At 44.9% G+C, this 60,948-nt stretch overlaps 1 protein-coding gene across 1 annotated transcript; it reads right to left on the minus strand.

Annotated features, from left to right (window-relative positions):
- Positions 1-44,939: 44,939 nt before the first annotated feature.
- Positions 44,940-55,829, minus strand: ACKR3 (atypical chemokine receptor 3). Its single transcript, XM_074966917.1, has 2 exons — positions 55,755-55,829; positions 44,940-46,881 (listed from the first exon to the last, which is right to left on the minus strand). Exon 2 carries the CDS (start codon positions 46,852-46,854, stop codon positions 45,760-45,762), a length of 1,095 nt encoding a protein of 364 aa, XP_074823018.1. The 5' UTR covers positions 46,855-46,881; positions 55,755-55,829; the 3' UTR covers positions 44,940-45,759.
- Between the last annotated feature and the right edge of the window lie 5,119 nt (positions 55,830-60,948).

Below are 60,948 nucleotides of genomic sequence, written 5' to 3' on the forward strand. Positions count from 1 at the left end.
GTGGCAGCGGCATCCAGAGCCCCGGGCCCTTTTAAATCGCCGGCCCCAGGACAGCTGCTCCCTTTGCCCCCGCCCCACCCCCCCCGCCCCATCGGCGGCCGGGGGGGACAAAAGGGGCAGGGCCGTTAAAGCGCTACAGGGTCCTTTGCAGCGGCAGCGCTTTAATGTCCCTGCCCCTTTTGCCTCCCCGACGGGGGAAGGGGCAGCGACGTCAAAGCCCTGCCGCGGCAGCCCTTTAAGGACCGTCCATTGCCACGGCAGCGCTCTCATGTTGCTGGGCCCCCCCCTCCAGCCCACCCCATCAGCGACCCTGCTGGTAGGGTCCGTACCAGCAGGGCCGCCGACAGGGGAGGCAAAAGGGGCAGGGAGCGCTTTAACGTGGGCTGGGTATGGGCCGGTGCGGGCTCTTACCGGTACACCGTACCGGCCCCTACCGGCTCACTTCCACCCCGGCTTTGACCCTTAATGGGCTACGGTATTTTGTGACACAGGCACCACTCCTGAGCATTGGCCTGCTAAACCCAGGGTTGTAAGTTCAATCCTCACGGGAGCCATTTAGGGACCTGGGGCAAAAATTGGGGATTGGTCCTGCTTTGAGCAGGGGACTGGACTAGATGACCTCCTGAGGTCCCTTCCAACCCTGATATTCTATGAGCCTGTCCTCCCCCAGAAAAGCAAGGGGATGTCAAGATTGCATCATGGTTCGTGTGTATTAGAGGTCAAAGAATTCTACGGAGTTCAGTAACGTCGTGGTATAATCGACCATGACCATGGTACTCAAAACGCACATGGACTATAAATAAACACACAGCTATCTAAGCCCTGCTTGTGGCTGGACCTTGATAAAAAGAACTTCCAGCAACAATTTAGTACGTGATTTGTAGCACATAATTATGTCAGCACAGTGCATGAGTCAGAGCACGGTGCTATTGGCATATCCTGCAGTGGAGTAGAAGCGCTCTTCACTAGGCTGGCCCTCCGAGCCTCATCTAGCCCAGGATTTAAAGCTGTGTTGGGGGACTATGTTAGTGAACACATTAGCACCACACCTTTCATCCCGGCTTAAGCAGGTTAGTTCACCACACTTCTTTAAAACACCCCCGTTCAGTTCCCCGACCAAGGCTCTCACTCTGGGCTAATGGTGTCACACAGTGTCACAACCTCACTGACTAATAGGTTCCAAAGAAAGTTCTATGCAGCCCTTCTTGGCAAAGGCATTTCAGAACATTAAAAACCTGCCTCAGATGACTGTCAATTTGTTATGCACACCAGTAGTTACCAGAATAGCAATTTATAATTAACTCTAGAGGTGAGGACAGGAGATGCAAAATGATGCTGTTTTGATCCCGGTGCACTGGAATGAGATAGTCAGCTCAATTTTGCTTTCATCCTCAATTTTTGATCAAAATACAGAGGATGCTTAGGTTAGCTATTGCTTGGCATTAGGGGTCTATAGATCTTATTGAAACCACACCCATCTTGAACAAATGTTCTAGTAACACTGGTAGAAGACTCAGTTCTCAATTTGTTTACAGACTGCAGAGTTATCTGGTACAGCAGCAAGGGCTTAGCCTGGGTCTTGGAAGACCAAAGTTCCAATCCCCTGCTCTGCCACAGACTACCTGTATGACCTTGGGCAAGTCACTTAGTCTTTGTGCCTCATTTCACCATCTAAAAGCTGAAGATTATAGTACTTCTCTACCTCACAGGGCTGTTGTCAGACTAACTATATTACAAGATTTTAAGATGCCAATGGGTGCCATATAAGGACCTGAGATACATATAGATATGGCACATTTTATTGTGTATATTTATACTAGTTCAGAGATGTGGAGAATCAGACCCAACATCTCAAAGGAAGATAATAGTACAAAATAACAGCAGGTTACTTTCCTTGCTTCACTGCACTGACCAATGCACTGGGGGTTTTATATTTGTCTTTAAAAGTCTCATTCTCAATTTTTCAGCAGATTCAGAGATCATTCCCTGCAAATACCCAGCGGTGACCTTTACTAACACCCCATATTAGCTGCTGTGATGCCAGTGGATGGATAGGTTAGAAGAATCACCCCTGCCAGGGCTTAAGGACAGGATTACAGAAGGTCAAACTGACTCATAGGAATGCAGGAACTAGCCCATTGTGGAACCTGACAAGGAACACGCTTTGGATGAACATAAGAAAGGGATATTTTTGTGTCTGAATCTGCCAGTCTATTTGATATATTCAACTCAGAGGAGAAATGCTTTAATAGTGTTGGCAAAAAATAACATCCCTAACCTTTCTAGCAACAGGCTAATTGAATGTGTCATCAGCTTAGAGAAGCTGGTCCAAAGGGAACACTCTCTGTAGTTACTTTCCTTTTGTTATACAGCTGCAATATCAAGCCATGTAGGAGAGTCAGAATGTGAGATTGTTTTGTCAGTGGCAGGAGATATAGAGGGAGCCCATATAGATAACTGGCTCCGGAGTCAAATAATAAACATGTCAAGGTGGAATATAGTGTCTCTTTACAAATTAGATGAAGATGTGATTGGAAATACTATGCCTTGGCAGTAGTCCCATCATCAATTACACTGAATAAGTTGATTATTTGTATGTATTATTTATGAGCTATTCGAAGGCAGTCAAGCTTAAAGGTAAGTTCATCTATGGTGTTATTCCCAGGTCTAACTCCAGCAAGGACAGTGAATTCTTTTGTCCCTATGGTGAAAAGAAAAGGGAAATCTCAGCTATTTTCCAATATACAGAGCTCTGGAACTCAGTGTGTAATTTTAAAACCTGATTGAAAATTGGAGTTTCCATTCTGCTGAAAATTTCTATATTTCAACTACTGTTTTTGTCTGCAATTGAGACTTTTATGTTGTAATGCACCAGTTCAGCCAGAGGGGAAGCTGCAGTGCATCCTGGGAGATGTAGCCCAGGCAGGCAGCACAGCATATTGAAGAGACTGGGGGCATGAGTTGCCCAATTACAACTCCCATGAGGCAAAGTGGCCGCTCAGATAGATACAAATGAATGGAAACCTGAGCCAAAAGAAAACATCGTGATTCAGTTCAACAAACCCAGATGTTTCAATTTCAGATGACCCAAAACAAAAATCAATTTTGGTTTGATTTTCATGATGGAAAAACTGAAAAGTTTGGGATGAAAAAAAATCTTTTCTGTGGAAAAGTTTGATTTTGTGGAAGCCACACTTTCTGTCAAAAGCATTAACAGAAAATTCCTGACCAGCTCACGTTGTTTTTAGTCCAGTAACTAAGGGTCCAATCCAAACCTTATTAAAGCCATTGGAAAGATTCCTGTTTACTTCAATTTAGCCCATGCACATAGGCTGTAAGATAAATATTCTTTTAGGGCCTGATCCAGCTCCCACTGAAGTCAACAAGAGTTTTTTCCATTGACTTCAAAAAGCTTTGGATCTGAGTAGCGCTGGCCATCTGCAGATTTTGAGTCCTGACCCCATTGCCTTCTCCCACAGGATAAAGGGGAGGAAATTCTGCAAGTACAAGCTCATCTGAAAGCCCCAGCATGGGAAAAATCTGCAGAAAGAGAAGCATATGGCCTAGCAATATGAAAATAGAATGCACCAGCTTCAATCTTCCCTCACATATTTTTCAGTGCAAGTTCTCAGTCATTGACCCAAGAAGCCAAAGCCATAGTCAAACTCATTTTACCAAGATACAATCTGAAAATAGTATCTTTAGCTTTCTCAGCAAACTGGTAGAAGCATTCCTTCCTGGAACTGGAACACTATCATGTAGGGAGACTAGAATGCTGATTTATCCTGCTAAACATAAGGGTTGAAAATCTCAACCAAGATTCCTTACCAGGAGAAATCAGTTGAAGTTCAGGTGATGAATCGATGACCCAGATTTGTCCTTGTGTGCACATTTCAATGATAACCTGAGCAGCAGTGAATAACAGTGAAGCCAGTATCCTCAGGAAGTGACCTGAGTGGTGATGAGAAATTGACATATAATTCCAAGCCGTTATTTGGTGACCATCATCATGATGCCTGGGTCAGAACTTTTCAGAAGGGCCTAAGGGTGTTGGTCATTCAATTGCCATTGGCCTTTGTACAAGTCCCGTCCTGGGTTCCTCTATCAAGCCTGGTCTTCACGATCTTGAGAGGAGACTAAACCCCATGTCCCCTTGCTGCCTGGTTATAAACCATCTAGAAATCAGGATGTAGTCACATGGGAAGGCCTTGGCAAAGTGGTGCAACATGCATCTCTTTCTAGAAGTGGCCAGGTTGGTGCTTTATTGTCTTTTGCAGGTGCCGCATTCCAGAGCCAATAGTAAATGCAGCACAAGGAGAAAGGACCTCTTTGAAGTGACCACTTGGCACGGCAAGGTAGTAAATAGCCGAGCAGGTGACCTAACACGTAACATCCACTCCACCCCAGTGAAGAAAGGAACCCAGACGGACAGATTTGTGACAGCCTACATCTGCAAGAGTGACTAGTGATTTTAAGTACCCAGCCTGACACCTTGAAGAAGCCTCATTCACAGAGGGCATGTACTCCCTATTGTCTGAAAATTCCCCTTTCAGGAGAATTACGTTGAGCATCCAGACACTGAGGCATCCAAAACCACTAGTCATTTTTTAAAAATGTAGGCCTATGCCTCTTAAAGTAATGCACATCTGGCAAGAGCAAACCAGATGCGCTACTGAATAAAAAGATGCCTTAGACCTGAATCCTGGAATAAGACCCAGAGGAACACAGTAATTTGGATATATGGTAAAAGGACTTAGGCATAAGTATTTTACAGGAAAATGCAACCAGCACCACAAAAATCATACCCACTGGGAAGCTGCCTGCCATGAGGAATTATACAGCACCACAAATCAGAACTGCCCATGCTGTGCTGAGTTCTCTCTCAACTCCCTTACAACCTGCAAAGCCAAATCATATGAATATGCTGGGATCTCATGGAAGAAATTTCAAGACTCGATGGCAGAAATGAATCATGTCTTAATACACTTATCCTATACACTAATGTTTCCAGAGCTGTTCACGGGAGTGGAGCCATACTGTCTCTCTCATGAACTTTCTGTAGAGAGGCACAGAACTCGAACAGTGCTTTGAATTGTAATCAAAATGTAACCCTTGAGTTCTTCGGAAACCATTTCTTACTGTATTCCTATGTGGCTTGGCCTTTCATTTCTGGAAACCTGGGTTCAAATTCTGCTTCAGGTCACAAGCTTTTGGGGATTGCTTGTGGATCTTCATCCACCTCACAAAGCCAACCTATAACTCAACCTAACAGGCAGTCTCTGCTGAACAAAAGAGCATAGCAGAGATGCTGAAACGTAGAGTGAGGGATGGCATATTAGGGAAGCTTGGACCGTGCCTGGCTTTAAGCAATTGCAATCAGACCTTCACCTTCAGAAGTACTTAACTCACTCAGAGTAGTGTTCCAAAGCAGGCCAGCACAGCACTACATCAAAACCATTACTGGCAGCTGCATGGAGAGAGCTGGAAAATTGAGTTATTTATTTATCCACAAAAAGCATGCAGCACAGGGGCAGCAACACCATCTTCCCTGTACGTCCCTGCCAACATACCTCGCTCTTCTGGGCAGGCTACAGCAGGGGAATGGATTTATATGGGACTTCTCACTGGAGTAAGGAGAGCTGGATTTAGCCTTTAAGTCATATGGAAAGTGGAGACCTTTCCCCTCTATAAACAAGGACCCCAAGTTATAGATATTTTTCAGCTCATTCTGCATTTAGCCACAACGCACTACAAACAAATCAAGGGACAAGTCTGTTCCCACTGAAGTCCCCAAAGAGCCCTACACATGGTCGTAGCAGCAGGGGACAGTTCAAGGGAGGGATCTGTCTCTTTCCTCCTCCCTGCCAAAGGGGAAGATCTGTGTGTCAAGGGCCCCTTTGACATATGGGTTTGGGGGACACAATCTGGCTCTGGATTGGGGCACAAAGCTGCAACCGTAGTTCACAGGTGTTGGGTCTATTGAAACCTCTGAATCTTAGAAGTCTAACAAGTCAGGGTTTGAAGGATCGGTCCTTTAACAGAGAAATAAAGGGCAATTTAACGAGAGACAAGCTGTCCAGACATCTTCGCTCTGTTCTCTTTGGTTGTATTTTCACCAGCTATATCCCCTGGAATGAACACTAATAATAAGCAATGATGTAGCAACAAGGGACTCAATCACTGGAAGTGAAAGTGAATACCTTGAATAGCACAAAAGAATATTGCACTATTCTTAAGAATGACTCTTCCCCAAATACAGTAAGACCAGATCACCGTGCCCTCCAGCTCCGCAGTCTGACCCCTCAGCATTGATAGGAGCTGTCAGACACTATCTGCTTTTGTCAGACATTCATCTCATCCCTCAGGGACTCCTTTATTTCCTGCAAATCTGCCAAAACAAGTCCTACTGCACACAGATTTATATGGAAATGCATCAAGTTCTTTCCCCCTCCTCCTGACACACACGCACACAAAAGATTCCAATTCACAAATGTGTATAATCAATTCTGCAAGAAGGTCGACAAAAGAAAATCCATTGTTTGATAGAGGCATTTGCTGCAGGAGTTTGAACTGATTCTAAGATGCAAAAATATTAAGGTAAGCAAAAAATTCAACTTTACCTATTCTTGCAATACTTGGTGTTTTACGTAAAGCCCCAGCATATATGGGAACATGAGAACCTCAGCTTTCGAGTCCCTAGCCCTCAAGTTTTCAGAAAAGCGGTGCTTGAAGATGGCATGACACCTAAAGGTTTAAAAACTAGAAGACGGAAAATAAAATAAATAAAACCTCAAGCCTTTTAGCCAGAATCATGATTTTGAATACTTGGGGTTATTAATATTGATAATTTAATAAAAGGAGCTAATTCTCCATTTTTACCCCCCAAATCTGAGTCTTATACTTCTGAGTAAGAAAGGATGCACTGTCACTATGCTAATTAATACGGAGCACTAGACAGGGCTCACTTTGAGTTTATGAGTTAGATTCTTTCTTACAAAGATTAATCCCAGATTCCCATTTAAAAGTGATCAGTCAAGCAGCTCATGTCACCTGCCACAAGAGCCCTGGGACCTTATGCTAGAAAGCGTCTTGCGATGATCTGTGAGATCATTTTGATGCTTAGACTGAAGGCACATAAACCAAGCTCTGGAAAAATTATAGTAGTGTACGAAGAGACACCAAAGATCTCCATATTGATGATGCATGACTAAAAGAATAGCAATAGGAAGAGAATGATAATAGGAGAGATAAATCATCATGAATTTGCCATAATTTAAGCAGGTAGAGGGGCAGGAGTATGGGAAGTTAAATAACCTGCCACATTTACAATGCTGCATCTGATATCCGTGGAGGATGGGATACTGCAGGGCTGTTATACAAAGGTTTATGTTTAAGAGGGCTGTGTAAGATCACCCTGCTTTTACTGAATATTAGTGGCAGAAATTTCCATTTTTCAAGAGTGACGGAAGCAGGCAACAGGATGACGCAGGATTGGTAACAGGCTAGGAAGCCTTTTGCCATTGGGAAGCTTGTTTGTTCAAATCTAGCCCAGGTTTAAATAGCAGCTGGAAGTGGATATTACCTCACTGCTGTTTTTACTCTGAGAAACTTACTATTGGATATGCCGACATTTTAAAGCAAAAAAGCCTAAACATTTCATATTGATTTAAATCCTGTATGATACTATGTCAGAAAACGCTAAATAAGTGGCTTTAATAAGTATACTTGCATATTTAGGTCCTAGTCCTGCAAATACTTATGCACATGTGTTGAGTTTGTAGCACTGGGTCCCTAAAATTCTGTCTCTCTCCATATTCCATATATCTTCTGCCACTTAAGGTAAATGAATGAAATATATTCCCCAAGCAGGCAAAATACCTGCTGCAGTCAAAGGGAGCATTATCCAGGAAAGAATTACAGGATTTTACTTATACACAAAGATTAAACCAAGGCCCTTGGGCTGGAAGTTTTGCTCATACAAATTTTTCAGTAGAATATTGCTCTCCATTACTCATTCTGTGCCCAATTTCTTCCTGGCTGGGACTTTCACAGCTCCATCTTATTCGTCTGTTGACTTTTCATGGTGCCTGGAGTCTAGATCTGGACCTTCAGAACCACTTGAAGTATATGGGTTCTCTCTCTCTCTTTCTCTCTCAGGCATTTCTACAGCATCTAGCTCAATGAGCCCCTGATCTCTGTTGGAGCCTCTAGGCACCTCTGTCATAAATATATATATATAATTTTTTTAAAAATGCATTAGACAGAAGAGCTTTATCTTTATCTAAAGGTTTTAGAGGTGGACCCAGACCACTTAGTTCAGATCCAGATCCTAACTTCCCTGAAGTTGAAGTGTGCTCAGAGCTGGCCTTGGGTTTGAGCTCATCTCCGGTGGTTCCATCCCTCGGTACAAAAGAGCCAACGAATAGCTAAATGATGGCATTCTGAAGATGCTCAAGGGCTTCATTAGCCACTTCTATACACATGTTTTTTAAAAAAAAAAATGCTATAGTTCAAACAGGAATTCATTCAGAGAAGTCCTATGGCCTCTGAGATCAGGCTACACGATCAGTGGTTCCTTCTGGTTTTATAATCTATGAACTTGAGAAATCCAAGAGCGCGGAGTATAGTAGGAAGGAAGCAGAAGATACAACAGCCGACAAGATCATGAGGCAAATGACACTTCTCCACTTCAGACTCTCCAGCCCCTGTTCTTAGAGCTCTTAGCATATGTATTTTGTTGTTGCTGAAATCCCCAGAACCCTTTTAGAAGTCTAGATACATGAGAGAAGTAGTACACAAGTGTCTGTCAAGGGGAAAACAAAGCAAGAAAAGAAGGAGGAAACAGTGAGTTGTAGACCACCATTGGTGGGCTCTTGAATAGGGCCACTGTGCTTGACTCACTGTGACTTTGAACAAAACCAGAGTCATACAGCTATTTGTCAAGTGTAAAAATGCACCAAAGTTGTGAGAACATGGCTCGTCTGTATAAATGTGTCAAGGACTTTCTGTAGGGCTGAGCTGAGACCCCTGATGGATTGTGGTACTATAAGTGCACCATTGTCCAAGGTAATAAAGAGACATCTGGTCAGTTTTCTTTCTGAAAGAATATTCTGGCTCAAGTAGAATCACATGATCAATTCCACATATTATGCACAGACTAGACTGCCTTTTTTTCCACAGCATTTCCAGTACTGATCTGTTATTCAGTAGTTGTAACTTAGAGCTACAGTGCTTTCCAAATCCAGCTTCCAATCTGCCCTCAAAGTGTTTTTATCCAGAGATTAGGTTTAATAATACTTCAATATCCAAAACATCCAGCCAGAGGTGTCAGTTGCCCCACTGAATTTTTTCCTTGAGTGTCTTAAAGACAGTAATTTCTCTTTAAAAGAGTATTTGTATTTTTACAGTACAAGCATATACTGCCACGTTTGGAGAAGAGTCAGTTACTTGCTATAAGACGCTTCCCCAGATGAAGTGCATAAGAGCTAACAAAAGCATCCAGATGAACAGCTTAAAAGTGATACAAGACATTGTTAAAACCCAAGGATTGGGCTTCTTGAGAAGCCAGTTAACCACTTCAGAACTGAATTCTTTGCTACCAGATGCAGAATGCAGCATCCTGGGTTCATAAACAGAATATCCTGTCTTTCTTCATGGAGGAATCAGAGCCTGGAAACTGTGCATTTATAACGTGGAATTGCAGTATGGGAACATTTTCTCCCTTCAGTCCTTATACGGTCTCCATTGCTAGAGCATCTGAACATTTCACACTCCTATGGGTTTATCCACACAACACCCCACATGAAGCAAAGAAATACTATTAACGCCATTTGACTGATGGTGAACTGAGCACCGACTTGTGGCAGAGCAGGGTCTTATACCCATGCCTCTGGCTAGTGCACTAACGACTGGACTATCCTTCCTCTTTGAGAACGTACCTAATAGACACACATCTAAGACAGCCTGAAATGATGATTTAGATGCTTACAGGCAGGACCACAAAATAATTCTAATGTATAAAGGCAGCTCATTGAAAGGAATAAGTAGCATTTGTTATAACAGCGCTTTTGACCAGTAAAACTTTAGGTTTCCAAAGAAACCACAGGTGTGGCTCTCCAGATGGCATAGTACATTAGGAGCAGCCCGTATTCATTGCCTCAGCTTAATGTTCAAAGCTGGCAGGAGCTAGGAATGCTTCACCTCACTCTGGGGAAGGAAGTTTCTCGTCTCTGAGCTCTAGCAAAGTCTGCGGCTGACTCACGGAGCCGTATTGATGAGCTCAGGTCTCTGGCAGGCACCTCATTGAGCTCTCCTGAGCTAGGGGCGGTGTCACGGACTCAGGACCAGAGAATACTGGGAAGTTTCCTGAGTGGGGACAAATGCCAGAGTGATTCAGGGGAAAGGAGTGGGACAGGGAAAGATGTATGGGCATGTTAGCCAGCTGCCAATGCAAGCAGGATCCTATGATGGCCAGTAAAACAGGCAGCTCTTTGTCATCCACCTTCCCTCCCTGTGTGCACAGCAGGCCCATGTGCAGCCAGCAGTGGACCGGCCTATGCACTCAGGCACTCCAGTCTTTGCTCTGCTGTCAGTGCAATGAGCTCAGCTGTGAAAGCACTAGCAGCCCGCACTATAGAGCCATTTAATAGACCTTCCATGGGTATTGTATACCCCCCCTCGGTGAGTGGAGGAATGGGGGGAGGAAAGAAAACAGGAGGAGCAAAAAATACCAAGAAAATAAAAAAAAAATTACATCAAAGACAAAAACCAAAGTAAATAAATAGAGGAAAAATAGATAAAGTGATCAAATAGACCAGAGCTAGCCAAAAAAACATCAATTAATTTTTGTGGGAAATTTAAACAAAAATAATTGACAGTCTCCAGAATTTCCAGTGAAGAGCTCCACTTTTGGTAAAAAGTTCTCTCTTCCTATTTCATTACTGTCATCCCCCCCTCATGTCATATGTCTGGTTTCTCTGACAAGTTGTCAAATTGCATTATTCTATTGGTGGTCTCATGAAGTGTACAGTATTTGGGAAAATACACAAGCTGTATGTCAGTTATCTTTTTGTACTTTTCCTTGTCTGTCTCCTTATGAAAGATTAATAAAGAGAAAAATCACAATCCCTCCCCACCCCCAAATGAAGATTTTTACTAAAAAAAGTTTAAACCAGAAAATTTTGCTCCACATACATTTCTTTGGATCAAAAAGATATTTTTTACTTGAAAAAAATAATCTTCCAAAAGATTTAACTGCTGTAAAGCAGACACCCATGTGCCAGGAGATGGCATAGGAGGTTAAGGGTAAAGAATAGTCCATCCACTAATACACAGATCCGCTCTAGGAATTACTTTGGGGAAGTTCTCTGGCCTGTGTTATACAGCAGGTCAGACTAGATTATCACAATGGTCCCTTCTGGCCTTGAAATCTAAGAACCTATGAAAATAGCAAAGTAGAAGGGCTAAAAGATAGGGTGCAAACTGCTGAGGTAAGGGAAAGGAAAGAAAATTATGGCAATCCCCAATGCTTCAGGGGCTTCCCTAACCAGGAGGGAAGGTGTTTTAGCTGCTAATCACTGCTTGGAAGGCTTTCCTCTGAAGAGAGCCATCTGCCATACGGAAGTTGGCAAGACAAGGTGGGTGAGGTAAATCTTTTATTGAACCAACATCTGTTGGTGAGAGACAAGCTTTCAAGCCACACAGAGCTCTTCTTCAGGTCTGGGAAAACTACTCCCAGTGTCACAGTTAAATGCAACATGGAACAGATTGTTTAACATAAGTAATTAACACATATTCTAAGGAACCAGTCTAGGTACTGAGGCCCGTTAGCGCCTCTGCAGTCATAGGACAAAAAGGGGGGTTAGTGGGTAACAAACTGTTATAATAAGCCATAAATCCAGGGTCTTTGTTCAGCCTGTGATTTTTAGTGTCTAGCAGAGTTATGAATTTAAGCTCCAGGCTTGTCCTTTTGAATGTGCTGTGTAGGTTTCCTTTGAGGATAAGGCCTGAGAGGTCAGATATGCAGTGATCGCTTTGTGAAAAGTGTTCACCCACAGGTGACAGGGTGTTTTTGACTTTTATTTGTTTCCTGTCTGAGCTCATTCAAGCTGGTTTCATCCACATAGTTATTATTGGGGCATTTAGTGCACTGGATGAGGCACACCTCATGTTGTGATAAGCGTGTGTAGGATCCCTGGATCTTGAAAGTTGTGTTGTGGGGGGGGGGGGGGGTTGTTGATCACTGTAGCAGGGGAGATATGTCTGCAGGTTTTGCATCTCTTCTGGCAGGTTCTGATGCTTCTTTGAGTTGGTGTGTCTTGGTCTGTGGGGCGCTTGCTTCTGATGATGAACTTTGAGAGGCTGAGGAGTTGTTTGAAGGTCAGAAGTGGGGGTTCAGGAAATATTATGGGTTTGAGTTATATGATGATATCCTGTACAGGTTCCAGTGTGGGGCAGTAGGTGAAACTAGGAGTGTGCGGTTGAAGGGGGTTTTATTTCTGTATTGAAGCAGATTCTCTCCAGATATTTGAGTGGCCCATTCCACAATCTACTTCTCTTGTGGAGTGTCCCTGTTTGGTGAAGGCAGTTTTGAGCATGTTAAGGTGTATGCCCCTGGACTTTCTCCTGGGAGCATATTATGTGGTATCTACAGCCTGGCATTCAGATAACAGATTTCCTGATGTATTTTGGGTGGTGACTGGATCTATGAAAGTAGTTGTGGTGATCTGTGGGGTTTTTTGTATATGGTTATCTGTAGAGTTCCATTGTTGAAGCCAATTGTGGTGTCCAGGAAGTTGATGCTAGTGTGGGAGTGTTCCAGAGAGAGTTTAATGGATGGAAGGTGGGTGCTGAAGTTGTGGTGGAAATCTCTTAAGGAGTTTAAGCTGTCTGTCCAGAGGATGAAAATATCATCAATGTATCTCACATATATCACTGGTTCTGTGGTGCATTTGTCCAGAAATTCTTCTTCAAAGATAGCCCATGAAGAGGCTGGCATATTGGGGAGCCATCGTAGTACCCACAGCTGTTCCCATGGTTTGGGGAAAGTATTTGTAGTTTAATGTAAAATTGTTAAGGGTCAGGATGAAATGGAAGAGTTTGGCGATGTGTTTGGGGTCGGTATCTGACTTGTAAATATTTGAGGCAGGCAGCAATGCCTTCATTTTGAGGGATGTTGGTGTACAGGGAATTGACATCCATGGTGGCAAGGATGGTGTTCTGAGGGAGGTTGTAAATGTTGCAAAGTTTGTGGAGGAAGTCAGTTGTGGGGTGGAGGTGTTTTTGTGTTGAATGACAATCATCAGATTTTTTTGATACTTGTTTTGGATTTCTTGCATGATTTCTAGGTGAATTTCCTTGTTTTTTTCCTCCAGTATGTGGGAGTATGTGTTTGGGGTCGTCCCTTCTGGAGTATGAGAGGTGAAGCAAGGGGTTCCTCAGTTTCTCTGAAGTCCACCTACAGAGCTGTTCAGAGTATTTGGAGTTGTATGTAGTGTTCAGAGGGTTATAGACAATGAGACTTGAAGAAGAGCTCTCTGTGGCTTGAAAGCTTGTCTCGCTCACCAAACAGAAGTTGATCCAGTAAAAGATATTACCTCACTGTGACAGAATATACCCCTGTATTCACACCCTACAGTAATAATCCTTGTATGAAGTATGTCTTGAAAGGTAAGATTGGAAAATTTGTAATTTGCTGGTCAGTATAGTCCTGGTAAAGTATATGTGGCAACTTTGTATGTGAAGTTATAAGATTCCCCTGTATGGTGTTATTAACACTTGTTCTAAACCCCACAGCCCTGCCCAAACAGAAGTTGGCTAACTGATCTGTCCTAAACAAAGGAATGTGTGCTCAAGCAGGAAGGGAAGACAAAAGAAGAAGTTCAAACAAATGAAAAAAAGAACCCAGAAACCAGCAGGGAATATCCTTCCACATATACTCTGCCTCCTTGTTCTCAGCTGGAAAAGGTTTTCATGAGGGGGACTGAAACTATAAAAAGGAGGAACAAGCACCCGAAGGCACCCCTTTTTCTCTCGCTACCTATCACATTTACTGCACCTGAAGAGACAAAGGAAGCAGTCGTTTGACTGAGGGAGGGTCCTGACACGAGAGTTTGGTCAGTAATCTTCTGGATCACATGATGAAAAACTTTGCTGAATCTAATATATAGTTTGTTAGGTTAGGCATTAGTAAGCATTTTATCTTTGTTTTTCTTGTAACCATTTCTAACTTATGTCTTATTGCTGGTACTCACTTAAAACAATAAAACAAGTTCGATTTTAGCTAATCCAGTGTGTTCAAGTTGAAGTGTCTGGGTAACTCCATTTGGGGTAACAAGGAATAACAGACTCAGTGTATTTGTACTGTCCAGGAGAGGGCTGGGCATGTTTCTAGGGGGAAATCTGAGACTCAGAGTGTGGTGGGGTCACCCTGGGCTAAGCTTAAAGGCTGGCAAGAGCCAAGGTGTGGCTGGCTGGCTGCAGCACACACATAGCTGGGAGTGACTCAGGCTGGAGGCTGTTTGTGAGCAGAAAAGCAGGATAAAGGGCACTCCAGATTAGAGGGCAGGGGTGACACAGCTACTCACTAGTCTGGATTGTGTCCTGGTATGTCACACTCACCCATCTTGGCTTTCCAATATTCTGGGACCGACACAGCTATTTTGGGACCGACACTGCATACTGAAGTTGCCCATTTCAGTATGCGCTTTGCCGGGTGTGAGGAAGATGGGTGTTTTTGCTCTGTTTTTAGAGTCGTTTCAATCTTAGCATTGCCACACACAAACTTCCCAAGAGATACCATGTTCCAGCCAACTCCCTTCTCTTTTGTGTTGCTAACTATTAGCCTAACATCAGTGCTGTCTTCATTCTGCAGACAGGAAAAGCTTTACCCACTTAGAATGCGGCAGGTCTAAACTGCCACAATTTAACATGCATGAAAGCCGTTGTTTGGGCTGCATAACAGAGAGAGGCAGATTCCTGAATTAACACAAATGTACAAAGTCACAGCCTTGGATGAAGCGAACACAAACCAGTCTGTGCTACAAGCTGTCTGTTCTGTGCTGTTTTGTTATTTGCAGACTATTTCAAAAAAAGGAAAGTGCAATCTTAAAACCAGTACAACCATGGTCTGGGAGTGATGAGATAAATGTGCTCAGCATGTGTGAGGGTGATAAATTGTACCCTTGGTAAAGCAGCTGAAATGTGCATCATTACCAGCACAAAACCTTTCCTGCACCACAACAGATTACCAGAGAAATGAAGACTCCAATTCTCCCTCGGTTTTTGGTTTTTTTAAATCCTTTCCTAAAGAATGAGGCGGGTCCTGGAATTTGTAGCTCGTGACAAATAATCTGGGTGTTTTAATGTGAACAGCAAGACGGATTTGTCCCATGTCAGGGCTCTTTAGCCCTTGTGAGCTTCTGAATTTGAAAGGGAACAGAGTCTGACCATGCAAGTGGAGGAGGTAATGGCTTTTATTGCTGAGAATTGAGTAAGGCTGCAGCTGCCTAAGAGTCTGTCACTTTGCTGCACACCTGACGGAAGTCTCACAGCCACGGGGAGGAGAGAACTTAGAGCCCCCGCAGTGTACCCTGTCAGAACCTGAGGGATTGGGAGGGGCAGAGTACAGGACATATGTGTGTGCTAGATAGCTTGAGCAGGCAGATAACTGCTGGTGAAGCTCATAGAATCAACTAGCAGAGGGAGTCTGTGGAAAGCTGATTGGCATCTAACTCTGCCAGGTTCCTCACTCTGTTCAAACCTGGGGTCCACTCATCAGCCAACAAAATAGTTTCAGGTACCTGAAACCATCAACCTTTTGTCGGGAGGGGAGTTGCTTGCAGCTGCTGAGATGGAAGCCACCGTGGGAATGGAGACCTTTGTTTGCAGCTGCAAGGCTTATCGGTGGAGTCTTTCAGAACTACCCAAGGGAAACAAGTGCCCCATTCCCTCCCCTTCCCCACCCCCCTACCCACGCACATCCCAATCAATTTTAAAGAGTTTCAGCGTCCTCCTTTAATTTAGTGGTGCACACATCTGGTTCCAGGCAGCATTGCATTAGCTTCACCAATGGGAATGAATTTGCATTCTGGCCTCCTGGGGAAGGGCTTTAGGGCCTGGTGAATTGGGCACAGCCAGCAAGAGGAGCCGAGTCAAAGGTCTCTCAGGGAAAACTAATATGGACTGGCCACTACTCCCATGGATGTCTTTCCCTTCTACACTGCTACCTGGGCCCCATCATGACAGGAAGGCTCCACTAGGAGCATTGACAGGATCCCCTCTCTGACAGATGAAAAGCCTCACTGGGGAGATATTGTTGCCTGCATTCAAGAGCATAGACTTCAGACAGGACATCAGCCATGTCCTGAGGGCACCATGCCACAAAGAGACCCTCCCACATACAATAACTCCCGCCCTTCAAAGCTCAAGCCACCTGGTAGGCCTGGAGCAGGGGTTCTATGGGCTCCCAGGTGGGTGGGAAGTACAGCTGACCTGAGGACGACAACCCCATTTCACTGCAATTTGGAATCTTTGAGCATTGCTTTTGTTCCGCATTGGAATGAAACCAACAGCTTTCAAGAATGTTCGTGAAAACAGAGTTGGGTCAGCATGGGTCCGTTTCTGGAGCAGAACCTGAGCGTCTCACCGCAGGAAGGCAGGTGTGTGCATGTACTGATGATTAAGGCACTGTCCCAGGAGGTGAGAGACCCAGGTTCAAGCCCCTGCTCTGCCTGATTCAGAGCAGAGTTTTTCCTCGCAGATCACAGACTTGAACCTGGGTTTCCTGCATCCCAGCCCAGGGCTCTATCTACCAGTCTCCAGAGTGTGAGTCGTGTCTCCTCCTTCACCTTCAGCAGAAGTGTTCCAATTAGCTGTAGTTCCACAGATCAGTTGCTGATCCTCTGCAGCATACAGGAGAGCATTGGGGTCCTTGGCTTTTGGTCACTCTCCCCCATGTATATTTCTCCCTCCCTCTCCATGGGGAGTTGGACACATTTTATCCCCCCTGCTTCAAATCAGCCCAAATCTCACCGTTAAATTGAATTCTGCACTCATTTTTAAGAGATAAGAATCTGGAAACTGTCACAGGTGTTGTCAGGGCCAATGACCCCACATCCTTTTAATCATATTTGGTAGGAAATTGGCCCCAGTGTGACGCACTAAAGTTACAGTTTCACTTGAGAGAGCCTGCGACCAAGAGTGTAATAAAATAAACCCCGAAGAGAAGCTGGCTTGCTGTCATTAAAGTGAATGGTAGCAGAGACTATGAATCGCCCCAGGCATGGCTCCTACTTCCAACCCTCGAAACCTCCTCCTAGGGCTCACAGAGGGATCATCAGCTACACATGTGCCATAAACACAGCAGCAGCTCAGCAACTGCCCTGCAATATAACGATACAGTAGGCCCCTGTCGTCGGGTTCAGGGCTTCCATCACTCTGCCAGAGCTCAAACAGAGCTGCTACAGAAAGGCTTTTAGAGAAAGGAAGGGGGAAGTCATCAGTGGGTCACAGCTGCTGTTTGTTTCAAGCTCTAAGGGCAGACAAGAGTAGAAGTGAGCCAAGCCACAAGGTTTGGAACCAGATTTCCAGCGCCTTCGAGTTAAGATCACAAGTTCCATTTTGGGCTTACTCCTAATAATTAGGGCCAAAAACTTTCCCTGTATAGGCTTGCAGAGCACTCTCACCAACCATAGCAAAGAGGCAGGATGAAGAGGCAGAATAAAGAAGAACTGAGATGAAGCAGCTCTATTTAAAAAAAAACAGGGTAGTTATTACTTCTGTAGACACTAGATTGCAAATAACTAGCTCCCACAAAGTACCCAGTAATCACTACCCTAAAGCCAGTCTATATACAGCTAGACTTTGCCACGTAGGATGCTCCTTCCTACCTGTATGTCCCCTTTCAGGGCTTACCACCTAGCATTCTTCCCAGCACAGCAACCATCATCTCCTTCCTCAGCAACATCTTGCCTATCAGTGGCAGAAGATTAGTGCCTGCTAAAGGAGACTGACGGCTAGCGCCCCTTCCTTGACTCTTTCCCTGTGCTGTAGCAACACCTTGAGTCCACTCTCCAGAGACAGATAAACTTCCCAGGGCCTGCTTCCTGGCCTTTATCCTGAAACCAAACAGTCCCAGTCTGGGGTCTAATGATATCCTCACCCAGGCTTCTCTGAGGGCTCCATCCTTGCGGGCCTGATACAAACAAACAGGGCTTTCTCCTAACTCTTGTCAATGTCTCCCCTGTCACAGGCTCCCATGGTAGCTTGCCTTCTGAACGGCCTGATCTACCTCAGTGTCTTCATTACCTGTTGCCCTCAGACACGCTTCACATCACAACAGGGGAACCATGCTAAGTTGGTGCTGACAGATTCTCTATGTATTTTTTGCCTGGGCCCATCAGAGTGGTATCTGACTGCCTGGCTGGGGCCTGGGGATAAGGATGATGCTGTCACCTCCAGCCCCCACTCATGGTGCCTCATGGAGCACATGCAGAGATCCATCCTTCAGATCCACCTCTGACTGCAGAACCATCAGAGAGCATTTGGCTGAAGGTGACCACCGGAAGCAAAGTGCACGGCATTATGGGTAGCAAGCCAGTAGCTTGGTAAATACACTCATATTTCCTTTTCAGTATTAAAGTCTGCAAGCAGCACAGCTAAAACTATCCCTTTTACATTTACTTGACTATATCCGATCCAGATCTGCATGAGGTTGAATAAACAAAGGTCACCAGGAGAATGTGGTCTGAACAACATGCAGGCAAAATGCAAAAACGCACCCAAAATGGTTTCATACACTACCACTGAACAACCACAGACAGTGCAGCAATTCATCCCCATCTGCACAGTGTAAATTTTACACCATGTTTATTTTTCCGAGTTGGCTAATTAAATGTGATGGGATCCGGCAGTTCTGGTGAGTAAACAAGGAGGACAGACTGTCTGAGTGGAGTCAGTGCACACAAGAGGTATTCATGGAAATAACTCATTGCAATATTTTCTATTTCATTTCCCTTTAATCAGGCTCAAGAGCTTGGTTCTGCTTGGGGAGTGATGACATTATGCTGCCATCTTTCAAGGGAGCAGGGAAAAGAAAGAAAAGTTCATGAATAATAATGCATTAGTTTACTGAACTGTCACGTACTTCATGGGCTTCCTGAAGAGAATCCTGTATGCTTCTGGAAGCCCTTGAGACAGTACTGTGCTCTGTACGAATGGTACTCAGCACATACAAAAGGATTCGTTCAGCACCTCTGAAAATCAGGCCACACAGCTCCAGCCAAACATGGCCCACACTTAGATTTTTTCATTATCCTTCTATTTTTCTGTAGTAGAAGGACACTGAGCATCTAATAGTTCCCACTCCCTCAGCTCCTGGAGTCTATCCAGTCTGCATGCTCCCAAGGCCCCATCTCTGCAGCACAATGATTGGCCCTGGGATTTGGCCAATTTCAAGCAGACAGAAAGCTGGAGTAGTGGTTAGGGATTGGGACTCAGAAGACCCAGGTTCACTCCCTAGTGTTACCATTGGCATAGCAATCCGTCTCTCTTGCTATTCTTTGACTGTCCTAGCTATTTAAAGTGTCAACTCTTTGGGGCAGGAACTGCTTGTGCTTTGTATTTGTATAGCAGCCAGACAATGGGACTCTGACTGCAACAATAAATGGGTTAAAATAAGGGTCTACTTCCAGCAGATGTCATTTTTCATCCTCTCCCTTTCCTAGCACCCATTCTGCATGCCTGCTGCCCCATCCCCTGTTCTCACTTGATCCAGTGATGCTTTCTGCCCAGTTAGAACACCTCTTTCCTTGTTCAGCCTTCTAATGTTATCCAGTAACAAAGGTACATCAAGGTCACAATGCCTTTGTGAGTAACATATTGTTCCTTCTCGGGCTGATCCTTGGAAGCCAGCTGGCAAGTCAGACTGATTTCTCTGATGAACTAAGGAATTGTAAGTGACGTGATTGGAGAAAACAAGTTCAAATCCCCCTTTGCAGGACATGAATGTAGAAATATCCAGTGTCAGCACCCCGAATCAGACTAAATTGGCATTCTGGTTTTCATCATGTCAGACTGCATGTAAATATGACATAGAAGCTAATTGGAGGTAATAGCTTAATGCTTCTAAAAACGAGGATCACAACCTGAGAGAACCAACTCTTGATTCGGTGAGATCGGTGCCTTCTGATTTTCCTCTAGGTACCTTAGGTACTGATATAGTCCCATTACCTTAGCATCAGAGCACCTCACAATCTTCAATATACATATTCTCATAGCAACCCATTATTATCCCCATTTTACAGATGGAGAACTGAGGCATAGAAGTCTAAGTCATTTGCCCAATGTCATACAGAAAGTCTGTGGAGAAGCAGGGCATTGAACGCAGGTCTCTGGGTAGTGTCCTAACCACTGGACCATCCTTCCTCTCTATGGTATAATTCTCTCTAGTGTTTCTTGTACCATAGAGACAGAATTGAGTCCTGGTTGGAAAAAGCAGAATGTCTTGCAGGGAAAGGGGAAAACAGGAAGAAGGGGTGGAGGAGAGAAAACCCCCAATGTACAATTTTGGATTTTCATTGAAAAAATTTTCTGAAAAATTTCATCCAAAACTTTTCAAAACTTGCGGCACAAAACAGCATTTTTCAACCAGCTCCAGTAATAACCACCTCATTGCCTAGGCAGGCATACTCTTCAGTCATCGCTTTGCTTTAATCGTTGCTGTTCTTTAGACTACGACGAGGAAAAGGTTTGGAGCAATGTCACATCCACTTCTCTGCTGTGTGTTTGAGATCTGATGATTGTACTGTATGAAACGATATGCTGGTTTTCATGGCAGACCTAATGCCTGGCAGCTGTCCCAGGGAGCCCTGTGAAACGAGCTATTGCCTTTCATGAGGCTATCCTCAAATACACCATTGCAAATAAATAACGTGGAAGCTGAAGCCTGGCCATATTCTAGTGCACACTGTGTGTCTGAAAATACAGTTTTGTTCTTTGACCTAGTAAACCAAAGTGTCAAAAGATCAGCGCTACACCGAATCAGCAAGAATCAAATGATTTTTCTGAAGAATGAATGAAAAAGCTTCTCTTTTTTTTCCTATTCAGTTTGCAAAACCATATCACGATAATATGCGAAGTTAACAATCACATAATGCATAGGGCAGATCTTAAATCCTGCTATTCAGATCTTTCATCTAGTATTCATTAGATATTAATTTTATTAAGCTGTAGGAGGTTAGGAAAGGACATAGTCACTGGAGACATAAGGGCATTAAAATACATGCTACCTGCATCCACCATCAGGACAATGTCATTCGTGAAAGTAATATAACTGTACCAGCAGAGCAGCATTGCTGGTGAGGAAATGTCATTTGCACAAGAGTGTCACCTACTAGAAATGTTGCTTTACAAACTGCTGTTGCAAATACAGAGGCAGCTCCCAAATTCCCTGGAAAGGTTTGTTTGTCAGCTGCAGACTCCTTGGCGCTATCACTGAAAACACCTCTATTTTACTGCAAATTGCAATGGACCAAATTCATCTGAAGTCAGTGGAGTTAGCCCCAGGGATAAATTTCCCTTAAGATGTTGGGTTTTCTCATTACTTGGGTCTTCTGGTAACTGTCTTCATGCTAGTAGTAAAGTGTTCAAGTTTGCTGAAAGCCATGAAGGTTTCCCAAACTTTCTGGTGGGAATACTGCATAGAAATGTATGAGCATTTGGCTTGTGTTTTGTACCATTATCATTTCCAGCTGCTAATGCTCTCAAAGAACTTCCATGGGGGAATCAGCTGTAGTTTGCTTAATTAAATTCAATAATCTAAATCACAGTAGCAAACCAGCGATTCTAAGATCATTCTGTGATCTCTCTAGAGATAGCCTGGAGTCTGGTGGGAAAGATGGGACTTCATTTCCATGTTCCAATTAATTTCTATCAGGTTTCTCACATGACTGTATGTATACTCTGGTAACTCAATGGCATTGTTTCAATCGTAGCTCTTACAGTTCTGAAAAGGAGCGGATAGGCAGCCTATCTCCATCTTCTGTAAATAACTAAGATCAGTGCTTGTCACAGGGGATTGATGAAGCAAAACAAAAAAATTAACCCACTAGCAAGAATCCAAGTGGCTTCTGAGAACCACTCAGCGAAACAGTTGCTAACTCTCCTACAATCAGTTATGGCCAAGTCCCAGGATAGGGTTTCAGTCGTAAATGCTGTATGAGTGGACCACACATATTAAGGCTGAGAGGAAAAACACATGTAGGGATCATGGAAGTCTAGGGGCAAGGAAATTACTGTTAATTGTGAAAACTTTGATTGGAAGAGGGTCCAGATGGCCAGCCATATGGTTCTGATTATACAATTAAACACAATTAATAAAAACAGGGTTTCCATAGCATTCTTCTAGCACTGGCTTGGAAATACTTTCTTAGCACCTTCCTGGGCTACATTATAGTTACAGTTTGGTGAGATAGTCTTCCCTGGCTTTTCTAAACTGCCTGGGCCAAATGCTGTGCTGATTTATGCCCTGCAATTAGAGGCATGGAGCAATTTTCAGATGAGAGCTTGAAAAACTTGAGACAGTTTAGTATAAGGGAAGACGATTATTAAGAGGGGACATTTCAAAGGGATACAAAATAATTCATGCAAAAGACCAGGGTTCTCCTATTTACTGTCTCACACACAAGATTACAGGGGTTATTTACTGAAATTTAAAGGCAACTATCTGAAAACTGGTGAAGGAAAATATTTTGACACAATGCATAACTAACCCGTGGAACTCATTGCCACATGATGAAACTGAGACCAAGTGCTTGGCAGGATATTAAAACGGATTCCCCCCTAGTTGGTGATGTGACTGTTTTAACTAGTCAAGACTCCAGGTCAGAAAGATACTTGAAGGTAGGGAGGTGAAAATACCAAGTGGATAGAGCAGTGGGCTAGGACTGAGGACACCAGCATGTTATCCTTGGCTCTGCCCCGGCCTGCTGAGTGACCCTAAACAAGTCACTTCCTAGCTCTGTGCCTAAGTTTCTTCATTTCCAAAGTGGGGATCATGACACTGTAAAGTGCTTTTGCGAGCTACTGCTGAAAAAGAGCTGGGGATTACTGGCATTCTTAGTATGAAGCACCTGTCTAATTTGAAGCATGTAAGTGGTGTCACTGAGTTAAATGCTTAAGTTGAGGCACATGCATCTGTACTTTGCGGGCCAAGTTTCCAAGGAGCTTTCTGAATGAAAAACTCTCTATGTCATGTCAAGCCAGTTAAAATATGCTAGCTCCATGATTCTTCACATTTATTTTAGTCCTTAGTTCACAGCTGAAATAGCATTTCAAATTATTTTGTCACTCATAGGGGATTTTTACCATTATGCGTGTGCACTTCATTTGCAACGTTATGCAATATTTAGTTTTCACTGTCAAGAGCTCTGCATCCCTCAAAGTCAATCCCCTCCTCAAGCCCCCGGATAGGCAATGCTGTGGCAGCTTCTGCTTTGCTTCCAGTGGTTAGCAACCACAAACACACAGCACGCCAGACCTGCTCCTGCAAGGTGCTGAACACCCTCATCTCCAGTTGGCTTGTGTCCCTTGCAAGATTGGGCCTATGGCTTGCTACCAAACAATAGCCCTGATCCTGGGGAATGGGCTCAGAGTGGGAGTTCTGCCTCTCTATGAAGGATTGCAGGACTGAGCCCAGTAATTGTAGGATTTTTACAGTCACTCCCAAATCCGCTACTGTATTCAGCTGCCATGAATGCTTTACCTGCAGGCTGGAGTGTAGCCAGAAAGACTCCTCTGGACTCCACACTGTTATCATAGGCACACTCAGCATAGGCGTAACTCGGAGCTAAAATTGGCAAGACACTTGTCTAGTTACAAGCCTTTCTCATGCAGATTACTCATTTATTCAAAGCAAATTAATTATAAATTGAAAATAAATATGTATTATGCTACCATGCTTTGCATAAATTCCCCTGGCATAGGGTGCCTTGCTTTCAACTGTGTTCTGAACTTCTCAATAACCATCTCACTCCAGCCTGCCTTTCTTATCATGCCCAGCCAGAATTAGGGTAATAATATTGCATCAGTTACAAACAGACCAGAGCTGCAAGTCATGTCAACTGAAGTAGTAATTTTTTTTTAGCCTTGAATGTCTTTGCTTTCAGGATTCATTTAGACTGAAAAATACCTTTGTGTTCTACCAAAATGTCTTTTCCTTAGAGGGACTGCTCATTGACCCATGTCCCAAGCCACGGGTTTTGTTTGCTTCCTTTTTTCTTTTTTCTAGGCAGCAGAAGGGCTTAGGATAGGAGCAGGAGCTAAGAATGGGAGCAGAGAGGGGCAAGTACAGAGGCTAGCGGTAAAGGAAAACAGACAGAGGGGAAAGGATCTATTACCATTAAAAAAACACTCCGCTCCAGAGATTGGAATTGAACGCAGGATTCCTGAGTTCCAGCATTGCTCTGTTGTCAGTACATAGCTGTGACACCCACTGGCAAAGTGTGTAAGTTATCTTTCTAGTGGCTGCTCCACCTACAGATTAACAGCCTACTACTGCTACCAGTTACTCTGTTATCTCAACTGGTAGAAATTTGTCTTGTGGATCTTAAGGTCCTAACCCTGCTGTTGACAGGAGGTCAATAAGGTTCCATGTGTTGGATTTTCTATTTGTTTCAGTTTCCTTTGTTAAAAAACTGAGGCAATTACATACAATTTCAAAAGAAGGTTGAGGTTGCAAAGTCGAGCAATGTAAAGATAAGAAAGGCTAGAATTAACATCACACATGCACCCTTGATTGTGTCTTCTTGTGGGTATGCTTTATGAAACAGTCTTCAACTACCTCATCATACACTAGTTTTTCTCTACAGGAAACCTGCCTTTTATCAGAGCAATCTAATATAGGGTGTGATCCTCCTTTCACATTGGCTTTATAGTGTTGTTACTCATTTAGCGTCAACAGAATAATTCTGGATTTACACTAGCATGAGCAGAGAAGTTGTCCCTGGAGCATCTAACACCATTTGTTACCGTGTTCATTCCCTTTATCTGCAGAACCTGCCTCTCAGGATAATATACTCTGATGGTTTCCGTCCGCATGGTCTGGTATTTAAAGCAGGGGGGGCTGGGAGCCAGCTCCTGGATTCTCCTGAGAGCTCTAGCATTGATCTGCTGTGTGCCAAGCCATTTAGCAGCTCAACGGCTCAGTTCTCTCAGATGTAAAATGGGGATAAAATAACACCCCCTCCAGGGATGTGTGGTGAAGCAGATTGCACTTGTGTTCGTAAAATTCTTTGCAATCATCCAATGAAAAGCATTACTATTAGCAGTAGTGGCTGGTGTTTGGGGGCGTGGATGCAAAATTCCTACGGCAGCCCCTGAGCTGAGTAACGTGACCTGTGGTGATGGGGTGTGTTGCTCATCTTGGGCCTCATTTGAGTTAGTGTGAGCTTTTCCATTGCTTTCAGTTGGCAACACATCAAGCCCCAGTAGAACAGCCATTCCAAATGGAGATTCCAGCTTGGCTTAGACTAGCAGCTCAGCAGCATTCTGGAGACCAGCTTTAAGCAGGTTCGCGTGTATCAAATGACTTCTGTCATTATGTTTTGCAGAGTTTCCTGGAAAACAATTCCCAGGAGGGCTTGGAAGTAGGCTGAGCTCATCCCCTTCATTCCCAACCCACATCTGTCTGCTGGCAGCCACTGCAGAGGAGGGATTTCCTGCCACCACCACCACCCCAACTGGAAGGAGATCCTAACTCTAACAATTCCCTTTCAGTCCTCAGACTATTCATGTGTCAGTCTATGGATATCCAGGGTCCAATCCTCAGCTGATGTAAATCATGATAGCTCCAATGGAGCCACACCAGTTTACATCAGCAGAGGATCTAGTCTCCAGATACTACAATGAGCTTAATCAGCTAGTAGAGACAGTTCCCCGTAGGATGGCTAGAATCACTGTGAGTACATCCTGCAGCTGACCTTGAACCAGGATCTTCAACTCTCCCAGGTGAGCCAAAGTGAGTTTCAAGACGGATCTGTGCTAAGCTTGGCTCAGCTGGAAATGGCTGTAACAAAAAGCTGTTTTTAACAGAGACCAGGTTAGCTCAGATCCTAACTCAATGGACTCAACTGGTTGGGCTGCCACCTTTGAACAGCAAGGGCTCATGGTCAGTGCTCGATAATGGTAATGTGCAGGATGCACATACACTGAGGCCGCCAGCAGATGGAGGACTGTGCTAAATAGTGAAATCCACTCTAGTGTGTGACCACCAGCTAACACGAGGCATCAACTGCCAAATTTCAGGTCCCTGCTCCAAAACCATAACCAGACAAAAGCATCTCAACGAAAAGGTTGCCAAAAAACGTTAACATGGCAAAACAATGTTTTTTCCCTTAGTCTCATTCTCAGAAACAGCTGAACCATTTGGCTGAAATTTTCCAAAAATAATACAGCCTGGGGCAAACACCCAGCATGGAAAATTTCAGTACAGAGCGTTAAAATTTGACAAAGATTGACAAAGATGGTTAATGTTTGAAAACAGGGTCTTATAATGGGAAGTGTCAGGAAACCTTAACAATAGGTAGTGCTACCAGCCCCACCTATAATAATATTTAGTATTATAAAATGCATCTGAAAAGCCAGCATGACATTACCTAGGATACAATCTGGACTGTTGGACGGCTTTGTCTCCTCAGTTCTCCAACCTGAGGTGCCTTTTATACTGCTTCACTATGAGAGCCACCACTCCTGGCCTGCTCACACACCCCCTCCAGCATGTAAATTGTTCCCAGCTGAGTTATAGGAGTGCTTTTAGCCAGCCACTCCTGAATTATATTGTAGAGTGACACCAGCAAATTCCCAGTCCCAGACTTGTCCCCAGAAACGAGTGTCTTGTACTGCCCAGCACCCGCTTGGACTATATTAGCTCATCAAAAATCCGTCCTTTCATTAACAGAAAATGATATGCACGAAACTGGTTATCGCAAATGGAGTTCCCCAACACTTCAATGCAAACACTGGTTTAGTTAAAACAATAAAACAAATTTATTAACTCCAGAAAGCTAGATTTTGAAGTGATTACAAGTAATGAGGCATAAAAGTCAGAACAAAGAAATAAAAGGTAAAACACAAACTTATACTTAACAAGCTAAAGTGAATTCAAAGCAAAGGATCTCTCTCACCACATGTCTTACTGTCTGATTCTTCAGCCAAGGTCGCTCCCCAGTCCAATGCTCCTTCCCTTGTCCTTCAGGCATTGTGGATGTCATGGATAGAGAGAAAGGGAGGAAAGATGATATAGGGCCTCTGTTCCCCATTTTTATATCTTTTCCTCCTCTTTGAGAATAATTTCCAGCTGGGATTCAGGAGACGGGAGTCTAGGAGATGGGAATTCCAGCTGCTTCTTTGCCAACATGTAAATTTCTCACTCATACCCTTTTTTCTGCCAAAGAATGGTGATAGTCCATTGGATTATGCTGACACCCGGCAGATATGCTGGTGTCAGAGGTAGCCTTTTGTTTCTGAGGAACTGGTTTGAAGCTGTTTCCCTAGACTTGGAACAAGTCTTATACAGTAGAATTTTATAACATCACATACAATATTGCCACACAGATTTTACCAGGACAGTAATGTTCAGCAGATTATGAGTTTTCCAATATTCACAAGACATACTTTGTACAAAATTTATCAGAGTCTTATAAAAATGGTGAACATAAGGGTACGGACTGCCACAGCCAGTATCTAAATTAATGGATCAGATAGTCTCAAAGGGACTTTGTGCAAATACATTTTGTGCTTTAAAGGAATACACATATTAGGTGGAGATTCAGCCTTCAAAGGCAGCCATGTCATGCTCATTGACAAATTGAATTCAGAGGATTCTGTAACTAATTATTTCCATATAGTCTTATGGAGCCAGTCCCTCAGATAGAGCATAGCTCCACTGACTTAATTGGTGCTGTATCCATTTACATCAACGGGGGATATGGCGCATGATATATAAGCAGAAAATCTAAGCAAAAAAATTTTTAAGATAAAAGCTTTTTAAGCATGATTTATCTGTGCTGGGTATTCCACTATCTGTCCAGATGTTTCCAAAAGTCTGACACCGAAGAAAAACCTATCATTTTATCTTAATGATATATTACTAACCCACTTTGGACTTGCATAGATTCAACCACAGCTGCAGTAGACAGAACAAAAACATAAAGACATGTGAGTCATGTATTAAAACAGCAGAGACATGGACCATCTATGGTACATCTCTAGGGAGCTGAATAAAGAGGAAGGCTTTGTGTTATTAGACACAAGAACATATGTATTGTGACTGGGAGGTCCTATGCAGCTACGGTTCTTGGACACATTGTTTTGAAGATGTATTGTAAAAGATCCTTTGTACCCAACAGAGGAAGCCATTCATGTCTTTCTGTAACCAGCAGAGCAATGCTCCCCTAACTGTGCACTCCAGTGGCCAAGATATACCATACCTGCTCAGTCAACTTCCACTGAAGATGGCTTGAGTCCTGTGTGTGCAAGGTGTGACAGGGCAAGGCCAGATGGCGATAGAAAAGTAGTGGGAGATAGATATATTAGCTCCAGGCTAAACAAATCCTGGGTACCAGGTTAAGTGAAATGGCAGCTGCTCCAGGTCAATTAAGACACCTGGGGCCAATTAAGAACTTTCCAGAAGGCAGGGAGAATGCTAGGTTGATTGGGACACCTGAAGCCAATCAGGGGCTGGCTGAAACTAGTTAAAAGCCTCCCAGTTAGTCGGGTGGGTGTGCACGTCAGGAGCTGTGGGAGGAAGTTGTGCTGTTGGAGAGGCTGAGTAGTACACACCATATCGGGCACAAGGAAGGAGGCCCTGAGGTAAGGGTGAAGTGGAGCTTGAGGAAGTGAGGGCTGCTGTGGGGGAAGTAGCCCAGAGAATTGTACATGTCATGTTTCTAAAAGGTCAGCTACCATAGCTGATACTATTAGGGTCCCTGGGCTGGAGCCCGGAGTAGAGGGTGCCCTGATTAACCACTGAGACTGGGAGACAACAGAGACTGTGCAAGGAAGGATAATTTCTCCTCATCTCCCTTGCTGGCTTATGATGAAAATGGCTCAGTAGACTGTGAAGCTTGTCTCTAGAGAAAGAAGGGTTATGTGGAGGGTCACGGTGAGCCTCTGAGGCTAGCGAAATCCGCCAGGAAATGCGGGACCCATGGAGGCAAGGACAGAGCTTTGTCACAAAGGGTTAGGCTCTGTTTGATTGTAGGTTATTATTGGGTCGCACAGTGACTTTAATTACACATAGCAACAGGTTGTTATGAGTGGCAGGTCTATCAAATCAGTGAGAAAAGTTTTATTAAATGTCCAGTTTTATTAAGTGTCACCATCATAAGCCACCAGTAAAACAGAAATCAGTGATTATATTCACTGTAGAGACCAGCCTTTACAATATAGGCTAGTTGGAAACTATCATGTATTAGCTAACATAGGGAATGCATTAGCTTAGGCCCAGAGCCGCAAAGATATTTAGGCACCTAACTTCCATTGAAATTAATTGAATTGGGCCCCTAGATACCTTTGAGGAACTGGATCTTAGGACCTGATGCAAAAGCTCATTGAAATCAATGGGAGTTTTTCCCATGGACTTGAATGGGGTTTGGATCAAGCCCTTTTTACATTACAAGCAATAGCCCACAGTGCAAGAGAGTCTGTATAACAATAAGGTTATTAGTTGTTATTTTTATCCTCATCATTTGGCTAGGTGCAATGCACTGAGTTGCAGAGTATGTTAGCATGAAATACATGTAGCTCTTGTTGCTTCTTTTTCAGGATAACAAACAGCTTGTTCCAAAGGATAATCATCGGTATCACTTGGGTGTTTGCCAAGAGAAGCACAGAAATGACTTTTTACAAACAGCTAATGGTGTGACCCAACAGCAGTGACAGTGAATACAATTCCCTGATAAAGGAGCCCATCGTTTTAGGTTGCAGTGTCTATCTGTCTCTATCAAGATTCTACAAAATAAGGCTATACTTCTTCCAGGCTGTTTTTCTCCCACAGTTAAGGGTTTCCACTGTTGATCAGGAAATGAAATCCTCTGATTCCAGACAGAGAACGCCATTAATGGTAGAATGTTAGAGTGATGACTGAAGTTACACAGGATAGAGTAACCAAGAATATTAACTCTGTTTGCTGTAAGTCAAAAGCCAGCCAATCTCACACAGCGACCCATAATTCAGCATAATTCACCCTCCTACAATCCTGGCCAGCTATCTCAGGCAGGGAATCTGTGCTTAACCCAATCAACCCTAAACCCTCTCTAGGCCATGCACTTCAAAAACACCTGAAAAATGGTTTAACGTTTCATGACTAACTGAGTGCCCTTGACTTAGTACAAAGGATGGCTTGGCAGTGTGAATCAAGTTTCTAGGTGCTAGTGTGGTACAGATAATAAGCAATAATAATGAAAATCTGTGTGCTTGTCACTCCCTTGTTTTCAGCTGTGTGACTGTTACACTACACACCAGAGGGCAACATGATCCTCCAGATAGATAAGCTGGTTAGCCAGGTGGGTAGTAACTGGGCAGTTAAAAATGGTGGCCTATATCTCCACAGACTTACTGGTGCAAATCAGAAGTAACTCCACCGAAGTCAATGGAGTTATTCTGCGGTAAGCAAGAGGAGACTCAGGCCCTGTTTAATTGCAGTGCAGACGGTTGGGCTCAGGCCGCAGCCCAGCTCTGGGATCCTCCCACCTCTCAGGGTCACAGAGCCTAGGCTTCAGCCCGAGTCTGAATGTCTACACCACAGTTAAACAGCCTGTCATAAATGTAAAGGGAAGGGTCACCACCTTTCTGTAGACAGCGCTATAAAATCCCTCCTGGCCAGAGGCAAAGTCCTTTCACCTGTAAAGGATTAAGAAGCTCAGCTAAGCTGGCTGGCACCTGACCCAAAATGACCAATGAGGAGACAAGATACTTTCAAATCTGGAGGGGGGGGAAAAGGCTTTTGTCTGTCTGTGTGATACCTTTGCCGGGAACAGATCAAGGATGCAAGCCCTCCAACTCCTGTAAAGTTAGTAAGTAATCTAGCTAGAAAATGCGTTAGGTTTTCTTTGTTTTGGCTTGTGAAATTCGCTGTGCTAGAGGAAATGTGTATTCCTGTTTTTGTCTTTTTGTAACTTAAGGTTTTGCCTAGAGGGATTCTCTATGTTTTGAATCTGACTGCCTGTGAGATTATCTTCCATTCGGATCTCACAGAGCTTGGTTCTCTTATCTTTTTTTGTTCTTCTTATAAAGTTCTGTGTTTTAAGAATCTGATTGGGTTTTTTGGGTCTTAAAAATTTAAGGCTGGTCTGTGCTCATCTTGTTTATTCTCAAGCCTCCCCAGGAAAGGGGGTGTAAGGGCTTGGGGGAATGTTTTTGGGGAATAGGACTCCAACGGGTCCTTTCCCTGTTCTTAGTCTAAATCACTTGGTGGTGGCAGCATATTGTTCAAGGACAAGGCGAAATTTGTGCCTTGGGAAAGTTTTTAACCTAAGCTGGTAAGAATAAGCTGAGGGGGTCTTTCATGCAGGTCCCCACATCTGTACCCTAGAGTTCAGAGTGCGGAGGGAATCCTGACACAGCCCCATAGCCCAAGCCCTGGGAGCCTGAGTCAGCTGGTATGGGCCAGCTGCAGGTGTCTCATTGCAGTGGAGACACGCCCTTTGTAAAGAGAATTGTTATTTTTGGGTAGGTCCAGCTGGCACCTCTGAAGGGCATTGTTACATATAAACACCATACGTGTGAATTACAATGGCAGAGGCACAAAAGCTGACTTTTCAAAGTGCCGGTGGGTGCTCAACCCCTGGCTCTGCCCCAGACCCCGCCCCCAAAGCCCCAACTCTTCCTGCCCCTGCTCCACCCCCACCCCGCCTCTTCCCGCCCAGTTCCGCCCCCTGCCCCGAGAGTTCCGGGTCCTCGCTCCTCCCCGCCAGAGCCTCCTGCACACTACAAAACAGCTGATTGTGGTGGCCGGGAGGCCCTGGGGGAGGGGGAGAGGGGTGCTTCAGGGGGAAGTAGCTGATAGGGGGATTGCCGGTGGGTGCTCAGTACCCACCATTTTTTCCCCATGGGTGCTCCAGTCCCGGAGCACCCACAGAGTCAGCACCTATGATCAGAGGTGACACTCTGTGACTGAATAATTTTTTTTCTCCCTCCTTTTTCTACAGAGCCACCATACCCTAAGTTATGGGTTATCTTAGTGACTTAATCAGACATGTTTTAGTTAGCCTGCGACCTGTTGACTTTCCCTAGTTTGGAATGTTAGCATTACCTCTTGAAGGAGGATTTTTATATCAGCTTGGCAAAACCAACCATTGACATGCAGTATTGTAACAGGAGTTTCATGACGTGCAGTTCCTTGAGAATTCCCTTTGTATTGAAAATGATTTGCACGTAATCTAATGCCTCATAAAATGTCAGGGCTTAGGTATTCACCTGAGGATATTAGAAGTTCTGTGTTATCGACCAAGTAGCACTTCCTGTGTTTTATGATTGAGATGGTTATGTCTCCTTCCCCAACTGTAGGATTGCCTTGCTAGTCTTTTAACAATAAAAGGTGCCAATTTTAGCTAATGCTCTGAGTCCTTTACCTTTTTGATCTATGTCTCCTTCTTCTTGTATTGCAATAGCATCTAAGAACCAGAGTCATGGACCAGAACCCCATTGTGCTAGGTACTGTACAAAAACAGGACAAAAAGACAGCCCCCACCTTCAAAATCTTACTCCTCCATGTGTCCCAGCTCCACAGTATCTCTGCATGTTAAAAGCTGGTGGGAAACCATGGGATTTTGGGTCCTTTGAGGACTGTAGAATTTTCCCCAATGGGACCAATCACATAAGTGAGGTCTGGTCACGTAAGGTGTGCAAGATCAGGCTGTAACATGCCTATTCCCAGCTGAATGGCCTGCTCAAGACTCACTAGAGGTTACAGCCATGCTTTGAGGGGATCGTGTACCTCTTAATAGCTGGAGAGTCAAGCTGTAAAAAGCTAAGACGTGAATGATAGAAGATTCAAACTTGTGCATCGTTGGCCTAATTCTGATCCCAGCGGTAAACTTCCCTCTGATTTCAGTGGGAGCAGAGTTTGGGTTTGGCAAACGCCGAGGGTGAAATCCCGACCCTACTGAAGTCAATGTCAAAATTCCCAGTGATTTCAATGGGGCCAGGATTTTGCCCTGAAAATCCCACCCTAGAACCTAGAAGTTAATACTGAAACTCCCCCTTTAACTGACTCCTTGGACCAAGCATCTCCACCCACGGAGAGACAGGTCCTCACAGGCGAGTCCCCCTGTAGTCCACACGGCTGTTTGTGGAATGAGGTGTTCTTCAGCATGAGTAACTGGCTCAAGATGAATATCATCGTGAGTCATCATGCAGCAGTGGGTCCCATCCTGCTACCACTAAATCAGCAGCCAAACTCCCCTGGAGGAAGCTCTATCAAGTTGCGTATATGCCACAAATGACAATTCTGACAGTGGCAGAGGGAGTAAAAGCAAGAGGTCTAACAATGAAGTTTTCTGGCTTTTCTGAGCTTTAAGTCAATCACTCAGGCCACTTTTGCAAAGCTCTGGCCCTTGGGGTGAATTAGAGGAGACGTGAGGCTGCTCTAATTTATGCCGCCTTGTCATGGCTCCCTTGAGGCCATTACGCCAGCAATGATCGCCCGAAGACAGCACGCCCCCTATGGTGGAAGGGGCGACATGGAATTGGCTACATCAGCTTGCAGGGAATTCCCCTACTTCAGGGATTTCCCCATCTGTCTTTGGGCCCTTTTTGATGTCATACAGTTTTTGGGCCCTTTTGTGCCGCTGGAGCACCCAAAGGAGCAGTAGCATAGTGCAGGATCTGATTCCTAAGACTTATTTCAATGTCTTTTCCTTTGGTTGAATTTCTTTAATAACTGTTAACGCTGGAAGATTTTCTTTTCCTGACACAATGTATACGCTGCTTTAAACCAACAGCTTGACTTGACCAGGAAACAAAAATTAAAATACCCCAGGGGGTCCTAAATGTACTTCAGGCAAAGAGCAGCAGGCTAGCTATACAAAACCCTGCTTTCAGGGCCTGAAACTCACTCTCTAAGGTAGCAAGAGAGAGGAGTTCATGAATATATGGATTGCATTAAATCACATTCAAAAATATCATCACAGACCCCAACATGCTCAGCTACTCACACAAGTAAATCCCATTAACTTAAATTGAACTAAATCCAGATCCTCCGTTGGTATAAATCAGCAGAGTTCCACGGAAGTCAATAGAGCTACAATAGTTTACACCAGGAGAGAATCTGGGCCTTGGAGTATGAAAGGCTGGCGGGATCCGGCATGTGTATGTGGAAAAAAACGCAGTCTTCACTCTTCGGTTGTTTGCAACAAGTCAGAGACAGTTTATTCTCAAGCAATTGCAAGGGGGAGAGTGCGCACAGACAGGGATTCCCCCTTCCTAGGCAGGTCTCCGCACGATAAACAATTAGGGCAAGCATTTATACCTTTTGTTACATACAAGAAAAAGCAACTGCTGCATCTTGTTTATACATATTCCTTCCTGATATCTTACTTTTTCTCAGCAGTTCCTGCTATAGTCTGAGTTCCATTCTTATCTAACACAAGGTCAAAACAGCTTCTTTTACAGTTTTCCCACTCGCTTCCCACTCGCCCAGGCCCTGCCTTAAAGTCTCGCGTTATTAGAGTTAGAGTTAGTCTGACTCTTGGTCTATTCCTAAGAAAACTAAGATGTCTGCGTTCAAATTCCCTTTATCCCTTTTTCCACTTCCACATGTATTTCATCCCCCAGGGGCAAATCTACTCAGATAAAATAGGAGCCTTTTCCCAGCACACAAGAGAGTTTGTCTGAAATTCCAGTTTGGTCTTGGAATGGAACCTTTCTTGAGGCCTGCTTTTGTTCTTTATTAATCATTAATGCACTTCTGGATTTCAATCTGGCCACAAGCAGCAAGGACTGAAAACCTCATAAGATTTCCAGCCTGATTTCAAAGACCCAAGAGTTTCGTCATTTGGAGTCACCTCCACACTTTCTGATGCTGAGACAGACGGCTAATTCTCAGCCCTTAGGAAGGTCACCGGCCACTAACAGTTTGCAGCCAGATATGTGGGTGTCTGACAGCGTAACTGAATGATAACAATATAGTTTCACCCATTTACACTGGCAGAAAATTAGGCCCACGGTTGCCCTGCAAGTGTAGACCGAAGGCTCACCTCTGCTCAGTTAAATTGGTGTAAATGAGAGCAGACTCTGACACATGGCCTTGAGGCCAACTTTTTTTAAAAAGACGTCTCCTTCTGTAACATTTTCTCACAAAATGTTCTCTTCTAATATGCTCTTTCCAAGCTTGGAATATTCCTTTCCCAGAAATCTCCTACGGATCCAGGCATCAACCCTAATTCTGTAACTTCATTGTACAAATAGTGACATTGTATTTGGATTCACAATGGGAAATGATTGGGTACTATTTGTTACTTTCTCAAACTTGCATGACAGAGTCAAAGGCTGTTGAGACCCAGACATAGTTAGTTAAAGTTAAAGGAAAAATCTAGTTGGCATTTTACTATACAACTGTACAAAGAGGAGCATTCTCTTCTGGAACAAGGAATCTGAAACATTTCCCTTTTAATGATTCACGACAAAGGCAGAGCGAGAGGTATACATTCTAATATTCCAACCTACTTGCTCATTAAAGCAAAAACTTCAGGCTCATGATAAACCAGTCTAGCTGAAAGGAGGCAGCAGACAGTGATCCTGAAAGCTTGCAGAATCAACGTTTCCAAGTGACTGCCTTTCCAACTCCGCAGAACTTTTCAACCCAAAATGTCACATTCACCAGGCTCTTTTTACAAACCTCCCAAACGGGGAGCAACCTTGAACTTCAAGGCATTTTTCGACACATCCCAAGAGGCCCAGATTGTGAAGGAGCTCAGGGCCTGGTTTTCAGGTGCTCAGCTCCCACAACTGGGGCCAGGGTGTCAAACATTTTTCTTTTTAGCTCTTTTGGGTTTTTGTACCCTGCAGGGTTTTTTTCACATATCGACATGGTTAAAAAAACAGAGCAAAGAGATGGTCCTGGCCCCAACGAGTGGACAAGCCAGGACCGTTAGTTATCATGATCCTATCAAAGACAGCAATATTGGGGGCTAAGTGTTTGGTCTGTTTTAATAGCCGTCTTTCATGTACAGCAGTGAAGGCAAATGAAATACTCGTCAGCACAACGTAGTTGTCTAGCCCTCATAGACAATCTCTAGAAGCGATAGTCCACTTCTGTCCCGTCTCTCCCATGGATGGTGAAAGAAAATTACAACAGATGGAGCATTGCCTGTCTTACTGTATCCACGGGCACAGAGCATGACAGAGGAGGTAGTGAGGCCTAGTGGACAAAGCACTGGCCTGGGAGTCCAGAGACCCGGATTCTATTCACAGCTCCACCTCTGATCTGGTGCAAGTTGCTTTCCTTTTGCACCTCTTCTCGACCTAGAGTAGAAACTAGCAGGGTTTGTCTCGCCCTGCATCCATGCACAGCGTCTAGCACAATGAGGCCCACCCCTGAGCAGGGCCTCTGGGGGCTACTGCAATACAAATAATGACCAGATTTCTGACGCACGCTCACCACTTTCCACTTCAAGGACTGGGCATGTTTCTTTGACCTTGCCTCCTCTAACAAACACATAGCAACATCTATATTTAAAAGATAAAGCAACAGCAACACCAAAAAACAACCAACCAACCTACCTTCCCTCCTCCCCTCCCCCCCCCGCCCGCCACACACACACAAAACCCTACCAAAACAAGACACTCCACCACATGTGCTTCTCCCCCCGGGGGAGAGGATGAGCCAACAAACACTGCTGTGTAGTCACCTTGCTTAATGCACTGCTGGAAAGTGCTCGGAGACTGTGGGGAGGAGTGAAGCGTACAAAGCTATCTAGAATAGGGTTCTTGATTCCACTCCAGTTGTCCAGCCACTGTAAACAACACTTCCTCCCTTATGAATATAAAGGAGATTGAGACACAGATCCACGGGGGGAAAACAAGGAGGAAATAGCCCACATATAAACCCAATTCCAACACAATATAGTGCCATACAGGACCCATTCATTCCACCTCCCAGTCCTTCCAACCAGGCATCAAAGGATAAATGCTTATTTTATAAGCTCTTTCCGGCAGGAACTATTTCTCACTATGTGGCTGTACAGCACCTTGCACAGTGATGCCTTGATCTTGGTTAAATTATCTTGGTGTTACTGCAATACAAATAATAAGTAATAATATTTGAGGGTGGGGGATCCTTCCTGATGAAAGGCCAAATTCTCTGCTGAGTGAAATGCCATTAAGTCAATGGAGCTGTATCCATTTAGACCAGCAGCCTGGATAATCCCTCTGGGGCAAAAATGAAGCTGTTGTCCCTGAGAACAGGATTATAGAGTGGAATCACTAACACACCCTTAATCAAAGTCACCAACGTGACCCACTTGCTTCTGCACCAATACACTGAAACAAGCAGTGCTGTGTAAGCAACACGGAACCTGGACCAGATCCTTATAGTTGGTGTATATTGGAGTAGCTCCATGGATCTACTTAGATTCACACCAGGTGAAGATCTGGCTCATTATCTATCCAGATTTCCTGCTGCAGAATCCAACAACGTGCCTGTAGGTGGTCCAAAAATGCTGACTTGAAAAAGATCTGAATGCAGCCTCTGTGACCCTCTTGCAGAACTTGCAGATTTTTTTGTTTGTGTTTGTTTCCTAGGATTTACTTTTTCTCTTTGTGTCACTTGCTTTTCATTCATTTTGAGACCTTTCAGTTTGAAATTCAAAACACTTGTCAGTCACATCAATCCTTCCCCACAAAATGAACTGCCAGTTGGATGGGTTAAAAAAAACAACAACAACAACAAAAACCCTGCTTCGATCAAGCTGTGACTTCAACACCCTGTTCAGTGCCATCAAGACAATGTTCAGAGGAAGCAAAATAGAAAGATCTGAGTTTTCATACTTGGTGGTGGAACTAAATTGATTAAGGTCATTTCCTAGGTAAGTTCGAAATCTTCTGTAGCAATTTTTTAAAGAGAAAAAGAAAAACCCTTCTCCAAAAAAGAAAAAGTCATTTCTGCAAAAGCATTAACTCTGCTTGGATAACTCAGAATATATGTTGGCAAGGCAACATATTGCAGCTTGAACAGTAATAGGTCAGTGGCTCTGCTATGTATGAAAGAGACTGGGGTTTCAATATATCAGGCTGAATTTGCTTCTTTTCAGCGTTTCATGGTAAAGTATTTGATGTTAATCCTTTTGCTGCTGCAATCGATAGGGTGACCTTACTTAAAAGTTCCCTGACCTTTGCTGTTGTCAGGATTGTGCTGTTAAAATGTAATTTAATTCTTTTGCTTTATTCTGAAAATAGTACAGTACAGGATGTTAGTATTTTTCTTTTCCTACCTTGAAAAGTAAAGGTAAAAAACATCAGTCAGCTTTGAACTACTGGATAACAGGTTCCAACGTGATATAGAACATCATGGACCAGATTCTCAGCTGGTGTAAAACGAGTTTAGCTCTGTGGATTTCACACTTTGCAATGGCGCTAAGCTGAGCTACACTACCAAAGGACGTAACCTGTTGGTTTGTTTTAATATTTCTGTGTATATATTAGATAAGGTGGCAATCCCAGGAGGACTGATTCTGCGGCCCTTTTGCAGGTTGAATAGCAGCTTCCAACAGGACCACTCTTGGAGTAAGGTGCTATGCAACATGAATAAGAACATCAGGACCTGGCCTTGTGGTGAGGGAGCTCCCAAGCTATCATTCAATAATGGATCAATGAGCTGGACACCACAGTAAGAATGGAATGTATGGGTGATCAGTCCGGCTGACCCTCATAATTAGAATTCCTAGTGAAAGGAATTAACGTGAATCATTAAAAGAGGAGTCTATACAAATAAGGTAGGATAGAATATCCACTGCAAAAGATGAGGATGTTGTTTTTTTTTCCTTTTCTTGTATGTGTATTTTTGTGGTTATTTTGTATTCTAAAGCCAAATTGTGACGTCTCCTTATTCAGTTCTGCCCTTAGATAAACTATCCACTAAATGCAGTGTGTTAATCAAGTGAGAACTAGAGATCTGAACCCCCAGCCCTAACTCATGGAATTGACTCATGGGAGTAATTTCACCATCAGCGGGATCATGTGTAAGAACGACTAATGTGAGTAATGTTTGCAGGATCAGGCCCTTAAATAAGGACTTCAGGATCTGTCCCTTATGCTGGTGACCTATGTAAATATGTTTTATAATCCTTGGAAATTTAATACCCTTTTTGAACATAAGCTACTGGTTAGCAGAAGAACAAAAACAGGCGTCCTCGCAAAACAGCAAGTGCTGAAAGGAAAGAAAGCCTCGGTATAGCTATAATGATAACTCTGCGGGCAGCAATATGTGCTATAAATATGTTCCTTTCTGTTATAGCTGAGATATTCCATAACAATATCTTTTAAAATCATTCTGCAATCATGGAATGTGCACATACAACCTTTAAGCTATTTTGCAAAACCCGAACTCCCAAACAAATGCATGCAAGCCTTTCAGGATCATTGCTGGGATTCCAGAGGATAACATGGTGCTCAGTAACACCAGTGGAGATCCTAGATAACCTCTAGTAAAATCAGTGGAGTTACTCCTGATTTACTCTGGGGGTGTAATTGAGAGCAGATCCTGGCCCAAAAGGTCCATAGCCACACACCATATTAGAGCTGGGATTCTCAGTGTCACCATACAAATGAGACTACTGCTTTGTACGTACCACCCACCTGGGCCATCCCCTCTGCCCAGGAAGAACCCCACTGATGTCACAGAGGCTCCATGCAGGTGTACAGTCCATCCATATGGTTCAAGTCTTAAAACTCCACCATTCACCCCACCAAGTAGCTCTTTTAAATGGATTAAGCATTATCTTTGGCAGAGCCACCATGGACATGGGCATAAAACTTCCTTCACAGTTGAGTTATTTCTTACCTCTAAGGAACTTTAAATGGATTTTATGCCCAGTGACCTTATCACAGGCTGGGGTCTGAAGTCAGCAGCGTTAAGCCAAAGGAGAAACAGGCCAGTTACTTAGGCACTTCCTACAATACAAGGTTGCCAGAGGATCGATTTAAAATCACTGTGCTACCCCCAATGGCTATCATCTATGACTCATAAAAAAAATCTGTGTTTGAATAATAATAAAACAGGCCTGCACACAGTCTTTTCTCATCCAGCAGATGGATTTTTATTTGGTTAGTCCCTGCCTCTAAGGCATGTGGACTCTTACTGCTCTGGAATTCTTTCGGCCATAAAGTAAACCAGCGAAGCAGAACGATAGGTTCCAAAGGTATGATGACAGGTTCTGTTTGATGTTTATACGTTTTGCCATTCAGAGCTTTTGTACATAACCCAGCCTCTTGGTAACTGAGCACGTGCAATTCCCAATGAAGTCAAGAGGATTTCTGGGTGCTCAGCACATCTGGGAAGCGGGTCACTGAGTAATTCTCTTAGGCTGTATTCCCGCAACTAGCCCTGTGCAAACACAGAGCTCCCCTTGCACAAAGCAGGATTGGAGCCTTCATTATTAGACAGCTTGTAGTAACCAGCACTACTGTTAATGCTACAACTTACAGTCACTATTCCATTCTGTAACGGGGTTGCTGCCTCTAGAGCACCGCATGGTGGAGCCCTGCACATCTCTGCCTCAGTTTCTTCATCTGAGGGGGGTCCCCTCAGACTTCCCCATGCAAGTTAGTGTTGATGATGTGGCTTGGCTCTCTGGCCAGGCCACTGGACAAATGTAACCCCTTCCAGGATAACAAGAGTCCAGATAGAAGTCCAAACAAACGGTTCCTCTGCTCCTCTTCAGTCTGCTTTCTGGGCTCAGTTCTCCCCTTCTGGGCTACCTCATGGTCTTTCCCTGCCCTGTCTCAGAGCCCTGACTTCCAGGCTCCTGCCCCTGGAGTCCCTCTCACAGTCTACCACTCCTGAAAGTCCCCTGCTAGTCATCCCTCCTCCCTGGCCCTGTGGAGTTCTTCCTTGCTCTCCTAGCAGAGCCCTGCCTCCTACGGCTTCCTCCCTGGAGGCCCTTTTTCCTAGTAGGTTCCCATTGCTTCCCCTCCCAGAAACTGGCTGCTTCTTATAGAGTCTATCTCAGGGCCTCCCACAGGCGCCTAACCTGCTCTCAGCCCTTCTAACAGGTCCCTCTGTTCATCAGACTAACACCCAGCCCCATTAGTCCAGGCTGGGATGCAGCTAATTATGACGCCAGCAGGCCTGGCCCCTTTTTCCCTTAAAGGGGCCAGTCTCCCTAGGACACATTCCTTTTCCCTTCTATACCCCTACTTTCAGTTGCTTGTGTGGTTCTGACAAACTCACCTTTTCCCAGCATTCAAAGTACTCCAGTCCTGCTTTGCAATAGCAGAGTCAATCCAGGCAGTGGAATACAGTGGGTTGCCATTTTTTGCCGGGTTTTTTTTCCATCAATATCAAAACATTTCCCTGAAATTGTTTGATTTCTCCACAAAAAAAGTTCCAAATGCAGCCTATGTAAGAACAGCTGTATCTTACGATCTTTCCCCTTTGTGACATTCCGTGCCCCCGCCCCTCTGCCCCATGACCACTCCTCCAGCCTTTTCATTTGCTATCATCCCATTCTGTGGGATGTCCAACTGAAACTCAGATTGAAGTCATCCCCTGCGTGAGGCACAAACCTCTCTCCCTTGCACCTCTGCATGCGGACTAGTCAAAATGTGGCTGGAAAGTACAAGCTTTGCTCCCTGCTAGTGCCTCTATGGTGAGTGAAAGGGTTAGGGACACAACCCACCTGCCCCCTGACACTGGGCACCAAAGCTGGCCAGGCGTGCTGTGGAATATACAGGGCACCTTCTCCAAAAGAGGTGGAGCTGTCATTCTGGAGTCCATCTCAGGGAAGCCCCCACAAGGAATCATAGCTGAATTTCTCTTGATTGGGGGGGGGGGCTCTACTTAAGGGTAGCCCCACCACAATCCTTCGGGCATGATTCCGGCTGCAACAGGCAACATATAGCCCTTATACCATCGGCTCCTTAAGGCAGGGAGCAGTCTGTACAGCACTGTGAGCACTTCTATTAATACTGGCCACTGCCTGTCCCTGAGCTGAGATACTTATCACCAAACAGAAGAATCACATGTGCCTCTGGAGGACACGCAAAGAAACCTACAGGCTACACTGCAGTGACACTGAATTACTGCAGCGTCCCAGGGCAGCCCCACCGCTACCCAGTGAGCCTCGCTGGCTGAGCCAGTTCAGAGGGTCTCAGTCACAAACGCACACCAGCCCATCTTTCTGCCACCAAAGGCTGCATTTATTGCCCTTTTACCTCACAATAGCGTGCAACACAGGCTTATAGCCAGGACTGGCTTTCCTGTAGCTCTTACTCTGGAGCGCAGGCCCACCCTCTACACTCCTCTTGAGCTCCCTCTTTAGCTGCCCCTGCTTCTTTCCTCTCCTTATATTTCTCCCCCAATTACCTTGTTAGCCCAGCGACGGTCACCCAGCTGTTCACAATCCCCCACCCAGGGCTGGGCCTGCAGCTTTCTCCAGGCAGCAGCCATGTCAGTGATCAGGGTGCTGCTGATGGTGCCCTGTCACAGACAGCCTTAAAATGGTGCATGAGGGGAGCAACACATGCGTTCCACCTCTTTGCTGGAATTTCCCCCAGCAGAGCAGACAAAAAGTGGAAGGGCTTAGCCTCCCTTTCATTCAAGCCTACCAGGCCATTCTTCAATTCTTCCATCCATATGCTGGGACGGACAAGGTCTGGTAGCCATCTTGGGCCAGGAGCTCGTTCACAACAGGCGATTGTCAAGATCTTCCTGTTAATTCAGACCCTAATACGAAATGCAGCACTTAGGGGAGATGGTGTGTGAAGCTTGGAAGGTAAATTGGGACTACAAACCAATGATTAGATTTCATTCATCTATATGGGTATTCCTACCCCATGGATAGCACTTTTAATGCAGGTCACATTCGTCCTGTATGAAGTCATTCCAGTATAGTTAACTCCTTACCAATAAGTTCTGAACTATTTTGTTTGATTTCAGTGGCACGGCTCATGGACCCGGGGGTTTATTCCCCTCCCCCTCCTCTTCACACAGATGCTTCCTTTTAATTTGATTCAATTTTGGTCCCAGGTACTGTATTCTTGTATAGAGAGGAAAGTATAAGCTCAGGTGTAAATTTAAACTGATATAGGCATAACACCCCTGGTGGACACACTTATTCCAGTAGAAGTGTGCCTTTTTCCAGTTTAGTTTATGTATTATTGGAAACGGTCTAATCTAAACTGTTAAAAGTCATTCTTATGCTAGAATAAGAGAGTGTCCCCATGGGGAGTTATATATTGGTTTAACTATACTGATATAACTCATCAAACTTTCCCAAGTAGACAAGTCCTTACCTAAGAGAGAGTCTAATAAACTAAGTCTTATTTAACTCCTGGTTTCTGTTTTGTTTTTTCTTGCAAAGGGAAACTAAGGCCACATTTTCCACTACAAAGTTTTACCAGATTCAAAATTGTGACCAGAGCAGTCGTCAATGCAGGAATAGGGACACTGTGGGATTGCTCCAGGAGGACTGTTTGAATCAGTAACGGTAATGCAGAGTCCACTCTGGCACTGTACTAGTGAAAGAGTGGCACTAGAGGACTTCTGTCCTTTGGGGAGGAGGTTTAGTTTGACTGACAGAAAACTCAGGGTTTTGAAGTCTCGCTTTTGAGTGGCTGCAAATAAGGCAACTTTTAACCTGTAAAATTTTGCAGCACCGAACAGGCCTAAGGAAAGTGTGGGGGAAGGGATAGAAGACTTTTGAACCCTGACAGACCGTTTTTAGAGCATCCAATTCAGGAACACCATATCCAAATTTTGTAGGAAAACCCCAACCTTCCAATTTCAAAATTGATTTTTTTTTTTTTTTTAAGGGGAGCCAAAATTAGGTTTCTAATGGAAGCTCAGCAGCAACCTTGACTGGGAAATAACTGCCAGAGCGCCATAATTAAAGCAGCATGCAAAAACAGTGAAAGTAAGCCAGTCAGCACAGAAAGAAGTTACCCATGTGATCGTATATTACCTGGCCAAGGAGTAAAGAACCTTTGTGGTGCTATGAGCTTCAGTGGCTCTCCTTGGTTGGCTGAATTTGGTCCAATGGTTTGCAAATTTGATGTTGCAAGTACTTACGTTGGAAGCTGCTTCGGGCAAGGAGCACCTTTCTGTTCTGTGTCTGTACAGCCCCTAGCACAGTGGGGTACTGGTCCATGACTAGGGCTCCTAGGCACTATCGTGATACAAATAGGAAGCCATAAAGCGAGTTAAAAATAATTGGACTGTCAGAAGGAAGCTTGCAAACTTCTGAATTCTAGCACAATGAAATAACAAGGGACTAAGCCTAGTTTATGTCAAATCCTATTGCTTTATTATGCTCTCCAAATTGTTTGTGTATTCATTCTCAGGATCCTGTCTTTCCCAGCAGCCTTTACCTTAAGAAGAAAAGGAGGACTTGTGGCACCTTAGAGACTAACAAATTTATTTGAGCATAAGCTTTCATGAGCTACAGATCACTTCATCGGATGCATTTACCTTAAGAGTACAGCTGACTCATCTTCTAAATAGATTGATTGTTCAAAAGCCTACTCCCATCCACATCACTGTTTTTCCCCCTTAGCTTTACCATTAGCAAATCCTATTTGACATTCCTCTTTAAATTGTTTCTGTCTGCCATTAACACACACACACACACGTACGTGTTAGGTCTGCTCTTGCATCAAAGAAAGTAAAAGGGTTAGTTTAAAAAAAAAGAAGAAGAAAAGAAGTTAAACCACTGTTGTGTATTTTTCCAGATCTTTATTTTTAAAAAAATAACTTACAAATAGAGAGGACTCTTGGAAATAAGGTCATTCATTTTGTGCATAAGGATACTGCTTGGTGAAACATGGAAGTGGGAGTTAACCTCTTACATTACTGTTAATTTTAATATGATGTCAAACTATATCACAGTACTGTATATACAGCTTATTTCCATACATATAGGTATAAACCACAACATAAAGCTATTGTAAATAAAGTGTGCCAGCCAAAGTAGACAAACACACACACAATACATAATCTCCATATAGCTATTAAAGTCATCCTTTGTCATTCACTTTGACTATAATTGGACTAACATTCAGACTACAGCACTCTGGATACAATTATCAGCAATATACTTCAAATACATGATAAAAATATATTTAAACTTTCAAATACATTTGTATAAGGTACACCAACAGCCAGAAAATAAAGTCTTGGATTTTTAAATACAACGCACTATATATATCTATATCTATATAACACATATACAATGAAACCAAGAGAGGGTCTCCTTTACACATGGGAAAAAAAGCCTATCCTGAAGACACGTGATATCTGTGGTACACAATGGCTTTGTTTACTACAAATTCTCCCCCATTTGCATAGAATTTGCACTGTGGTCTCGGTCCAGAAAGGCTGGATTAGCTAGCAGTAGATAAAACAAAACACATTAAAATAATGCATGATTTTGGTTTGCTCAAAACTCTAAATTTACATTATGGTTCTTTATTTCTCTTTCAAGCTGTGAATTCATGCCCCATCAGAGACAAGTATGAAAAGGTCCAAGACAAGTCCTTATGGAGTGGCGATCATTTGGCATTTTGCTCCAGAGCAGAGTACTCAGCTTCCGATACTCTGGAAGCATCAATAAGTTTGGTGAGGCCTGTTTTGGCCGAGTACTTGAAAATAAAGGCTTTCATGAGCTCGTATCTGTAATTTCGGTTGATGAAGCTGTAGAGCATGGGGTTGACGCAGCAATGGATGAGGGAGAAACACTGGGTGACGTGAAGAGCCGCATACAGAAAGTTCTCCATTTGACAACTGAAGGGTATAAAATGAAGGACCGAGAAGATGTCGAGCAGGACGACCGCATGGTAGGGCAGCCAGCAGACAAGGAACACAACAACGTAAGAGAAAATGATCTTCCCATTGCTCTTCCTTTCTTGGTCACTGGAGGCAGAGATGGACCTTGCAAGGAGAAAATAAAAAAGAGCAATGATGGGAAAAGGAATGGCAAAGCCCAACACAACAGAGATGAGCTCCATGCCAACCAGCCACTCTTTGAAGCTCTCCTCTGGATAGAGAGGGCGGCAGTAAGTTTCATTGTTTGAAGAGACAGTCTTCAGGTAATAGGTGTCTGGGAGAGAGACAGAGAAGGCAAGAAGCCACACAAAGATGCAGATAAAGCGTCGGATGATCTTCTTCTTGCGGTTACTGGAGTTGGTTAAGTAGGCAACCGAGAGGTAGCGGTCCACACTCATACATGCCAAGAAGAAGATGCTCCCATACAAGTTGATGGAAAATATGAGGTGAGTGATCTTGCATGTGATTTCTCCCATGTGCCATTGGTTATGCTGGACAAGGGAGACCACCCAGACTGGAAGGGTGATGACAACGCACAGGTCGGCGATGGCTAGATTGAAGATGTAGAGGTGGGTTTCATAACCAGTTGCTTTGGCCTGGAGATTGACCCAGACAACCACTGAGTTAGCCACCAGCCCTATCACAAAGATAAAGATGTAGAAGATAGAGAGGGTGTACAATAAGACACTTTTATTAAGTGTGCTAGGGCACGAGAGTGTATCGACAATGATGCAGTCTCCATTGTTGCACGTCCAGTTGCTATCAGAGAAATTTCCCACGTCCAGAAGATCAAGGATGGAAGTCAAGTCAATTGCACTCATGGCCAGCCAATTTGGAATCCAAATAACCTAAAACCAATATAAGAATAAGAAAATATCTTGGTTAGCAAGGGTTAGAGTTCTCTGCTAGCATCCTTGTATCAAAACACTTGTGCTATCCCTCTGCGAATACTTTGTCTATTGGATGCTTTGTTTAAATTGTGTCATATCCTCATAAAGTACTTTCAGTTAAAGAGAAAGCTGGGACTGAGGAACACAAAACAAAACTCATGTGGTCTGCAAAAGAGAAACAACATTGGCTTTTTGTGTGCTTTTTTATTAGTCTGTGTATGACATCATCAGGTTGGCTGTAGTCCCTGGGTGTGAAATCCACAAAGTACACCATGGCCAAATAAATGTCACGCGACTGAATCTGTCTTCTGCAACAGAAAAGATGATGCTATCACTTTTAGCAGGGAAATCTTTAAGCCATTTTATCTGCACTCCCTCAAGCATAGTAGAATTGATCTGGCTGAGAGTACTGTAAAACAGTTACCACAGGTTCTGTTAAGCATCACATCAAGTACGGCTCCAGATGCATTAAACAGAAGTGTAGACCTAAGACCTTTGTACTCTCCTCCCAATTTCAATCCAGGCTCTTGCTCCCCACCCTCTCAATTACATCTAATAAAGCATCCCTCTGTGTTTAACAATTATGATGTCGCAGTGAGAGAATTGGAGCCTGGCTGCTGTGTAACTGAGAGCAGCAAGACTCATTTTTCTTTCTTAGAAGAGAGCTTGGATTTAAGAATACGCCCTCACCCCAGCTGCTGAAGCCCAGCCTCTCTCTCAGCAACACACACTTTCTATATATGTGTTTTATTATTATTTTTGCTTCAATAGTTCCTCTGTCTGCAGAGAGCAGATAAAGAGGTGAGCTACTTGTTACGTATATTGCCAGCAGAAGGATGGAACCAACAGAATGTTACAGCTTCCCACAAAATCCAGGACCCATTGTGGCAGTTACTGCTACCCATTGGGAGTGGCGAACAGCCACTGCAGCCCTGTGGACGGTACAATACCACCCACAGCAGCAAGTCAGCCTTTCTAAGACCTTGTCTTTGTGAGGGCTGCCAACGTGGCTGACAATATCAGGGACTGAACCAGGGATCTCAGGAAATAAAAGTATGAGTATCTACAGCATGCGCTAAAAGACCAGGCACAGTAGGTGGGGACTGTAACAGACTCACATCCCTTGTGGATCAGGCAGAGAGAAACATGTAAAATGCAGATCAGTTTGTGACATCTACACTACACTTAGATTTAGCCCCAGTTTCAGCCAGGCACCAGTTTTGTTGCACCAATACAAACCCTTAGTGTAGACATGATTTGCACCTGTACACCTAATTCTGTTTCAAGGACTAAATCCACCTGTAGTTTCCCTGTTCTCCACTAGGGGGTTGCACTGGTGCGCAATACCAATGGCCGAAATCGGGGCTAATTCCAAGTATAGACAAGACCTTTGGGAGGCTGCTGAAGCCGTACCTCACCATCGAGGAACTGTATCAATGTGCAGCCAGGAAATGAGTAGGGAAGGGTCGCCACAAGGAGAAGTGAATAGGGATTTAATGAGATGTCCCAGGTCTTTACTGGATATGCTAGCCCTCATCCACCTTTGTGCATATGCAGTAACAGTAGCAGAAGGCTTGAGGACAAATTCCTTGGAAGCAAAGGCTTATGGGGGTAGCATTTGGAGCTCTCCAAAGTGATTACAGATTCTTGCTCTGAGCTCCAGGTTTTATTTGGGGCTTTGAAAATGAAACCATTCTGGTTAGTTGCCACAAGTATGAAGCAAGACCAGGAAGAGCAGCTGTGCCTGGGATCAGCCAGAAGGAGTGAGGGGTTAAGGGCAATCAGGACCCAATTCTCCTCTCACTCATTCTGGTTTCACCCCAGTGTAACACCACTGGACCTGACTCCCCATGGCCTGCAGTTGTAGTGCAAAATGAGCCTGAACCCCTAACACTGGTGAGAGGGAGCACGGAGTCCCAGTTTGGGCGCATCATATACGCACTTAGCACGAGGATAAATGACAACACAAGGAGCAGGGCAGCGGAGAATCAGGCCCATTGGTTTCAGTGGAGTTACCCCCGCTTTATAAACCAGTGTGACTCAGCTGAGCGTGCTCTGAAATCACAGCGCTGTGCTGTCCCAAGGGAACAGACCCTTCCTCAAGCCATAGGGATGCTACATACCGGCCTGAGAAGAGGGAAATGGTACAACCCACCGGATGCCATACAAATGGTACAAACTCCCTCCTAGTGAACTGGAGTCAGTGGAGGGAGGGCATGCAATGCTACCCCTCCAGGGCGGGGCAGTAATTCACTCCCACACTCTGGCCCAGACTTTGCGGAAAAGAGTGTTGTTCTCCTGGTCCCTTCACCTTAACATGGAGCTCTTCTCTTGTCTCACTCTGCCCACTGGGCCAGGCTTTACAAGCAGGCCTCCTGGGCAGGCCCGGAGGGATGGTACACAAGGGGTCAGCTGGACAAGAAATTCCTCAGTCTTTGCCTCACTTCATGGCTTTTTTTTTTATGGTTCCCTTTCCTCTTCTCCCCCTTAGGATAGAACTGTTTTCTGAAATTTAGACATCTTGGATGGTTGCCAGGCACAAGGGTTTATTTTTTTACACATACGCAGCCTCTCCCATTAAAGGAAAAGGGTGTAGCTATGACCCACTCCTTCTGCTTTCTGCTGCTGCCTCTGGGGCAATATTAATTTGATTTAATAAACTGTTACGCTGCCACGCCAAAGAAAGCATTTACATGGCAGTCTGCATCTGTGCACAGTCCCGATCTCCCTCTCTCCTCGTTAAAGAATCTTTTGGATACACGGGACACTTCAGCAGGGTTTGTGGGGCCTGCTACTTTGCAAGTACTAACAAAGAAAATCAGTGCCACGTGACATAACGTTAGGCTGCTCGAAGCACTACTCTCTTGGGGACTGAAATTGCAAGGAGTGCATGAGGAGAGCCTGGCCTTGCAGGGAGGTAGCTGCTTGCGTACACAGCATGGTTCAAGTGGCATGCTCCAATTTACGTGATTAGTGCTGGGCAGGCCCAACAGCGGGTGCTGCTGTTGATACAAGCTGAAGAAGAGGGGAGATAAGGGGAAACAATAACAGAAGAGTATTAACGGGTCCACTGTTCCTTGGCTGGACACTTAGTGGTGATAATAACAGGAGAGATCAGACCCCTATGTAAAGAGTGAACAGACTGTCCTGGGACATGGTTTGGATCATCACTTTAAGTGCACATGGACCATCATCCTTTTAGCCCATTGACAGTCTGAAGTCAGAGCTTTGGGAGCAAAATGGGCATCGTTAAATAAAAGAGTAACCAGTTGTTTTAATAAGGACAGCCTCGCTTTAGTAAAACGAAGCTGCTTCAGCTCATGCCCAGTACTGGAGGAACTGCTCTTTGTGGCTAATCATAGAGGCCAGGATCTTATTTGAAGAGCTGTATTCCTTGCTGGTTTCCATTCCGTTCTGGGCATGTGCCAAGCAGTAGTGTTTAAATACAAGCTCAGAGAGAAATCTCATCTGACCTACGCAGTGATGAGGATTTCATCTTCCAGACTCATAATGATCTATAGCAAAAGGAAAAACCAGTCCGCTGTGGAAATCAGCGTGTTCAGGTATCCTGGTAGCACGGCTACAGGCACTGTATAGAATGCAAAGGCAAGAGTTAGACCAGCATGAGGGTGGGGGGCGGACTCGGGTTTACGTCCCACTTCAAAGGCATTAGCTCCCACAGGTGTTACTTGATTCCTGTAGCGTAACAGCCACAACAAACAGAGAAGCCTGCAAAACACAGTGAGCCAGATCCACCCCCAGAAGTCAATAGAGCGACGTCAATTTAAACCCTCTGAGGATCTGGCCCAAGTCCCATTCACTCTAAAGGCAGAACATGTCTCATTTCACACAAAGAGAATTAAACTCGTCACAGAGCAAGAATGGATTGAAGACGATCCATTCAATATTCTTCCTTCTCCTTCAAGGGGAAGGATAGTCCAGTGGTTAGGCACTAGCCTGGGTTCAGTCCCCTGCCCTGCCCCAGCCTTCCGGTGTGTCTTGGGCAAGTCTCTCTGGGCCTCAGTTCCCCCATCTGTACAATGGGGAGAATAGGGCTGCCCTGCCTCATAGTGGTGCTCTGAGGATAAATGCATTAAAGACCGAGGTGTTGTGATGGAGGCCAGATAAGTACCATAGACAGGAGACATTGGGTTCGAGTTTTCCCAGGTGCTGAGCAACCGTAGCTTCTGCTGACTTCAGCTGGACTTCCAGCTGCTCAGCAATTCTCAGAACAGGCCACCAGAGTTTTGTAATAACCGCTGTTACTGGAGCAAAGCACAGGGAGAGAGCTCATGCTGACCTCTTGATTTATTCTGACGTGTAAGTCAGAGGGCACAAGACAGAGGCTTCCCTGCACGTTGCTGTTATGGCATCTCAGGAGAGGCCAACCTCTGCTCGAATAAATCAATCATTCTGAGCCCATCTGCCTCTGAGATTTTGCTGAGGATTTCTCATCCACATCTGCCAAAACTATCCACCTGCGTGCTGTGTGCTTATGAGCCATCTGCCAAAGATGGGCCAAATCCCTCTCTGGTGTTATGCTATCAAGATCAGGGGAGTTACAACAGCAATGTATTTGGTCCGAGGAGACTAGAAGGCTCAGTTAAGACAACACTGGCTTACAGGCACATGCTCCAGTGTGTCCCATGTGGAAAAATCAGCATATAAAATGTACTATAGAGAGGCTATCTTGTCGTCAGCACGAGGGCTGTGAATGGCGTTAAGATTGCTCAAGAAATAAAGCACCAACCATATCTTAGCCAGGGACATCTCAGGGAGAGGGCTATAAATAAAAAAGCAGTTTGTTTTCAGCGATCTGTCGTTCCAAGTCAAAATGTTAAAGTTGCAGTTGCCAGCAGGATTATGGGAGACTCTCCACTTTCATTTTTAAAAAAAACACTTCAAGGCCTCATGGTTGTGCAGAAAAGTTTGAAAATGTGACCCCTGTATGCTCTAGCACCTCAAAACCCAGAAAGCAAACCACACCCTGATATTTTTTAAAAAAATCTCATGATTGTTAAGCCAATCATGTGATTCGAAGGGGGGGTCTGACTTGTGATTTTTGAAGAGTGGGGATTGGCAATACTGCCACATTTCAAAAGTATTTCCCTTTGGGTCACATTTACCCCTTTTGTAAAACTAGCCCCTCTCCTTTGGATGCCTAAATGTAAACTGGAAGGGCATCACCTGATCTAGGGAGATATATTAATAGTTGAATGAACTGTTGACTTCACAAACAAAGACACTGATCCAAGTTAACTATCAAGGTGAAGACATCATCCTCATACCATTAGGAATCCTCTAAGGTTACTTGTAAGCAAATGTAATCTAAGACAAACCAAGGCAATGCATGGTGTTAGGTCATCAGGGTCACAGAAAACATACTGTGTAACTATTCCCTGGTGAAATGTATGCAAAAAATGGGACCATAATATCCCTTGAAAGCAGAGAGCTTAAACTGACCCGAGGACTCTGGCCACCTGCCATCACTGAGCCTAGAATAGCAAGGCTGTCTAGTCTGGTGAGCCAGCTAAGCCAAAAACAATGCAATCTTGACCACTCATTAAATAGGACTCTTGTGATCTTGCTGCATGCAAATTAGGGCCATCCTGTACATCTGGTGAATCTTAGCAGGCCACTAGCCCTTTACTCTGTGTGTGTGAGTACCTCCATGTGTGATTCTATATAAACCCACACACCCAGTCAGTGATAAAAGAGCTCCATCCAGAAAGCTGATATGGTCCATTGTGCTCAAATCCCCAACCGGGGAGGAGCTGCTGGAATTGAAATCCTGACAGCTATATTCAGAGATTACAGCATGCAAAGGCCAGTCTGTCTGTAGTCTGGGATTGGCTGTGTAACCAGAGCTCAGATTCCCACTCAGATTAGTTTCGGGGGTGGAAAAAAAGCCTATCAGTCCCCTCAGGGTGGCTGCCTAAAGCAATTTGGCTCTTTCCGTGTTCAGCTCGCTTTTTAGACATGATGGTGGTTTAGCATGGAAGGCTGATAACAGATGTAACCTTGCATTTAAAGGAACAATCTGTTTTAAATTAGAGAGATCAGTACAGGAGAAGAGAGTAGCTACCCGACCCATCAATATACACTGGACCCCTAACAAAGTTGTTCTGAGGTTTCTCCAAGCTAACTCTGGTCTGCAATTCTGCAATCATTCCCACTATCTGTGTCTCAGCCAACCAATTCCAGACAGCTTTACACTCCACTCCCTAGCCCCGCCCATTCTTTCCTCTCTCTTTCTTTGAGCTGATAAAAACTATCTGCTATGAAAATGCATTTAGACAAGGTAAGTACTTGTTGCTGTCCCACTTGATAGGGCAATCTATCAGGAGATGTTATTTGGTGAGTGAGTTACAATGGTGTTGAAAACCCTCAGCCATTACTGTATGCATGTAATATAATTGTGTTAATCCTTCTTGTGTCTTCCAAGGGTCTTTTCTGCTTTGGTGTTTAGGGCCCGATGCTGGGAACACTTACGGAGTCTGAGGCCAGCACTTTATTCAGTGGTAGGTGTTTGCAGGGTCAAACCCTTCACCTGTGAACTCTTAGTGCAGGCGCCCTCTCTTGGGAAGTGCCAAGCATGCTGCCAACGCTTACCAAACAATCAAGCTGTTCCCAGTCACACCAATGGAAATCCACAGGAGATCCATTAACTTCCATGGAGCTACTCTGGATTTACATCAGTGTACAATGGAAAGCAGAGCTGGCCTCAGAGTTAACAGGGGCAGGAAGATATTGTTGCAGCCACCACCTCTTCAAACCCAGGGAGAGGGAGTTTCTTCTTCTGCCAAATGTTTGCATTGCACCATCAATACGCCTGGTCTTTAAAGTCCCTCTCAGACAAGCGTGGACAGTGGCTATGCATAATAGTTTTGAGAGAGATGCTGGAGCACAAATAAGCATCTTAGATACAGTTATGCTGCTCACTTTGCCTACCCTGATAGCCTGCGTTCTCTTCCACTTGCGTTATACTCAAGCAGCTCCCACATTCTCTCGATGGATGAAAACAGTTTGACTTTATGCCTGAAACAGTCGCACAAAAAGCTACTGTTCAGAATTTAAAGGCATTTCAAATCCAGAAAGTTGATGGGCCCCCATTAGGAGATATTTATAGATCCTCTGAGGATTGCTGCTAACAGGGCCATTCTCTCTGTATCGTGTGAATTATTTCACAGAACATCATATATCTTTGGGTAAGATCAGTCTGGCGGGGGGAATGCTTTTCATTCCACAGGATTTTTTTAGGGGTGTGAGGGGGGACTCCCACGCACACCCAGGATGGGAGGAATAGGTGAGGTTTGCAACATCATTTTACATTTTTGCATCCAATATCTGATGTATTTATTCCTCAAACATTTCACCCCAAAAATGGGAAGAGAAGAGCTAACCCTGATTTAGAAGCCCGGGCAATGACTTTCCCTGGAAACATTCCTAAGGTGAAGGATGAATTGCAAAAAAAGATATGTTCCCTCTTACGGGCCCGATCCTCCTCCCATTCAGATCAGTGGAAGTTTTGCCCACTCGAACTTCAACAGGAGGTGAATCGGGCCCCCTGCTGGTGAAAAGTTGCGAAGAGACTCCAGCCAGGCTGTGCTTTCTTTGCTAGGCATGCAAATAAAATGCAATGCACCCTTCCTTCAGCTCCACGTTTTGCCTTCAGAAAGGCACAGACACAAAGGCAACATCTGCGTCAGAGAAAGAACAAAAAAGTTACCACCGCGGCCCTTCGATCTTGGCAGAATGCAAGCTTTAGGGAATGTCACCAAATGCCTCCATAAACCCTTTAATGAGGCACTCTCCCATTTTTAAACCTCATTATGCTGCTTTTAACAACGAGCTGGAATAACTTTACAGCGCCTCATTACCCCCCAGAAGTTCCCGTTTATTGCGCATCCATCCCAGGCTTCCTTTAAGGGACTCTGCCTTACTACAGCCCATGCCGACGGTCCAACAAACTCTCCTAGCCCCGCTCAAAGGCTTCGCTCATTAAAACAGGGGCGTTTGCTGTCAAGGCATCGGCGCCTCCCTTCCGTTTTCTCGCCTCTAAGGAGAGGTCAGGTAGGAGTGAAAGACAAACAGATCGAATCGGATGAGCCCTGGTGGCCTCCAGAAACAGGACTCTAGGTAACCTGGAGATCTGCAGCTCCCGGAGCTGAGCCGCCTGGTAAGCAGCCCGGGATTGTAGGGGAGGTCAGAGGGTATCATCAGTTAGTTACCCACCAATACGGCTGCTAACGACCGCGGCCGCCAGACGCACGTTGCACATTTCGATCTAGCCCGAGCCCGTCCCGGGGGAAAGAATCGCGGCTCCCACTCGCGGCGGGTTTTCCTAGCAAGTCTCGGGAACGCTGGACTAAAGTCGCTCTCGCTGCTCTCCTCCCCCAAACGACCCAGGCGTGTCAGTGGCCCGGGCGGGCGCTGTCTCTGGCCGCATCCCGAGACTCGGCACCAGCCGCGGGGTTAAGTCTGGAGGTCAGAGCCCGAGGAGGGGAGTCGGCACCGGAGTAAGAGGTCACTCTCTCCCATACAAGATCCACGCTGACTAATCTCGAATGCAAAACAAAGCCACATGGGAGGATCTCTCCCCCGGGGCACCGGGTTTGCCTTCCGTCCGGGGGCGGGCAACCCCCCCAGCCCCACTGAGCGAAAGCAGCCCGCGTTTGCAGTTTAATGCTCATTTCAAGGCAGCTCTCTAATGCCCCCACCTTTCCCAGCCTCGGTGAATTCCCCCCCAGGAGCCCAGCCTGCTTCGCATTCCCACGCTCTCCCTTTCTCTCGCCCTGCCCTACAGCGCTGAGCAGAGCTCGTTTCCTTACCTACTGGCCGGGCTTCTCCCCTCCTCCTCCTGCCTTCAGACCCTGATTGCAGAGCCGTTTTCAAGAGACTGAGTGCTCTTTCCAGCTGCCTCGCTGTTATATACACCGCAGAAAAGCGCCTCTAGGTGGCAGCTTTGTAAGTAGGTTCCTGCCCAAAATCCTTGGGGCGGGGAGGTGGAAAGTTGAGGCTGGATTGTTGTTTCCTGCCTGGGCAGTTCTGCACAATCACCTTCCTGGGAAAGCCGAGTACAGCTGAGCCAGGGTCCCTCTGAGTGGGATCTGTCACCTGCATCCTGCTAAAAGCCCCAAAGCCAACATTAGCCTGTCTCCTTCAATTATCAAATATTTGTCTTGTCTTGGGTGTCTATAGATCTTTGATCCCTTTAACAAACATGCACACACGAAAAGGTGTATTTCCTAACTCTGCTGAAGACTTTGATCTTAAGGCCAATTTCTTGAAATCTTCAAAGCCCACTGTGTTGTGTGGCTTTTCAATATCTTTTTTTTTTTTAATTTATTTGATGGATCACCACTTGTGTAAAGTACAAATCACATTTACAGTTTCAGTACAGCCCAAAACACACTTCAGGGAACAGCCTTAAAAAACCTGAAAGACATTTGTATTCTTTCATCTGTGAAGGAGCCCAAATTCTAATTTCTAATGCTAATGTTCTTGCCCTGGCTGATCAAGGATAAATATTTGTGTTATTGTTGCATATTTGTTTTTCCTGTTCAGCAAATGTTTTTTTTTTCTTCACATTTTATTCCAAGATACTTCAGCTTAAAAAAAATTCACATTTCCATCCATAGGAAGCAACAAATTTGGGGACTGGAGCCATAATTTCAAGTGCAAAATATTCCAACAAGTGATTTTTTTTTGCTTTAATTTTTGAATGCCCAATTAAAGACACCTCATTTTCAGAAAGTATTCAGTGCCCTTCCTCTGAAATTCAGGTTCCTTTACGGTACCCCAAAATGGGCAATCAAAATCATTAGTCACTTAAAAATTTAGACCGGAGAATCTATAATTTAGCATTTTAAAAAATCAAGCCACGGAAGCTCTTCAGACAAGATGATTGGGGGTTTTTTTAACATGAAGATAAAAATAAAATTCAAAGCAGTCCTTACTTAGATAACACTTTGTAGGGCTGTTCTGAAATAAACTGCCATCCAATTCTATTTTGGCTCCTAAAAAAAAGCACACCCACCTCCAAAAAAAAAGTTATTTTTATACATCCACTAAAATTAACAGCAGAGATTGCAAGGTTCAGGCATTATGTGATTAGAAAGCCTCCAACCAGAGGTGCTGGAATAATTTGTACAGTGCCAGTGCTGAGAGCCACTGAACCAAGCTGTAAATCCTGTATACAATGGAAACTACTTCAAGCCAGGGGGTGCAGGAGCACCCCCAACACCACTAGTTCCTGCACCTATGCCTTCAACATAAGAAAGCAGCAATGGAGAGAAAAAAAGTTTTTGTCAGAAAAAAAAATTTACAAGTGTTCTCCTGACACCAGAAAATTGTGAACTGATTATACAATAGGAGGCAGTAAACTCACAACCGTTCTTCCTGCTCCCACAGCAAGAAAAAATAACATCTGACCAAAGTACAATGACAAAGTGTAAGATTTGCTAACTCACCTCATCACTCTCCCTGTTACTAAAATGAAACCACATCATGAAAATGTCCCATTAGGCACCAAAGGCTGCATTTTGCAATGCCCAAGCAAAGTATAAAAAGCCATTTGTATGGATTCAGCTACAGCTCAGTTGAAAACACTGCAACACAGCTTGATCTTTTTCCTTCCTGGGGGTAGATGCTAGGACTAGACAGTAATCTACCTGCCAACAAAGCAGTAATTCCCTTGAGTGAAAATATAAATTGTGCAATGTGAGTACACAACTGCCGAAGCTTGAAAATAGCGCTGAGAGCTAAAAGTGATCTGACTCAGGTATTCACACAGTCCTATGTATTCCTAAAATAGGCATAGCAAAATGATGTATTTGCACTTCTCTTTTTTTCCTAATGCGCCACACACAGCTGGGGAAAGGAAAGTGAAGTTCAAAACCTCAGGGCCAAGTTCTTCTCTGTTACTCCAGTGGCTCTGTACCTGAGCCCTTGTCCAGTGTAGCTAAAAAGCTTAGCTAAGACATTTAAACTGGTGCATTTTTAAAAACACTAGCGTAGACAGGTTTTAGCACCTTTAAACCCTGGGGGTGACCACCACCAGCAAATATATTGTATGATGTTTCACCCTATCTACATTAGTGATGAAGAACATTAGCTAAAATCTGTTGGCCAACGTGTTCTTAAACCAGAATCTATTTTGCTGCTCAAGAAAGAGCCTGAATGAAACCCTCCACCTTCAAGAGATTCTCTGGGGACAGCAGCTACTCCTTCAAGACACACAGAGTGAGAAAGGGACTCTGTTACTTTATGTAATGCTAGAAGGAGCTTTTAAGAAGAGTACCCCAAACAAAAGTCCATGGGAAAGAAAAGCTTATTTACTGTTGTATATACAGAGCCTCTGGCTAAAAACATCCTATTAACCACCAGGACACCTTCATTCTCCTTAAAAAGCATTTCTGTTTTAACTGGGCTTTTTACTGCCTCTTCCTTTCCCAGCAATCAGGACTCCATAGGGCCACATTCTACTCTCAGCAAGAGGTGGAGTTACTCCAAATTTATACCTGTAGGAGAGCAAAATTTGCCCTGTTCCCCCACCCACAATTCTGGTCCGATTATCCCCTCCACCTCTGCATGTTTAGGGTGGCCAGTGTGGGTGGAGCTGGGCGGAGCAGTGGGAAGAAACACTGGCCACATAGTGTCATTGTTAGGGTTGCCAACTTTCTAATTGCAGAAAACTGAACACCCTTGTCCCGCCCTTTGCCCTGTGGCTCCGCCTCTGCTCACTCCATCCCCCCTCACTCTGTCATTCGCTCTCCCCCACACTCACTCACTCATTTTTACCGGGCTGTGACATGGGGTTGGGGTGTGGGAGGGGTTCAGGCTCTGGGGTGGGGTCGGGGATGAGGGGTTCAGGGTGAGGGAGAGGGCTCAAGACTGGGTCAGGGGTTTGGGGTATGGGCTCTGGAGTGGGCCGGGGATGAGGGGCTTGGGGTGCAGGAGGGGGCCCTAGGCTGTGGGGTTTGGAGTGTGGGAGGGGGCTCAGGGCTGGGGTAGTGGTGCAGGAGGGGGTATTGGCTCTGGGCTTGGGGTTCGGGCTCTGTGGTGGGGCCAGAAATGAGGGGTTCAGGGTGAGGGAGGGGGCTCAAGGCTGGGACAGGGAGTAGGGGTGCAGGAGGGGGCAGGCTCTGGGAGAGAGTTTGGGTGTGGGAGGGGGTTCTGAGCTGGGACAGGGGGTTGGGGCACAGGAGGGGGTTCAGGGTGTGGGCTCCATGCAGCACTGACCTTAGGCGGCTCCCAGGACGTAGTGACATGTCCCTCCAGCTCCTAAGTGGAGGGGCGGCCAGTTGGCTCTGCGCACTGCCCCAGCCCACAGGTGCCACTCCTGCAGCTCCCATTGGCCATGGAGGGACATGTCGCCACTTCCCAGGAGCCGCACAGAGCCGGGCAGGGAGCCTGCCTGCCCCACTGCGCTGCCAGGTGGACTTTTTAACAGCCTGATCAGCGGTGCTCACAGGAGCCGCCAGGGTCCCTTTTCAACCAGTTGTTCCGGTTGAAAACCAGACACCTGGCAACCCTAGTCATCGTCCCCACTTTCTGATCCTGAGGAAGCCACTTCGCAGGGCCCTGCAGATCAGAAGGGGGTGATACTGGGGAAAGGGCAGAGCCCACAGGCATTAGACCCCTCTGGGGCGGGTTTGGGGGACAGGGACTGTCAAGCACTGTGTGGCTGCATAGAGGCTGAAGGAGCCATGCTGTAATGAGGCTGTGAGGAGCCGGAGGGTAGTGTGGAGGCACCAGGTCTCTCTGTGGAGATCCTTGACCTGCCGGTGTCCCATTATTCCTGCAGAGCTCCTCAGAACATGCATTACACCCATTGAGTGGGGGGCAGCCCTACCTCTGCTTCACAGATGGGGCACTTCCGATTAAATGTATTTAGTTTCCCTTTCCCTCCTTGGTTTGTTGCTGGAGAGGGCACAGAGGAGCCTACTAATCTCCAAGGCTCCTATGCAGCAAAGCATTTCAGCACTTGCTTAACTTTGAGCGCTTATTTATATCTGTTGGCTTCAGCTTGTGATTAGGTGCTTTGGTGAGTAGGGATGGGGTTAGCCACATGTGTAAAACTAAGCACATGCTTAAGTGCCTTGCCGAAAGGGGGCCCAAAAGCCTGACACAAAAAATATCCTGGCAGGAAAGGAATCCATAGGCACTCAGCAAAGAGCACAGACTCTCCTTCCCTGGATTGCTAGGAACCAGACAGATCCGCTGTCGGAAGTGTTCTAGCCTTTTTTAAAAAAAAGCTGAATATATTGCCCAGTAATACCCAGCGCTGGACTGGCCGCCGCTCACGAATCATTGGCAGCCTTCTTCAGACACTCCGGCCAGCCCTCGCTGTGCCTAATTTTCCACTCTCCTCCCTCGAGCTATCATTTTCAGGGACTGCGTTCCTCATGCAGGGCAGGCGAACACATCCCTTATGAAAGCCAGATTGTGCTTGGCACTCACAGATGAAATGCTTGGCGGAAAACTTTAAAACGATACAACATTAAATCACTCTCGGTCGCGGCAGGCAGAGTCACCGAGATGTCAGGGCCCAAATTTTGCTCAGCCTGGCGGGGGGGGCAACGGGCGGAGGGAGAGGGGAGAGGCGCCATGCTGGCAACATGCCACGAGACTGGGGGCCACATCTAATTTGCATGAACATTCCATCTGCCGCCACTTAGAGACTAGCGGCTCTTGTATGCCATGCTGCCTCTTGATACGGGCGGGTGGTTGTATATCCACAAGCTCCATCTACGCGTGAAAGATGCAGGCAGCTGCAGGTTGCTGTCTAGATTACATGTGGGGCCCCCAAGGTGACAGCAGCCCCCTTCCCCCCCCAACTCCCCGTTCCTTCTTCTCAGGCTTGTGAGATCCATATGACCTCAGTTAACAAAACAGTAATCTCCAGGACATTATTTTAATGTGGAAAGTGCCTAGCCTGTTGTGAGTGTGACCACTAGCCGCTAGTGAATGGTAATAGCCGATAATCCCATTTGGTTTCACACAGCTCAGGCGTTGCCCAGT

This window comes from Natator depressus, chromosome 11 (genome assembly GCF_965152275.1).
Source record: "Natator depressus isolate rNatDep1 chromosome 11, rNatDep2.hap1, whole genome shotgun sequence".
NCBI classification, from domain to species: Eukaryota; Metazoa; Chordata; order Testudines; family Cheloniidae; genus Natator; species Natator depressus.

What these genes read in the sequence shown, in the direction of transcription:
- ACKR3 (XM_074966917.1), bottom strand. Translation starts at nt 46,854, where the DNA reads ATGAGTGCAATTGACTTGACTTCCATCCTTGATCTTCTGGACGTGGGA.